The sequence below is a fragment of the Haliotis rubra genome, unplaced genomic scaffold, assembly GCF_003918875.1.
Source record: "Haliotis rubra isolate DU_JTF1 unplaced genomic scaffold, ASM391887v1 Scf307, whole genome shotgun sequence".
Lineage (NCBI taxonomy): Eukaryota > Metazoa > Mollusca > Gastropoda > Lepetellida > Haliotidae > Haliotis > Haliotis rubra.
The window spans coordinates 1,093,708-1,165,796 of NW_025766977.1; the positions used below are offsets into that span (position 1 = coordinate 1,093,708).

The 72,089-nt window shown below is 40.2% G+C and overlaps 2 protein-coding genes across 4 annotated transcripts in view; one reads left to right on the top strand and one right to left on the bottom strand.

The window, feature by feature from the left end:
* Positions 1–7,977: 7,977 nt before the first annotated feature.
* On the top strand, positions 7,978–51,794 carry LOC124282935 (E3 ubiquitin-protein ligase TRIM71-like). Of its 3 annotated transcripts, XM_046718987.1 has the most exons (3): positions 7,978–8,157; positions 12,081–12,361; positions 50,108–51,794. In XM_046718987.1, the coding sequence occupies exons 2-3, from the start codon at positions 12,253–12,255 to the stop codon at positions 51,781–51,783; spliced, it is 1,785 nt and encodes a 594-aa protein (XP_046574943.1). In that variant the 5' UTR covers positions 7,978–8,157; positions 12,081–12,252; the 3' UTR covers positions 51,784–51,794. The 3 variants fall into 3 exon arrangements, with proteins under 3 accessions (XP_046574943.1, XP_046574941.1, XP_046574944.1); XM_046718985.1 differs by lacking the exons at positions 7,978–8,157; positions 12,081–12,361 and adding an exon at positions 49,208–49,348; XM_046718988.1 differs by lacking the exons at positions 7,978–8,157; positions 12,081–12,361 and adding an exon at positions 49,600–49,675.
* Positions 51,795–62,912: 11,118 nt separating this feature from the next.
* The window catches only part of LOC124282945, a 12,368-nt gene continuing 3,191 nt past the window's right edge, over positions 62,913–72,089 (bottom strand). The window contains exons 3-4 of the mRNA XM_046718998.1: positions 71,588–72,089; positions 62,913–63,032 (exon numbers count right to left, since the gene is read on the bottom strand). The exon at positions 71,588–72,089 is cut by the window's right edge and continues 201 nt beyond it. Of these exons, the coding sequence (XP_046574954.1) occupies positions 62,913–63,032; positions 71,588–72,089 (622 nt within the window). The remainder of the gene's footprint in view (positions 63,033–71,587) is intronic.

The following is a 72,089-nucleotide window of genomic DNA, read 5'->3' on the forward strand; positions in this document are numbered from 1 at the left end:
ACCTGTTCGACAGTAATTATTCATATGGCTAGTGTTGTTGCTAGCGCAAAACAGTTGACACCAGTTTACTTTCGTTATGCAAATGAGAGCTGATTTCTGATATCTGGTATTTGAGTGACAATACTAGTACCTTGACCTGGTAAACGCGACTGTTCTTCTTTCACTAGAGACAAATCAAAAGAAATAAGCACTCTATCAAAACCTAAACTCAATAAAATAACATTGATTCTCAATTTGGTTTTGTATCACATTCTGTGTATGTATGTACATGGGACAAGTGGTTGACTAAATGAGTGGGTTTTGCTTTACGCCGCTTTTAGCAATATTCCAGCAATACCACTGCGGGGGACACCAGAAATGGGCTTCACACATTGTACTCATGTGGGGAATCGAACCCGGGTTATCGGCGTGAGAAGAAGACGCTTTAACTACCAGGCTACCCAACGCCCCCGTTGACTGATTGAACATCATTCTGTGTGATAATTGATCATGGACAACGTCAGTGTTGCCAAGTGTACGAGTCATAATTGTTGCCTCTAGGTGGAGATGGAAGATGTATAGACGTCTTCATGAACGCTTTGCGTCAAACTTTAGCTGGACGTCCTCGTAGTTGGTGGAAGTAGTGTGATTGTTTGGGCACCAACTTCACACAATGACAGGAAGAAATCTGGTTTATTTTCATCACAGAAAAAATACGGTCACCCACCCAATGACAATCTGTGACCAACGTTGATTAACTTTGATTGATTTTTGACCTGGGATCTATGCACAAGACCACACACCACCGGGTTGTTCTTGTCTTCCAGAGTGGGCACACATGATACTGATTGCTGATGACCTTGATCTGTCGACTTCTCCATGTACCATTCCTGTCATCATCAGTGAAACTTGTTTAAATATGTTTAAAAGTTTGAAATGATCACTACTGTAGTTTATGTATTTCCCTGTATTCCACATGTTTCTTGCAGATGTTTGCAGATGGCGACATCTCAGAAACTGCAGGAACATTTCCTCACATGCACCATATGTACAGAGGTTTTTGACATTCCATGCACCCTTGTCTGTTATCACACATTCGTAGCTGTCGTGAACTACGCCAAAACCAAACCGGTAGCCATCAGTGCCAAGTCTCTGCTGTGTCCTTTCTGCAGCAAGACGACGAAAGTGACCTCCCCTGAGAGACCAAAAGATGAGTGGGCGGATGACGTCAAACCACGCTTTGTCATCCAGGGGCTGCTAGGCTCATTTGAGCCCTGGATGTAAAGGTAAGGCTGAATGCTGAACCGGTACTGCAATGATAGTCTGTTGGATGTGTCTTGCATCACACTCAACAGAAAAAAGCATAAACACGTGTAGTTAAACCTACAACCTGTTAAAGGTTTGTTTATGGTAACTGAATAGTTTGTAGTTTGTAGTCGTACCAATACGGCATGTTGGCCTCTCACCCTTTGCAAATGCAAAACTTCCCCCTTTTCAAATGTGTACTATGCCCTTTTATATCTGAATACACTCATTATCTCGTTAAGTCCGTCTAGCAGATATGTTTGCATTTTATTCCGTGTTGTAAAGTAGCTTACCCTTATATTAAGGAAGAACAACCGTTGACAAATCATGAAAATTACCATTACATATATAGATAGAGTGAGTGAGTGTAGTTGCACCCTGCCTTAGATAGATGTGGGCACAAAAAAAAAGGTGATATAATGCTGGCTGATTTTCATTCAACCTTGTTTCGTCCGGATACGTAGAACTGCATGTGCTGTCATCGCGAAGGGGAGACAACTCCAGCGACTGTGTGGTGCTCGGTATGCGATGATGCCCTGTGTGACGTATGTGCTAGGGTGCACAAACGCATCTCATCCACTCGTCATCACGATACAACTGACATGCCTAGGGAGGCCATTATCCCCAGGAAACGAAACATTAAGTGTAAAGAACACAAAGATGAAAACATCAAATTCCTGTGCAAAGATTGCAAGAAAGTCACCTGTCACACCTGTATCTATCACAGGAAATGTGAGTCAGTTGTCACAATGGAGTCGGAATTACCTGTATTAAAGTCCCAGCTGTTGAATAAGAAGGAAAATATGTTGAAACAGCAAATGGAAATCAAAACAAAAGTTGATGCTGTTAAAGTGGACGTAGTTTGTGAAAGAGCTCGATATGCAAGAATGGAACAGGACATCAAGTCTTTTGGTACCAAATCTAGGGGGAAGATAACACTCATGGAAAATAAACTCCTGGATCAACTGAAAGAAGTTTCCAAAGAGCACGTTGAACAACTAACAGCCGACATAATGTCTTGTGAAATATCAGTACTGATGTACCGGCAGCAGGCTGAGCTGACAGAAAGGAGATATGCTGAGTAGAGCACTGGACGATCTGCATAGATGTCCAGTATGACTGTATGCTGAACTTTGAGGCTGGTCCTGTGCCACAAGACACTGGTAATGATCTGGACATACACAGTGGTTCTAACAGACTGTGAAAACATCAGTGTGAAGTCCTTCTACACCAGGAGCAAACAGGGACGTGAAAACATCAGTGTGAAGTCCTTCTACACCAGGAGCAAACAAGGACGTCACAGCAAGCTCAACCTGGGAGGTTAACCATGGGGTATAACAAGGCTGAAACATAACCAGGTGGCTGTCACTGTGATGCATACCAGACACATTGCAACAGTTAAAGTGAACCCTGACCTGGTACTGCTGTCGACCATCACAACCAGCAAACAGTACTGGAGTATAACGGGCCTGACATCAACAACACTAGCAGTTAGTTCTAATATATGCGTGGATATTCTGGACATGACAGGAAACGTCCTAACGTCAATGAACCCTATAGATAGAGGAAAGGAAATCATACATTCTCCCAACTTTCTTTGTACAACAAGGACAGGAAACATCCTTGTGTCGGATGGTGGTTCGAAGCGTGTCCTGTGCCTGATGGGGACGTTGTGCTCACCTACCCTACAACAGGACACACACCACGGATAGATACACGTGGTATCACAAGTACCAACACAGGTGACATCCTGGTTACTGACTACTATCAACGTACTGTTGTTCAACTGACTGAGTCAGGACAGTTTGTCAGAAACATACTCACTGCAGATGATGACGTCTCGTGCCCGCTCGGAGTTTGTGTAGATGGACGTGGCTGTGTGTATGTTTGTATTCGGTACCCAGATGAAATCAAAGTATTCACTTTCAGTAACTCAGTATAGACCTTTGATTCACTATCAAGTGCTCATTTTGTCTGTAAATATTAAAAATAACTACATTTACAACGACCTCCTGACTGGAGATTGAATGACATGGTGTTGACAAATCATCACATGTAATATACAGTGCTGTGGAATATAAATATAACTACTAGATAGTGTGACTGAATATAACTACTATACAATGTGACTGTGTGTAGGTAATATACACTGTGGCTGAGTATATCTAATATACAGTGTGACTGGGGAAATCTGATGTTTAGTGTCAGTGAGTCTCATCTGAATGTCCTTTGAATGTCTTGTAACGTATGCAAATCAGAATACGTTTCCTTGTTGTGTATGCAGAAGGACTAATTGAATGAAGACACACGTATGGATATCAGTGTATGCCACTTAAACTTAAACTTTGAAATCAATTTTTTATGTGTACATTGGGTTACTTGGTCTTTCAGACCTATTCGTAAATAGGGGTAGAAAATTGCCAATAGAGAAATGTTTAAGATTATGTCCTTTATGTCATTCAGCCATTGAAAATGAAATCCATTTCACATTTTTCCGCCCATTTTATGTTGATCCAAGAACCAAATATTTACCAGTGCAATATCAGTCAAAATATCCCGAAACTGCCTTTGTTTCAATTTTATCCTCAAATAATGAAAACGTTATTCTCCAACTTGCCTTCTATGTAAAACATGATTTATCTTAAGAAATGAACTGTTAAGCATTTATTAGCTTTATTCCTTTCATCCTTTTAAGTATATCATGTATTCTCCTTGTATGTGGGCCAGAGGCCTTAAATACAATAAACACTTTGACTTGACTTGTCTACTGCACCATGCTCTGAATTTACTGTAATTTCTAAATTAGTCCATTCATAAATTTTGATCCCCAAGTTAGACTGTTATTCTGCCATGATGATCAGTTCCGCGTATGTGCTACTCCCCTTTACTTTAATTTAGGATTGATGTCTGATTCCACTAGTGACGATCTGGGTAAGAATTGGTCTACGGCATTCCATGCTTCCCGTAAGAGGCGACTAAAGGGTTCGGGTGGTCAGGCTCGCTGACTTGGTTGATGCATGCCAACGTATCCGTACTGCGTAGATTTATGTTCATGCTTTTGATCACTGGATTATCTGGGCCAGATTGGATTATTTACAGACCGCCGCCAGCTGGAATATCAAATAGCGCGGCGGTAAAAAAACAAACTCAAAATACAGGCGTTTGATGTGAAGATATTATTTCTCAATCATTAACTATTTCTGTTTTTAGATCAACGTGTTTCCAGTAAACAACGATGAAGTATGCCCTGTTGCGTTCTAAATAGCCAACTCAAGATACTGCAGTCGTTTCCTAACTGTGTTGGAATGACTCGCTTTTTAACACACTGTTTACACAGAATCCCACAACGACTCCTTTGGCATTATAAAACGCAGCGTAAAACATCAGAGTGTGGCACATAACGCAGCCTGTCGTATTGTCGAAGTTTCTTTAGCTTTTTGCGTTTTGTTTATGTCATTGCGAGAAGACTACAATGGCATTTCTGAAGTCCATTGTATAGCGAACACAAAGGTTTTGCTAAAAGTAGAAATAATGATATCAAGAGACTCCCAACAAGCAAATATCAAGAGGATGTACGTGTCTGTTTAGTAACAATGTAGAAGTAAACATACGTAAACCAAAGATATTATGGAAGCTGTATCCTAGCATATATCATTGTAGTGAGTCTAAGGTATATTTTCCAGCACAACAAATGAACCTTCTTTCTTTCACACCTGTCAGTGAGAAATCATTGTTATAACTGGTATCAAACAGATGTATGCGGTAGAATTATAGATCCGTGGTTACTCCACAGTGATGATCTGAGACATTTTTCGATTCTAATTTGTATTATAGTTTGTTACCTTGGTAATGAATTAATTGTGTAAACAATTATGTTGATATCGCAGGTTAAGTCAAGGCGCGTGTTATCTCCACTGTGGATCCTCTTGGAACACATAATGTGTACAACTTTAGTATTTTTACTGGTGAGATGCGTCAAATGTCATCCATCGTCTTTCAAAAATACCTCACATGGTAACGTCAGTGTCTGTCCATGATGAGATGGATTTACCGAGTGGTGTGATTGATGGAATGATGAAGAATGACGTTCTTTGTTGATAAGCATGATGAACAAAGATGTTAGATGTACTAGCAATGATGACGTGTTATGTACAATCAACATTTAACACTCGGGTGCTTTAGACATTTTTAACGATCTAATTTTGACCAAAGTTAATTTGAATACAGCGGAAATTAACATTCCTGTTTGGGATATATCATGGAAATACATTTTTCTCAGTCATAGAAAATAGACAAAATATATCAAATAACTTGACCATCGAAGGGACATTTCAAAACGATTCAAAGTAAGTATTATAGTTAATTATCAAAATCTGACCTACAAAAGTAATCCTGAACCCTCCAGACACTCCAAGTCAGCCATTTCAGAACACACCCAACCCCATTCAGGAAGCCAACCGGCCACACTGCAAGATAAGAAAACTCACCTAGACAGTCAACATCAAACGACCCAACCCGACAGTCAGCAGAGATAATGGTTATTACATCCCTGCAGCTTACGATTCTCACTTAATACACCCAAATCTTTTTAAGTACTGTTTGATACTTTAGAAAACATAATCAGCTTCGTTGAAATAACAAAATCTGTATGATCTATGAGAAGCCCAGGTATTGGTGGATCCTTAATGCAGCAGTGACGTTTTCACGTATTTTTACATTGTAGTTTGTTTATTTAAAAGTCAATAAAAACGTTTTACGGAAACATTTCCTTTTTATTGTGTTATACAGTTTAGTGGGTAACAGTATCATTCGTGGTATTCTCTTTACCTGTTGTCTGTGTAGGTCAGTTTGATGAATATGCATATCACGTGCATTTCATGTTAGTGGGAATCTTTGTGATAATATTGAGGATTTTGATTGGCTGATTAGATCATCTGTTTCAATAAGATGATACCTCGTGGTGTCTTGTGGTTGTAATTGCGTTCTGAGGGCCGAATATGTGAGGCCAAACCAGAGTTGTCACCAGGTTAGTTTAGATATGGGTGTACAAATGGTTTATAAAGTTGTCAGGTTATAAAGTATTAGTGATGAAGTTAAGCTACTGTTCTAGGCTAAAAACGTTTATTAAACAGTCATTAATATTAGCATTTTAAAAATGTAAACGTTATGCTTAGCTAAACTGGTTTAGGTAGTAAAGTATTCACACCAAACGTTGTATTCTCATTTTATTCACATATGAATTCTTTGCAAGTTGTCTCGTGTGTAGAATGTACGCGCTGTGATAATGGCTGCTAAGCATGAGAATGCATGGCGTGTGTCAGTTATGGATGCGTGTAATATATGTACATTCGACCATTTTGTGTTACTAAGGTTTATCATCACGCTGCCGTCGGGCAGGGATAGTTTTCATGATGGATAGCTATGACCAAAGTAAATCAACATGTGATAATACAAAGGTATTTCTGTCTTGGATATATCTCAAAGAAAAGGTGTTTTTCTCAGGCAAAGAAATTACACAAAATATGTCAAATAACTCGATTTCCAAAAGGAATTTATTCCTCGTACCATCTTTGGGAAAGAAAAAAAGATTAATATTTCAATTTGATGATATAAATCTGATCTGAAAAAGTAATTCTGAATCCTCCCTTCATGTTCATGTACAATGTATTTTGGTCAGAGAGTGAGTGAGTTTTGGTGTTACGGTTGTTTCAACAGTATTCCAGTTACAGTTATGACGCAGTTATAGGAAAGCCCGAGGTAATGCAGATCTCAGACATATATGTTTTTGTGAAACCCAGGAACACGTGTATGGCACTGACACACCTAGAAACCTAACTGGGGAAAAGTGAGATTCGAACCCACAATCTCTAGCGTCTGGTGTGCCAATGGGACACAACTCTGCAGAGTACATAGTCGACTGAAACCCCGTGTTTGTTGGTTCAAATTTGTTGTTCAAGGCAGACAGTGAAATTACTGTCATAGTTTCCATTACACACAAAAAGACACACCAAAAAACAAACAAAACATTTTTGTTGGCAACAAAGAATCAACTTGCCCAAAGACATTCTCCACTTGCACACTATGTTAATAGTTTTGATTGGCCGTGGGTGGACCAATCATGTGAAGCACAGCTATTGGCAGAGTTGCATCCCTTGGGCATGCCAGGATTCTGCTGTGTCCAATTATGAGGTATCTCATATCTCACCCTGTCTTGGACCTGTATCAGTGCAGATATCAACTAAAACATTCTTTGATCACGAACCAGGTTTGAAGTCGTTTCGCTCTGTCATATTGCAGATCGTCAACAAGAGTGAGTGAGTGAGATAAGTTTAACGTCACATCGGCAATACTTCAGCCATTTCGTGACGAGAACAATATAATTTATATCAACAATAAAATCAGAACATAAAAATCTGCCATTGAAAGACAGTAAAACTACTAGAGTACCATAGCTCTAAAATTTAAAACTGGTACGTTATCATACAAAAATATAACTATAGACAACACTGCAATATAAAGACGGGCTATAGATCACCAGCAACTGAATCGTCAACAAGATAAAGAGGGAGACACATATATCAGGCACCACAAACAGATCACCTCTGTACACACAAGAAATTAGCTTCGCACATTGTACCCATGTTGAGCTCCGAACCCGACCTCTTGCTTGACGGCCAGAGAATGTTTTGAAATTAGTTTGTATGATCCTATAATCGAAAGACACGACACGCAGAATGAAAGAGGTGCGAAGAAACTGTGTGTGCGTTATCGTGTTATTCCCGTGATACCTCCGACCCCTGTCACTAATCAGTAGATATTCGTCACGTGGTACGGTCTCTATCTACATCACCTGTATGGAACGAGCACGTGAAGGTAAGTGGGCGTGTTGGGGATATTTGCCAGACTTCACTTACACTACAAATCTTACAATGTCGGGTTATAGTCAATTGATTGATGCACAAGGTGTGAAGTAATACGGTGGTAATAGTCTACTATTTCAGCCATGGTGTTATGTTTCCCGTGTGTGGTAATCCAGCCATGGTGTTATGTTTCCTGTGTGTGGTAATCCAGCCATGGTGTTATGTTTCCTGTGTGTGGTAATTCAGCCATAGTGTTATGTTTCCTGTGTGTGGTAATTCAGCCATGGTGTTATGTTTCCTGTGTGTGGTAATTAAGCCAAAGTGTTATGTTTCCTGTGTGTGGTAATTCAGCCATGGTGTTATGTTTCCTGTGTGTGGTAATTAAGCCAAAGTGTTATGTTTCCTGTGTGTTGTAATTTAGACATGGTGTTATGTTTCCTGTGTGTGGTAATCCAGGCTTAGTGTTATGTTTCCTGTGTGTGGTAATCCAGCCTTAGTGTTATGTTTCCCGTGTGTGGTAATTTAGACATCATGCTGAGTTTCCTGTGTGTTGTAATCCAGTCTTAGTGTTATGTTTCATGTGTGTGGTAATTCAGCCATAGTGTTATGTTTCCTGTGTGTGTGGTAATTCAGCCATGGTGTTATGTTTCATGTGTGTGGTAATCCAGCCATGGTGTTATGTTTCCTGTGTGTGGTAATCCAGCCATGGTGTTATGTTTCCTGTGTGTGGTAATCCAGCCATGGTGTTATGTTTCCTGTGTGTGGTAATCCAGCCATGGTGTTATGTTTCCTGTGTGTGGTAATCCAGCCATAGTGCTATGTTTCCTGTGTTTGGTAATTCAGCCATGGTGTTATGTTTCCTGAGTGTGGTAGTCCAGCCTTAGTGTTATGTTTCCTGTGTGGTAATTTAGACATGGTGTTATGTTTCCTGTGTGTGGTAATCCAGCCATGGTGTTATGTTTCCTGTGTGTGGTAATCCAGCCATGGTGTTATGTTTCCTGTGTGTGGTAATCCAGCCATGGTGTTATGTTTCCTGTGTGTGGTAATCCAGCCATGGTGTTATGTTTCCTGTGTGTGGTAATTCAGCCATGGTGTTATGTTTCCTGTGTGTGGTATTTCAGCCATGGTGTTATGTTTCCTGTGTGTGGTAGTCCAGCCTTAGTGTTATGTTTCCTGTGTGTGGTAATGCAACCATGGTGTTATGTTTCCTGTGTGTGGTATTTCAGCCATGGTGTTATGTTTCCTGTGTGTGGTAGTCCAGCCTTAGTGTTATGTTTCCTGTGTGTGGTAATTCAGCCATGGTGTTATGTTTCCTGTGTGTGGTATTTCAGCCATGGTGTTATGTTTCCTGTGTGTGATAATCCAGGCTTAGTGTTATGTTTCCTGTGTGTGGTAATGCAACCATGGTGTTATGTTTCCTGTGTGTGATAATCCAGCCTTAGTGTTATGTTTCCTGTGTGTGGTAATCCAGCCTTAGTGTTATGTTTCCTGTGTGTTGTAATTCAGCCATGGTGTTATGTTTCCTATGTGTGGTAATTCAACCATGGTGTTATGTTTCCTGTGTATGGTAATTCAGACATGGTGTGACCTCCCCACTGCTGTGTTGACGTGTCTACTTTCGTTATTTAATTTGGTGTTTGGACTTACCGATACACTGACGTCAGTTAATTACTATGTCTATCATATCTACACATAAAACGGTTTTGAGACAGTATGGGTGTATAATGTCAAGTGACACTGCATTTGTTAGGCAATCTCTTACAGCCTACTTTCGTTATCGACATGAGTTATGCAGTCTTGGTCAGTACATTATACAGTCGACAATAAACGTAAATGCACCTGTATAACGCGACTCTGGTGATACGAAAGGCCTTTATCAGAGATTAACTAAAGACAATGAATATCATTAAAAGTAAACGTATCAAAGTCTACATTTGGAAAAAAATTAGACTAATGCTTAATCTCTGAATAGATTTAATTTTGATAGTAACAAACGAACTTATTATAAACTGAAAAGGAGCCCCAGGGAGACCAGAGATTCAGAACCTGGGGAAATCTAGACTTGCTTCATTTAGGGATTCAGCACTGCAGGGAAGGCTAAGCTGTAGGGAAAATAATGTAGTTCAGGGACTGTGAGACAGACCAGAAAAAATATATGTCAAATTAGTTTCAAAAGTCGTACATTGGGAGGAAATGACTGAGAGATAAATGAACGTAAGCAACGACAGAAGTATATGTGCTTTATCTCGTTGTATACTTGACACGTGAACCCTGACCCCTCGTGTCTTCTCGGAGGGTGTATTTACGTCGTGTTGTGTGTCGTTGCTGACCAGTAGCCGTTTATTATGGGGCTCAACCTCACCCTTCACCGACTGGCTGGAACGAGGAAATGAAGTTGAGTAAACGTGCAGGCGGTATTTGCCAGACTTCACGTATACTACAATTCTAATAATGACCAGGTATAGCGACGTAATTACGCGGTGATCAAACGACAAGGTGTAAAGAAATACGGTGATAATGGTCTTAGAATTCGAGTCCTTCCCTCTATGCTCCGTGGTCTACTTTCACTATGTACGGGTATATCGATATGTACAGCCTAATCTCAGGTGACTCGGTCTGTGGACATAACGGTACATTGACTCAAGATGGAAAACTATTAAGGCTGTCATTTCTACATTTAATTAAATATTTAGACAGAAAATATTCATAGCTGGAGTCGGGTATATCGATATGTACAGCCTAATCTCAGGTGACTCGGTCTGTGGACATAACGGTACATTGACTCAAGATGAAAAACTATTAGGGCTGTCATTTCTACATTTAATAAAATATTTAGACTGTAAATATTCATAGCTGGAGTCGGGTATATCGATATGTACAGCCTAATCTCAGGTGACTCGGTCTGTGGACATAACGGTACATTGACTCAAGATGAAAAACTATTAGGGTTGTCATTTCTATATTTAATAAAATATTTAGACAGTAACTATTCATAGCTGGAGTCGTGTTTGTTGGCGCAAGCAGTTGACACCAGCCTAGCTACTTTCGTTATGCAAATGAGTGCTGATATCGAAGTCAGCGCTTTATGTGCCAAGTGCACGAGTCATTGTTGCTTCTTGGTGTAAATGGCGGGTGTGTAGTCGTTTTCATTAACATTTTGTGTCAAACGAAAGCTTGACGTCCACGTAGTTGGCGGAAGCAGTGTGCTTGTTTGGACACCAAGTTTACACAATGGCAGAAACAAATGTGTTTCATCTTCGTCACTTCATCACAGTACCGAGATCACGCAAGCTGAAAACAAAACTGTCAACCATCCAAGGACAACATTGCTTACTGATTAGTGACCTGGGGTATATGCACAAGACGACACCCCAACAGGCTGTTCTTGTCTCCCAGGGTGGGCACACAAAATATTGATTGCAGAAGACCTTGATCTTAGAATTTTCAGTCTTTCTCCAGAACACATACACAGACACACACGCATACATCTGTGAGGCTTGTCGGCTGTGGTTGCGCTGGTATGTTCAAAAATTTGAAATGAACACTTACTATCGTCTATATATAGAGAGAGAATACTAAATGGTGTCCCGTATAATACGTTATTCATTCGTTAAAAATGCATTTATTACCCATCCAACACAATAATATATCAGAATTCAACTTACAGAACGAGTGTATTACGCCGTCATAACAGGGGTCACGCGTATGAATACATTTCATTTATGATTGTCAACAATAGTCTGTTTACTTTGATTTTTTTAAAATGAACAAGGGGTTATGAAAAAGTGTCCAAATAACTTCAACCAACATATCATTTATTTCATATAAATGCTATTACGCACAACCGTTACTTTGGCCATATTGCCTAGTGCAAATAGTCCCGGCAGCATGCAATGCGTTATAACATTGTGGATTTAATGCATCTTCATTTTGCAGATGGCGACGTCTCAGAAACTGCAAGAACATTTCCTCACATGCACCATATGTACAGAGGTGTTTGACAATCCATGCACCCTTGTCTGTTATCACACATTCTGTCGGAAATGTGTCGTCAACTATACCAAAACCAAACCGGAAGCTATCAGTGCTGTGTCCTTTCTGCAGCAAGATGACGAAACTGAGTGCCCCGGAGAGACCAATAGATGAGTGGGCGGATGACGTCAAACCGAGCTTTGTCATCCAGGGACTCCTGGACTCTTTTGGCCCCGGATGTAAAGGTAAGGATCAATGGTAAACTGGTACTGCAATGCACGATGGTCTATTGGATGTGTCTTGCACCACACTCAAAAGAAAGGAAGGATAGACACGTGTAAAATCTGTTAAATATTCGTCTGTGGTCGTCGTATAAAGTTTGTAGCCGTCCCATGTTCGACTCTTAACCTTTGCGAAGGCAACACACATTCATTTACTCAATACGAAAATGACTGATCATTTCCAGAAATCTGAAGTTAGTTTTGCAGGTATCTTTGTTTTATATATCGTGTTGTGAGGTAGCTTACACTAAAATTACTGGTAACAACCACAAACAATTGTGCAATTACGTATACAGATAGAGTGAGTGAGTTCAGTTTTATGCCGCCTTTGGCAATATTACAGCAATATCACGGCGGGGAAACCAGAAATAGGTGTCATACATTGTGCCCATCTGGGAAATCGAACCTGGATTTTCGGCGTGATCGAACGCTTTGACTACAAGGCTAGCCTACCGCCCTTAAATAGCTAGACATGAGAACAAACAATCGATGATACGATGCTGAATGCTTTTCATTCAACCTTGTTTTGTCCAGATACAAAGAACTGCACGTCCTGTCATCGCGAAGGGGAGACAACTCCAGCGACTGTGTGGTGCTCGGTATGCGATGACGCCCTTTGTGATGTATGTGCTAGGGCACACAGTCGCATCTCATCCACTCGTCATCACGATACAACTGCCCTGACTAGTGAGGCCATTATCCCAAGGAAACGAAACATCAAGTGTAAAGAGCACAAGGATGAAAACATCAAATTCCTGTGCAAAGATTGCAAGAAAGTCACCTGTCACACCTGTTGTGTTATCTATCACAGGAAATGTGATTCAGTTGTCACACTGGAGTCGGAATTACCTGCATTAAAGTCCCAGCTGTTGAATAAGAAGGAAACTATTTCGAAGAAGCAACTCCAAATGGAAGCAAGAGTTGATGCTGTTAAAGTGAACGTCGTTTCTGAAAAAGATCGATATGCAAGAATGGAACATGACATCAAGTCTTTTGGTAACAACGTCAGAGAGAAGATAACTCTCATGGAAAATATACTTCTAGATGAACTGAAAGAAGTTTCTGAAAAGCACATTGAACAACTGAGAGCCGACCTAAAGTTGGGTGAAATATCAGTACAGATGTACCGACAACAGACTGAGCTAATAGATCATACTCTACAATCTGAGTGTGACATAGACGTGTATGAGATGTATCAGGGATGTGAGGCCGGTGATGTGGATGCTGTCGTAGACGAAGACCTGAAGAAGAGGGGTAGAATAGCCAGGATCATGTTCAAACAGAACGAAGACATGCTGAGTAGAGCTCTGGACGATCTACAGCTGGGTGAGATAGATGTCCAGTATGACGGTATGGTGAACTTAGAGGCAACACCTGTATCTCAAGACACCAGTAACGTGCTGGACCTGAAGGGTGCTCCTGTGTTACAGGACACCATTAACGTTAGGGTAGCTGGAGACGAGAATGAAGTATACCTTGTTGACTTAACAGTGTTAAAGGTGAATGGTACAGACACAGTGGTTGTAACAGACTTCAACAACAACAGTGTGAAGTCCTTCTACACCAGGTACAAACAACTACATCACAGCAAGCTCAAACTGGAAGGTAGACCGTGGGGTATAACAAGGCTGAAACACAACCAGGTGGCCGTCACTGTGCTGCGCTCCGGTCAGATTGTAACAGTTGAAGTGAACCCTGGCCTGGTGCTGCTGTCGACCATCACAACCCGCAAACTGTACCGGGGTATAACGTCTCTGACACCATCAACAGTAGCAGCAGGTTCTGATTTTGATAGATGTGTGGATATTCTCGACATGAGAGGAAACGTCATAAAGTCAATGAACCCTGTAGATAGTGGAAAGGAAATTATACATTCTCCTGACTTTCTTTGTACAACAAGAACAGGAAACATCCTTGTGTCAGATGGCCGTTCCGGGCGTGTCCTGTGCCTGACAGCTGATGGGGACGTTGTGTTCACAGGACACACAACACTGAGAAGTCCACGGGGTATCACAAGTACCAGCACAGATGACATCCTGGTTACTGACTACTATCAATGTACTGTTGTTCATCTGACTGAGTCAGGACAGTTTGTCAGAAATATACTCACTGCAGATGATGGTGTCTTGTACCCGCACGGAGTTTGTGTAGATGGACGTGGCCGTGTTTATATTTGTAATTTCAAATCAGGTGAAATCAAAGTGTTCAGTTTCAGTAACACAGTATAGACCTTTGATTCTTTCTCAAGTGATCATTGCATCTGTAAATATTCCAATTAACTACACTTACAACAACCTCCTGACTGCAGATTGACTAACCTGGTGTTGACAAATCATCGCATGTATTGTACTGTGTGTCTGAGTATATCTAATATATAGTGTGAATGAGTATATCTCATGTATAGATTAACTAAGTCTATCTAATATAATGTGTGACTAAGTATATCTATCTAATATACTGTGTGTCTGAGTATATCTAGTATACTGTGTGTCTGAGTATATCTAATGTACAGTATAACTGAGCATATCTAATATACTGCGTCTGAGTATATATCATGTATAGCGTGACTAAGTATATCTAATATGCTGTGTGACTAAGTATATCTATCTAATATACTGTGTGTCTGAGTATATCTAATGTACAGTGTGACTGAGCATATCTAAAATATTGTGTCTCTGAGTATATCTAATATACTGTGTGTCTGATTATATCTAATATACTGTGTGTCTGAGTATATCTAGTATACTGTGTGTCTGAGTATATGTAATGTACAGTGTGACTGAGTATATCTAGTATACTGTGTGTCTGATTATATCTAATATACTGTGTGTCTGAGTATATCTAATATACTGTGTGTCTGATTATATCTAATGTACAGTGTGACTGAGTATATCTAGTATACTGTGTGTCTGGGTATATGTAATGTACAGTGTGACTGAGTATATCTAATATACTGTGTGTCTTATTATATCTAATGTATAGTGTGACTGAGTATATTTGATATACAGTGTGACTGAGCATATCTAAAATACTGTGTGTCTGAGTATATCTACTGAACAGTGTGACTGAGTATATCTAATGTACAGTGTGACTGAGTATATCTAATATACTGTGTGTCTGAGTATATCTAGTATACTGTGTGTCTGAGTATATCTAATGTACAGTGTGACTGAGTATATCTAGTATACTGTGTGTCTGAGTATATGTAATGTACAGTGTGACTGAGTATATCTAATAAACTGTGTGTCTTATTATATCTAATGTATAGTGTGACTGAGTATATTTGATATACAGTGTGACTGAGTATATCTAATATACTGTGTGTCTGAGTATATCTACTGTACAGTGTGACTGAGTATATCTAATGTACAGTGTACTGTGTGACTGAGTATATCTAAGTATACTGTGTGTCTGAGTATATATCTGTAATGTACAGTGTATGACTGAGTATATCTAATATACTGTGTGTCTGAGTATATGTAATGTACAGTGTGACTGAATATATCTAATATACTGTGTGTCTTATTATATCTAATGTATAGTGTGACTGGGTATATTTGATATACAGTGTGACTGAGTATATCTAATATACTGTATGACTGATTATATCTACTGTACATTGTGACTGAGTATATCTAATGTACTGTGTGACTGAGTATATCTAATGTACAGTGTGACTGAGTTTATCTAATATACTGTGTGACTGAGTATATCTAATGTACAGTGTGACTGAGTATATCTAATGTACAGTGTGACTGAGGCGTCTATTCTATAACTGAGAATATATAATATACTTTGAGACTCGGGAAAACTGTTATTTAGTGCCAGTTAGTATCATTTGAATGCCCTTTGAACTTCGTGTACCTTATACAAGTTATAATAATTGTTATTGTGGTATATTAATATATGTACGCTTTAACCACTAGGCTAACTTACCACCCCTTGTTCCTTTGTAAGCGGAGTACATTGAAAATAATAGGAGAGCGGTCAGCCAGTCGGAAAACGACATTTATGTGTGAGGTTAGATAAAGGTATCAATGAAGACACACTTACTGGTATCGGTGTATGCCATCTTTAGCTTAAACTTAGAATGCAAAGCATAATGTGTACTTAGGGCTACTACACTATTTGTGAAATTATTTAAATTTCTAAATTAATCCATTTGTATATTAGGTTCATCAAGATGGACTGATATTCTGTCATTGTGAGCAGTTCCGCGTATGTGACATTTGCTTCAGTGCTAATCACCTTTACCACAACTTGATATTGATGTCAGATTCCAAGCCTGTTCTATGTATCTTGAATTATTTTGCATCGTTATAGATATTCATATTTCGTGGATATAACTTGGATTAGTCTATGTAAATGCAGACTTTTTCGCCATTTCGAGCAGCCCGGAGAAAATGTTTAATTCCATGTGGGTAGTACTAGTACTGCTTTCTCCAGCAGTAACTGAGACTTCTGTGTGTGTGAAGATGAATTTACAAGATTTGTGTTCCGTGTGATATGATTTACTACTTCTCGATCAACGCGTTTCCAATTACATGTACTGCATCAACGCGTTTCCAGTTAAGAAGATAAAGTACTTCCTGTTATACGACTATTCTCAATAGCCTGTCAAAGGCACTCCTATGTTCACAGGGTGTGTCTGCGAGTAGTTACACAGAAAACCTTGTTTCCATGTTTATAATTTCAGTCAAGTAGTGTTTTGTATCTATTGTCAGGGTTCGGGAGCTGAAATTGTGTTCCCTATAACCGTTTTCTGTAAGGGTTAACGGATGACAGGGTCATCAGGGTCTCGTGTATCCCTGTGATCTTGGTATTGGAGTTCGTTGTGCAGATCTGTGTTTATTAGGAGCCTGTTCGTCCTGAGTATCCTCAAGATACAAGATTCAGTAACAGACTAATAATTGTATAGCGCCAATATCAAGTTCAGTTGCTCAAAGGCGCTTTGTTTTTCCCTCGATCATTGGATGTCAATCTCAACTCCCTGGGGACTATACAACTGTTTCAACCATTTCGACGCACCAAGTTAATGTGGCTTTCCCATCCTTTCGAGGTACCCATTGACGGCTGGGTGAACTGGGTGGTCACAGGTGGGCTCGATCCCGGCACCTTAAGCTCGCTCGATCACTAGCATGGCGCATTAGATCACTCGTCCTTATTTATAGAAAGGATACATAACCCTTTGCACAAATATTCAGTGGACATAATATGAGAGAATTACAGCGAACCTGTTCTCAATTCCTTCCCAGAGCAGACATAATGCCATATTTAATAATGTATTATTATCAATTCATTTACAATGTGTTAGGATGTAGATTTACATTTGCAATAAACATTTCCCTTTCAAGAAGTACGTGTTGTTCATTTTGTATAACAGTACAATGTTTACATACAGACAATTTATCTTTTCCACCAAAAGTACAGTTATCAATTAAACTGCCCACTTCTAAACCTGGCTGATATACACATTATGTCTTATGATTTAATACTTACTAAATATCCCTCGCAGCACAATAAAGATTTAATGGATTTATATGATGAAAAGTGCATATGCATTAACAGTTTTAATACGGTTACTGTTAAATAAAACCAAAACATTTCTTATTTTGGTAGGGGGCTCCTTTTTAAAACAACAACAACAACAACAAAAACAACATTATTTATTCTTTATTTAAACTAATACTTATTGCTTTGCAGAATTGTGCAAGTCCATCAGAGGACTCGCCCTTGAATCTTATCATTGTCTCTTCCGCCTATCCCTTGCTGCATGCATGTTCTCCTGTGAATTTGACAGAGAAAGGGGCCTAATAACGTGTAAACCCCAACCTTATCTCTCCCACAACATAACACTTCTAGAATGGACATATACATGATCACACATCAACAAGCCTTACAATTACTGTATTGCGTGATGAACTTAACTGGATCAGCGGTGATATGTAATTAGTGTTTGGTCTATCCATATATTCAACAGCTAATTATGAAGAGGGCAGACTGCATTTCTACACACTTCATATCACGTCTTACACCTCGACCAGGGCTGCGCTCCTTATTACAAATGTCTTTGGACCATTTCCAGTAACAAAGTTACTGCATTAGACCCGTGAAGGTCCGGGTTAGAATATTGGCCTACAGTAACCAATGCTTGTAAGAGGCTCGCTGACTTGGTTGACACATGTCATCGTTCCCAACTGCGCAGATCGATGCTCATGCTCTTGATCACTGGATTGTCTGGTCCAGACTCGATTATTTACAGACCGCCGCCATATTGCTGGAATATTGCTGAGTGCGGCGTCAAACTAAACTCACTAACTCACGCATTGTTTAGCTAATCAAGAACCTAATCCGTGAATGGTCTATTATTCGACTACTTGTGAAAACTGAATTCTCAGCTCACAGCAGGTTACAACATATTTTCTGATACAACGTGAGGGGGTTTACCTCTTAACAGCAATGCAGTGTTGTACTTGAAAATGACCTTATGGATTTTGACACACTGCTGTTTAACACCAAGTATGTGAGTGTTCGTTTTGCTCTTTGGTCCCTGTACGGTTAATGCATCGAATGTGATACGAAACTTTCTATGAAATTTAGTGATTGTATTCTGGTGTTTGTGGTGTAACTTAGTGATTGTATTGTAATCTGGTGTTTGTGGTGTAACTTTGTGATTGCATTGTATTCTGGTGTTTGTGATGTAGCTTAGTGACTGTGTTGTAACCTGGTGTTTCTGATGTAACTTAGTGATTGTATTGTAATCTGGTGTTTGTGGTGTAACTTTGTGCCTATTGTAATCTGGCGTTTGTGACGTAACTTAGTGATTGTATTGTATTCTGGTGTTTGTGATGTAACTTAGTGATTGTATTGTAATCTGGTGTTTGTGGTGTAACTTTGTGACTATTGTAATCTGGTGATTGTGATGTAACTTAGTGACTGTATTGTGATCTGGTGTTTGTGGTGTAACTTAGTGATTGTCTTGTATTCTGGTGTTTGTGGTGTAACTTTGTGATTGTATTGTATTCTGGTGTTTGTGGTGTAGGTTAGTGACTGTGTTGTAACCTGGTGTTTCTGATGTAACTTAGTGATTGTATTGTAATCTGGTGTTTGTGGTGTAACTTTGTGCCTATTGTAATCTGGCGTTTGTGATGTAACTTAGTGATTGTATTGTATTCTGGTGTTTTTGGTCTAACTTAGTGATTGTATTGTATTCTGGTGTTTGTGATGTAACTTAGTAATTGTATTGTATTCTGGTGTTTGTGATGTAACTTAGTGATTGTATTGTAATCTGGTGTTTGTGTTGTAACTTTGTGACTATTGTAATCTGGTGATTGTGATGTAACTTAGTGACTGTATTGTGATCTGGTGTTTGTGGTGTAACTTAGTGATTGTCTTGTATTCTGGTGTTTGTGGTGTAACTTTGTGATTGCATTGTAATCTGGTGTTTGTGGTGTAACTTTGTGATTGTATTGTATTCTGGTGTTTGCGGTGTAACTTAGTGACTGTGTTGTAATCTGGAGTTTGTGATGTAATTTAGTGATTGTATTGTAATCTGGTATTTGTGGTGTAACTTTGTGGTTGTATTGTATTCTGGTGATTGTGATGTAACTTAGTGACTGTATTGTATTCTGGTGATTGTGATGTAACTTAGTGACTGTATTGTAATCTGGTATTTGTGGTGTAACTTAGTGACTGTATTGTATTCTGGTGATTGTGATGTAACTTAGTGACTGTATTGTAATCTGGTATTTGTGGTGTAACTTTGTGGTTGTATTGTATTCTGATGATTGTGATGTAACTTAGTGACTGTATTGTGATCTGGTATTTGTGGTGTAACTTTGTGATTGCATTGTAATCTGGTGTTTGTGATGTAACTTAGTGACTGTGTTGTAATCTGGAGTTTGTGATGTAACTTAGTGATTGTATTGTAATCTGGTGTTTGTGATGTAACTTAGTGACTGTGTTGTAATCTGGAGTTTGTGGTGTAACTTTGTGATTGCATTGTAATCTGGTGTTTGTGATGTAACTTAGTGACTGTGTTGTAATCTGGAGTTTGTGATGTAACTTAGTGATTGTATTGTAATCTGGTGTTTGTTGTGTAACCTTGTGACTGTATTGTATTCTGGTGTTTGTGGTGTAACTTAGTGATTGTATTGTATTCTGGTGTTTGTAATGTAACTTAGTGACTGTGTTGTTTTCTGGTGTTTGTGGTGTAACTTAGTGATTGTATTGTATTCTGGTGTTTGTGGTGTAACATGTATGTGCTGTATTATCAAAAGCTTCATAATTTAATCCTAAACTTCAAATGAAATACCTCCAACAATTACAATGTCAGAAAAATCTTGCCCCGCACTATATCCAGAGACACTCCGATATACCAGGATGCATATTGTCAAACTGACAATGGATTTTATAACATGACTTCATTCATTTTCTCTTAAATGTCCCTTGCAGTTGCCTACCTAAAACGATAATGTTCACGAAGATATCCACACGAATCAGGTGGATTTAATAAATGTGCAACATTTTTACAAAATGGTTTGCCATTAATGTCATTAACAGGAGGGACGAAAAACAAAATGATTTTTTATCTGTCTGAGAACACTGAGTTATTAACTTCATGTAGATTAATCCTTCTTGTCTATAAATGATAAAAACAACTAAAAGCACAACTACCATGAAGTCAGTTTTCCCTGTGCTATGACACCTTCGCTATGCTTTCTGTTAACAGAAGGACAGAGCAGTAGGGAAACTAATATGGCTCAAGGACTGTGGAGCAAACTATAGCGGAAGGAGTTAACCGACAGTCTCAACAAAGGTTTGAAAAGCTATCTGCCATTAAGATCAGCTATACATGTATGTTCTCTGCAGTGATCCTGACCACAATCAGGCCTCTCTGTCACTCGTGGTATTTGTCATCGCTTTTACTCTATTTGTGTGTACTTAGTCCCCGCAGTGGACAGTGGAACCACACAGGACAATGTGGGTGTACCTGAGATCAATGACCATTTCTTGCAGCCAAATTGTAAATACGATTGAAAGGGTTATGTTACTAAAAGATATTAAGCTCTAGAAATGATTAAATCCAATAAAAGGTATGAAAATGAACCAGCTTTGATGCAACCTGAAATCTAGGCCTTTCTTTTATGAAAAGGTGAGTTGATCTTCTTAAATCATCTGTCAGTCTTTCAATAATACTATGTCACCAGGTAGCATGGTCCAGCGTAACGACCTGTAAATGACATGTACTCTGGTAACTTCAAACCTCTAATCTTTCTTTAGTCAAATTACGACAAGAGGAGATACTGTAGTTAGTACATGGTGCTGTGCTTTAAGTAAAGCACAATCTTACATGTACATCTTGATATTATCTTGTTTTCTTGTTGTAACAATACACCACGGATTGCCCCGTGTAGCTACCTGAGCTCAGGGTATGGTATGGGATCTCACTAAGCTTGGTCTATTTTCATTGCTTGGCGCTGAGAGGTTACATATCCTGCAACCAACTTATCAGCAAATCTTGCTGCACTACGCAAAAGTTCCAAAAGCAAGGCATGTCACGTCCGTTAAAACTATACAAGACGGGGCGACATGTATATATATATATACATATATATATTCGCCACTGGCATACATACAGTCTACCACTAACATGAATTGAGGTGTAACTGCTGGCAAGTCTACTAGATTGCAGGTTCTGTCCAGTATAAAAGGTAAGCGATACACTCCCTATTTGCCATAGCATCTGATAGCGAACCAAATGACTATTAATGAAGATTTCTGTCAGATGACACCCACCATCAAATCAGAAGAAACTCAATATTGGTTCAATGAGTTTTCTGCCCTATCTTTTCTCCCGTTGCCAGATATGTGAACGGCCTATCCATTATTGTCTACATATCTCTGAGTTCTAATGATGATTTCGATGCATGAAGACATTTTCAGTGGAAGGTACGAAAAGGACACGTGCACCTTTCCAAAATGGAATTCATCATTTGTAGTTTCAGTGTTAATGGAAACAGCATATGGACCTTTGACATGCTGCATTATTGTCAGCTTTAAACACCCGTCTTGTGTCTTGGTATGCCCACAGCGGCTACAGTGTCGGAAGTGCATGCAATGTATATTTCATGAGTCAAACACACATACAGATCAGAGTTCATCAACGTTCTGGTCGCTAAAACAGTTTACTGTTCTCAAAACCAACATTTGGGAAGATGGGAGGCACATGAAAAACGAGTCTGGATGCATGGGCTTCAGGAAGCATGTAACGTGTGCTGCAGACCAGATCTGCCAGAATAAAATCCTTCATAAATCAGTCCGTTGATCTGGTCACCTTCACGTCAATTAAAATTGTGTATTGAGAGCAGAACAGAGACAGGGTAGGCTATTTGATCTCTATGGCTACACAGATATCCGATGGCCGAGCAAATATCAGGTTAGAACAACCCATTGGAGCGTTGCTGACAAAATCACAAAAGGCATACTTCGAATGCACGGCTCAGACTAACACGAAGCAGTTGCCTGTGTTAAAGGTAGGATTTATGTAAACGGTGTGAGCAAATGCACATATTGTTGTACCTGGGGACATTCTGGGTCGATGTCTGTGTTAACGCAGTCGAGAGGAAATCCAACAATGGAAATAGAACTTTCCTGGTAAACAACACATACCGTCACCTCTTCCATAGTACAGACCTTTAAATATCAATGTCACAGTCAATCTCTTTTTTATATTATAATTAGTAAGAAATGCATTTCCAAATTTTTTCTAGGAACGGGCCTGAACGAATATTCCTCAGATTCAAATAACATGTTAATCTATTACTCTGAGTGAGTGAGTAAGTAAGTGAGTGAGTGAGTGAGCACAGCGCCTTTAACACTTTCAAGGCTGAAGACACCACAACTGAGCTTTGTACCCTTGTGGAGATTCGAACACAGCCTTCGGTGTGACCAGCCAGCGCTTCACCACTATTCAACTACTTACCCCCACGCCACAATGTACTGTATTTGGAGAAACGACACACGGAATGAAAGCAACGAGACAACTCTGTGTGCATTATCGTGACCGGTCACCAGATGTTTACCTCGTCAATAACCGGTTGCTAACCATTACCTACTCGTCACGTGGTACAATCTCACCGAACACCGACTGGGTGTAACTGTAAGGAAGTGAAGGGCATGTGAGAGATATTTCCCAGATTTCACGTACATTACAATTCTAACAAGGACCAGATATAACGGCGTAATTTTTAAATTAATTGACAAGATGTGACAAAGTACGGTGGTAATGGTCTAATAACTCGTGTTCGTGTCCTTCCGTCATCTGTGTTGCCTGGTCTACTGCCGTTATATACAGGTGTATGGATTATGTACACCTTAATCTAAGGTGGGTCGGTCTGTGGACATAACGGTACACTGTCCCCAGACTGGTAATGAGTACTATGGGTATCATTTGTACATTTAATACAACATTTAGACTACAATTATTGATACTGACTCGTGATATTACGTTTGTTGGCGCAAACACTTGACACCAGTCTACTTTCGTTATGCAAATGAGAGCTGATATCGAGGTCAGTGCATTATTTGCGTCACAATACACGAACATAAACCTGTTAGAAACGATGGTGGTGATAATTAAACTACTTTCACGAGAGTCGAAAGAAATGAAAATACATATAAATACAATCTGAACATTCTCAATTTGATTTCTTCTTATTATAATTGTAGGATATTTATGTAGCGCACATATCCACGCAACTAGTACATGCTCAAGGCGCTGGTATTTTATCCCTCGATCATTGGATGTCAATCTCAGCGGCACATCGTATTATCAATCTCAACTCCCTGGGGAGCATACAACCCTTGCAGCCACTAGGCGCACAGAGTTATTGCGACTTGCTCATCCTTACGAGGTACCCATTCACAGCTTGGTGGAGCACCGGTGAAGAGCCACCTCCTCGTGGTAGGTGCTGGGTAACGCTAAGCGCTCTTCAACCCCCCGTGTGGACCCGGGGGCATATTTAGTCCACCAACCCGTTTGCCGTGGGTTTCGCCCCTGTGTCGGTGGAGGATGGGAGTCTGGTGGTTGAGGGCACTGGTTCCAGGAATAGCGTTCCTTTGTCCAACACACCACTTCGCCCCTTACTTCACCTAGACGGGTGATAGAACTGGCCCGGTTCTATCAATCGGCTGGTCACGCCATGCCCTGTGCGTGGTAAATATATTATTTACACATATACTTAATTTTGGGCCTTGGGTATTTTGTTCCTCAATGTTCAAATTCTTATTGTGTGAAAATGCCTAGACTCCTATGCCAGAAGGCGGTGACTCATGGGCCAATCTGGTTGATCTTTTTTGATCAGCTGGAGTACACCATTCCTGTAACCCTTTGGAGTCAGTTTGCTGGAATACCGCTTACGTATGATATCGCCCTCGTTGGTGCTCCATGGCGGGCAGGGAACAGGTTTGCTGAAGCAATATACATTTTAACATGGGTAAACACAATCCAAAATGGATACTTGGCCACGTTTTCTTGAAGCAAAAGGTGAGCGCGCCCTTACTTCCTATTCACCATTTCTGTTGGAAAAGGGACTATAAGGTAAAGCCGGTGATTTGAAAGACGTTACAAGACTATTGTCTGGAAGTGTTTTTGTTGAATGTGCTAGGAAATCCCTGGCCATTAATCAAATGACTTCAACCAAATAAGCAGATATTCCGATTACCTGTTCAGCACATAAAACACTTAACTTTTCCAAAGGTTTTATCCGTGATAGAGACCGAAGTCTCGCTGATGACTATTGAAGAAATCTTGTCTGAACTTAGAAGAAGTCAAGGTGTCATTGAGGCCAAGCGATTTACTTATCGTAACGATGGCCGTGTGTTTCCCCCAAACACACATCTTTTGACTTTTGACACGCCAGTACTTCCGAGTTCTATTAAGGTTGGATGTTTTTCTATGCCTGTGGATCTTTGTTTTCCACGCCCTACCCGTCGTCTCAATTTCAAGATGTTCGGACATGGGCAAAATCCTTGTAAGAACAAACGTACTTGCTTCAGATGTGGAGAATCTGATCATGATGGGAAGGAAGACGTGTAATAACACAATCAAGTGCTTCCATTGCAAAGGTGATCATATGATGTGTCCCATGTGGAAATATGAGGCCACTGTGCAGACACTGAAATGTGAGAAACGAATCAGTTACTCCGATGCCAGAAAACAAGCTGTATTACCTGCACCTGAAAATACCCTTAGGCCCATCTTATGCTGCAGCAGCCCAAAAGGTGACTACGTCTATTCTCTGTCAAACTGATCTAACTTGGGTTAAATAGGTAAAACCCTTTCTGAAACAGTACACACTACAAAAGAAGCTCCAGATTCAAATCAGCCATTATTAAAACCAAAAGGAACATCATTTTCTACACAAACAGAATCACATCAAATCAAACCGTCAACGTCTATTAAAGTGGATACAAAGAAAAAACAGACTCAATCTGACAGATTGCCAAAGGCACTTAAAGAAACAGTGCAATTCCATAATAAATATGGGTTGCTTGAAGATATGGACACCGAAGTATCCACCCGTGTGAGCACTGTTGGCCATACAAATGGTCACTCACCGAAAAAGAAAGGGAGAGCAGTATCTCCTATTACTGCTCTTTAGATCATTTAACTACCATGAGCCATTCACCTAATCTAGTTCAATTGAATTGCAGAGGACTTAAAAAGAACTTAAATCAGATACAGGATTTTAAACCGTCAGCATTCTGCCTACAAGAGACCTATCTTAAACATACAGATACATTTGATTTAAGGCTGTACAAATGTTATCATTCATTTTCTCCTCCAGGGGATAAAGCAACTGGAGGTGCTACTATATTAGTCGGAAATAATGTCATTCATTGTGACATTCACCTAAATGCTAATCTTCAAGCCGTAGCTATTCGCATTACTTTGGACATTGCATTTACCCTGTGCTTACTGTTTATTCCACCTTCATCTACGGGGAACGTTCTAAAAGATTATATTTCTGATAATAATTTGTGTCTTTTTAATGATGATTCAAGCACCTATTTACATCCTGCTACAGGAACCTATTCTACTCTTGATCTGTCCCTCGCTGATTCAACTATATACAACGAATTTGAATGGTCACTTCCCTACTGTCCTAAAAGCTATCAAACCAGATGATGATCCACCTTTATCACGATTGAATTTTTCTAAGGCCAATTGGTCTTTGTATGAAACATTGTGTTTAGGAAAATTAATGCCCGACAATTTTAAAAATCCTATAGAAATGTTTTCAGCTCGGTTAAATGACATTGCCGACCAATCAATTCCTAAGTCCTCTGCAACTCCTCATATTCGTAAACCATGGTTTAATGATGAATGCAAGAAAGTGTAGGAAGAAAGCGGAAAAATACTTCTGCAGACATCCTACTGTTCATAATGTAAATAATGTTAACATTACTGGTGCCAAGGCACGACGTGCTTATAAACAAAACAAGTGCCAATCTTAGAGGAAATGTGTCTCCAAAATTAATTCGCGCACACCCATGTCAAAGGTGTGGAGTATGGTTCAGAAAATACAAGGCAAAGGTCCTACATCTTCTGTTCACCATCTTAAAGCAGAAAACACATTGATAACTGGTAAGTGTGACATTGCAAATAAACTTTGTGAAACTCTTTCTAGAAATTCTTCATCATCAAATTATATTCCTGAATTTCAGGAATAAAAACATAAACAAGAAAAACAAAGAATTAATTTTGACTCTTATAACTGAAAAGATTATAATGAAGTATTTTCATTACATGAGCTATATACCGCTCTTCAGCAAACTCATGATACTGCAACTGGTGATGATAACATTCATTACCAGTTACTAAAGCATTTGCCTGAATCATTTCTTTTGACCCTTTTAGAAATATTTTCCTCCTTCATGGCACAATGCCATTGTTATCCCCACACCAAAGCCTTGGTGGGATCATACAGATCCGTCCAATTACCGCCCCATATCGTTAACCAGATGCGTTTGTAAAACCATGAAACGAATGGTAAACGATAGGTTAGTTTGGTTTTTGGAAACCAATAATCTTATCACAGATATTCAATGCGGTTTGCGGAAAAACCGAAGTACTATTGATCATTAGAGTACGATTAGAATCCTATGTTAAGAATGCTATTGTAAACAAACAACACGTAGTATCAATCTTCTTCGATCTGGAGAAAGCATATGATACTATTTGGAAGTACGGCATTTTGAAGGATTTACATGATTTCAGTTTGAGAGGTCGTTTACCTCGTTTTATCTCAATTTTTAACAGACAGGCAATTTCAAGTCCGAGTGGGTTCAACCCAGTCTAATCATTACAATCAGGATAAGGGTGTCCCACAAGGCAGTATATTTCATTTAGTATTAAAATAAATAGTCTCACAAAGGTTTTAACTGATTCAGTCGATGGATCCTTTTTTGTGTATGATTTTAATGTGTTTTGTTTTGTCGTGGTAAAAATATGCATGCAATAGAAAGGCAATTACAACTTTGTATGAATAAAATTTTAAAAAAAATACTTGAAATCGGATTTAAATTTTCAAAAACAAGAACTAATTGTATCCATTTCTGCAGAAAATATAAACCGCATAAAGATCCTGAAGTATGTTTAAACGGCACCTCTATCAAAATTGTTAAGGAGGCAAAGTTCTGGGGTCTTATTTTCGACTGATTCACACTTAGCATTTCTGCCACTTATTAAATCACTACAGGCTAAATGCCCGAAGGCACTTGATCTGTTAAAAGTCGTTTCAAATTCTAAGGGGACCAAACTACACACCTACACTTATATCGATCACTTATCTGCTCAAAACTTGATTACGGCTCCATAGTATTATGGTGGAGCCTGCTAAAGTAACCTTAAATTATTAGATTCTGTCCATCATCAAGGTCTAAGACTTTGTCTTGGGTTTTTCGAACTTCTCCCGTTGACAGTCTCTCTGTTGAGGCCGATGAGCCTTCTCCAAAACATCGCCGTATTAAACTATCCTTTCAGTATGTTACAAAAAAAATTTCCAATGAGTCCAACCCCGCACACAACTGTGTTTTTAATCTGTATGATAAACAATCTTCACTTCGTCCGCCTCTTGGAATACGAATCCTTTCTGCTGCTGGCATTGAGTTGCAAAATATATCTCCTTCCCGCCTTCTATCTTCTCCTCCTTGGCAGTTAGTGTGGCCTGAAGTTGACCTGACACTGACAACTTTTAAAAACCAATGAATTACACTACAGACAAGAATTTAATCAATTAAAAAGTAAATATAATACATACAAATCCATATTTACAGATGGGTCCAAAGATGGTGGCGCAGTTTGTTGTGCCACTGTCGTTGGATCCAGAATAATATCTTCCACATTACCGAATAGCAGCTCTATTTTTACAGCAGAAGCAAACGCCATATTAGCGACTCTTAAATATAATCAAAGACACCCTAGACATAAACAATATATAATCAAATCACGAACTTTGAAGGATCTTTTTTATAATAACGATTCTCATTTAGTTATAGCATTTTAAAAAGAAATAGATTTGTTAAATGATTTGTAAATATATATAGTGAAGCAGCTAAGCAGATAAAATGTGCATTTAATGATAAAAGCATGAAAATGTATTGACTGATGCATAGTGAACATTTTAGGATATGGAGGCACTCAAAATGATTTAATTTGCGCATGCGCGGTAGATAAATGATATTTCGCCTTTTCTGGCTCCCGTTATAACTTTGGGTCTGCCATCAGTACAATAATGGGACGACTATCTTTTTAAAAATACTGACCCAAAATACTTGTGAAACATCTTGAAAACATAGCTGAGTCAATGTTATGAACACTGGCTCTCGCACCAGTGCATGTACGTGAGGACTGTTTGCACTTGCATCGGTTGTTACACCCCTTTGTACTGACACGATACCAACTCCTGCAAGATTCTGGTGTAGTGTCGTCCAGTAGGGAACATACCGTCCACTTTCCTTTTGTATCCAACCCCACTCACTTGGAGATGGGAGTTCAGGCTGTGGAAGAATAACTGACCCCACACATGACCTGTCCGGTGAGCTGCCCTTTTGACATGCTGTATATGTGTTGATGGGATGGCATGAATTGAGTATTTCTTTGCAAATAATCTCAAACAAAAGTGATTGAACATAAAAAGCAAAATATTCCCAAAGCATTCTTCCATGATTGTAGGGAAGGAACAGTTGCCATATAGTGCTCTTACTTCGTGTGGGTTGGAAGCTGAGGGAGGTTCTAAGCCTACATCTCTGTGTGCTAGAAGTATCACCTATCTCATCCAGAAGGATATAGTTGTTTTGGATACTTCTGCTGTGACATCTCTCATGAGCGAGATGAAGAGTCGTCTTAACTTCTGACGTCTGGTGCTCGTTCTACACAGATAGATGCGTGGGACTCTGACCAGACGCAGTGATAAGTTTTCATAGATTGATGCATAGGGCTCTAACCAGATGCACGACTATGCTTGTCGTAAGAGGTGACTAACCTGATCGGCCGCGGATGGTCGGGTTCGCTGGCTTGGTTGACACATGTCATCAGTTCCCAATTGCGCAGATCGATGCTCATGTTGTTGATCAGTGGATTGTCTGGCCCAGACTCGATTATTTACAGACCGCCGCCATATAGCTGGAATATTGCTGAATGCGGCGTAAAACTAAACTCACTCACTCTAACCAGATGCAGTGATAAGTCTTCCTTATCTTCATTGCCAAATATTGAAGATAATAGTGGGATATGAAACTGTCGGTCTGGCTGATTTTTGGCAATAAAATCCAAACGGAGACCAAGATGCACGGATGCATTGGGCACCTTTATCAAATCTGATGAGGCTGAGGTCTATATAATGGAATTCTGACATTCTGAGTGAGCTTGGAGCCTTCACCATGGTGATGACAGAGCTGAAGGGTGCTAAGATTGACCCCAGTCTTGAGATTCTTTGAAGTTCTGAGGTTGTATATCTGCTTGAATCCCCTTACTTCTGTCAAATTGGTCAAGACTCTTCGACTTATCATCATACAGGCTTCTGGTAGATCTGCATAGAGACCGGGAGACTTCTGCTCTGCTGGAATAGCCGCGCCTGGTCAAGTTCGTCTTGATATTTTCCATGCGTGCAGATCGAAGACACTCGGATTTTGATGCTTCTGCTTCATGTGAGGATAAGTGAGAAGGTTTGACCAATCAGGAAGTTTGAGAGCCGGATTGCCTGCTAGCTCGGTGAGTTGGCTGTCCTGGTCTTCAATGACAGATTGGAGAGTCGAGAAGCCCAGTGGCTAATGGCTCGGATAACTGCCTAACCTCAGTGATTGATGTGAAGTAGCTTCTCTTCTGGAGACCACAGCCCTGAGGTTACATCTGTGTCGAGGTGCTCCCAAATCCTGTAGAGATGCATCCACATACAGATGCAGGTTGAAGCTTGGCACGCCCAGAACGTCCTTGCGCAGACCTTTGACTTCCTCGTCCACCATTGGAGATACTGTGGCTAGCAGTCAGGCTAGAAACCTCTGGATCGGTCGTAGTTGCAGTCTGCCCCTCTTCGTGAGTGAATGGGATGACGTTAGGCAGCAATCGTAGCGTGTAATTCAACTGACGTTTGAGTATAACGGCTTGTTGAAGTGATTTAATGCCATTGTCTAGGGAGAAGGTGCATCAAACTACCCTGTTGTGCAGGAAGCTCACGATGGAGCTTGGTTACCCATGAGAATAAGCACGGGCCATGAAATTGCTAAACTGTAGAACCCTCCACTGGTATTTTTGATGGTTCAACAGGAATCGTTGATACTTCCTGGACCCTGGGTGGATTTGCATATGCAGATATGCATCCCTTAAATCCATGCTTGCCAGAAAGTTGTCCTGTCTTATCATCTGCTTCAGCTGTAGAAGGTGGATAATTCTGAACCTTTCTGTCCTCAATACGCAATAACTGTTGAACTTCTTCATATTAGTCTGGACTTTTCTGATAAATTGTTCTTGGGAACCAAGAAAATTGGGAGCAGAACCCTGGGTCGAGTGCCTCTTGACGTTTATTGCTTCTTTGAAGTGACTCCATCGCATCTGTGAGCTAGGGGTGTAGGGTTTCTGCGTAGTGTATCTGCGGAAGATAGAGTGGAGCGGTGGCGTCGTGTTCACTGGATGGATGATCTATTCCTTAAGCTTTTTGTGATGAATGGGTCTTCCAGAAGGTCCCACTTTGGCCAATACTTCCTTGTCTATGTAGTAAGGTGAGTCCCGCTGATGCTGAGCAGATCTGGTTGGAGATAGATTCCTGGTACTTTGCCTGGTTGACCATGGACAAAAGCATACATTATTTGTCGGACTGTGGATCTTTGAAGTGTGATATCATCGCCTTGTTGATAGATCTGGACATGGTGAGGACCAGGAAGTCTCGTCTGATAATAGTATCAAGCTGAACAAGCCGGGAAGACCCTGCATTCTGGTAGCTTTGGTTCTTGATGACTTGTAAAGTTGCTCCAGTTGGTGGTAAAGTTAAGGAGGACGATCATTCGATGGGGAAGCTATGGGTAACCCGTCTGCAATGCAAGTTAACTGGTGTTTATAATCGTAGATTGATGTTGGCCCTTCATGATACGGTTCTAACACTGTTGGCACTAATATGAGAGTGTGAAGAGTGACAGGCTTGGTCAAGTGCATCCGCTGCACATACGCAGCTGGGAATGTGTTGGGGTGAGATGTGTTTTTTTCTGCTGAAGGGGAACACAAGCACTTCATTTTTCACTACTTTTCGCAAAGGAGATCAGATAAGCAATTAGTATGGGTCAACATAAGTGTTTGCATTTAATCAGTTGATATTTACCATTAAACAATAAAACCAATTATGTGTGATTTGTACCGGAAAATATGACTGCTCCCTTGCGAAAGACAATCTGAAGTATCTCCCTTGTTTGCTCTTGAACCATGGGGTATAATCACATAGATTGTTGATTGATTGTTAGACATATCCAAGACTTTTTTTTATTGTACTGTATTTCTTTTGTCACTTATTATGCTCATTTTTAGTCAATTGTAAACAGATAAATCCCAAGCATGCACACATTTTTTCAAAGAGTTCAACAGTCAAAAAAATGTCTGCTAGCCTCCCATATTGGGAAGAGGGAGTGTTAATTGTTTCAAAATGTTTTGTATTATTCTAAAATTATGTATTTCTTGTCTTTTCATGAACCTGTAAATCACTATATAGGTGTGTTATGAATGGCAATACTAAAGATCGAAGGGGAAACGCTGAAAATAGTGTATCATAGTTTATGTACTGCGCATGCGCACAAAATACAAAATTTGAGGTGCCTCCATATCTGAAAGTATTTCAGATATATGTTCTTTTATATGATGACCGATTTTGGTGCTTTATCATCAAATGCACAATTCTTATGAGATCACATGTGTCACGTGAGCTTCGTTGTAGAGCTCACTCTCAGGAAACTGCCAAACACGGTCACTCATCCAAGGATTCTCCGAGACCAACTTTGCTCAACTTCGACTGACTTGTGACCTGGGGTCTTTTCACAGACCGCCTGGCAGGTCCTGCTTCGCAGGGTGGGCACACAGGATACTGATTGCAGAAGACCTTGATCTTTGACTTTTCAGTACCCCCCACTTAGGCCACATACGTGTACATCTGCGACGCTTGTCATATGAGGTAGCGCTGGTATATTTACAAATTTGAATTGAACATTTACTATCGTTTAACTGTTATCCTGTACTACACCTGCGTCTTCTTTTTGCAGATGGCAACGTAGAAACTGGAGGAACATTTCATTACATGCACCATATGTACAGAGGTGTTTGACAATCCATGCACCCTTGTCTGTAACCACCCATTCTGTCGAAAATGTGTCGTCAACTACACCAAAACCAAACCGGAAGCTACCAAGTCTCTGCTGTGTCCTTTCTGCAGCAAGACGACGAAAATGAGTTTCCCTGAGAGACCAATAGATGAGTGGGCGGATGACGTCAAAGATCAACTGAAAGAAGTTTCCGAAAAGGACATTGAACAACTGACAGACGACCTAAAGTCGGGTGAAATATCAGTACAGATGTATCAACAACAGGCTGAGCTGATAGACCAGATTCTACAATCCGAGTGTGACATGGACGTGTATGAGATGTATCAGGGATGTGAGGCCGGTGATGTGGAGGTTGATGGAGACGTAGACTTGAAGAAGAGGGGTAGAATAACCAGGATCCTGTTCAGACAGAACGAAGAAATGCTGAGCGCAGGACGATCTACAGCTGGGTGAGATAGATGTCCAGTATGACGGTATAATGAAATTAGAGGCAGCCCCTGTGTCACAAGACACGAGTACCGTTCTTGACCTGAAACCTGCTCCTGTGTCACAAGACACCAGTAACGTGCTGGACCTGAAGGCTGCTCCTGTGTCACAAGACACTGGTAATGTGCTGGACCTGAAGGGTGCTCCTGTGTTACAAGACACTGGTAACGTGGTGGACCTGAAGGCTGCTACTGTGTTACAAGACACTGGTAACGTGCTGGACCTGAAGGCTGCTCCTGTGTCACAAGACACTGGTAATGTGCTGGACCTGAAGGGTGCTCCTGTGTTACAAGACACTGGTAACGTGGTGGACCTGAAGGCTGCTACTGTGTTACAAGACACTGGTAACGTGCTGGATCTGAAGGCTGCTCCTGTCTAACTGACTGACTGACTGAGTTTGGTTTTACGCCTCTTTTAGCAATATTCCAGCAACATCACGGCGGGGGACACCAGAAATGGTCTTCACACATTGTGCCCATGTGGGGATTCGAACCCGGGTCTTCGGCGTGACGAGTCAACGCTTTAACCATTAGGCTACCCCACCGCCCCTCCTGTCTAACTAGACCCTGATAACATGCTGGACCTGAAGGCTGTTCCTGTGTCACAAGACACTGGTAACGTACTGGATCTGAAGGCTGCTCCTGTGTAACTAAAGTCTGAGAACATGCTGGACCTGAAGGCTGTTCCCGTGTTACAAGACACTGGTATGTACTAGACCTGAAGGCTGTTTCTGTGTCACAAGACCCTGGTAACGTGCTCGACCTGAAGGCTGCTCCTGTGTCCAAAGACTCTGGTGACGTACATGATCTGAAGGCTGTTCCTGTGTAACTAGACCCTGATAACGTGCTAGACCTGAAGGTTGCTCCTGTGTTACAAGACACTGGTAACGTACTGGACCTCAAGGCTGCTCCTATGTCACAAGACCCAGGTAACGTGCAGGACCTGAAGGCTGCTCCTGTGTCACAAGACCCTGGTAACGTGCTGGACCTGAAGGCTGCTCCTGTGTCACAAGACCCTGGTAACGTGCTGGACCTGAAGGCTGCTCCTGTGTTACAAGACACTGGTAACGTGCTGGAGCTGACGGCTGCTACTGTGTTACAAGACACTGGTAACATACTTGACCTGAAGGCTGCTCCTGTGTCATAAGACACTATTAACGTGCTGGACCTGAAGTCTGTTCCTTTGTCACAAGACACCAGTAACGTACTGGATCTGAAGGCTGCTCCTGTGTAACTGGACCCTGATAACGTGCTGGACCCGAAGGATGTTCCTGTGTTACAAGACATTGGTAACGTATTGGACCTGAAGGCTGCTGATGTGTTACAAGACACTGGTAACGTGCTTGACCTGAAGGCTGCTCCTATGTTACAAGACACTGGTTACGTGCTGGACCTGAAGGCTGCTCCTGTGACCTGAAGGCTGCTAACGTGTGTCACAAGACACTGTGTCACAAGACACTGGTAACGAGCTGGACCTGAAGGCTGCTCCTGTGTCACAAGACACTGGTATGTACTAGACCTGAAGGCTGTTCCTGTGTCACAAGACCCTGGTAACATGCTGGACCTGAAGGCTGCTCCTGTGTCACAAGACCCTGGTAACGTGCTGGACCTGAAGGCTGCTCCTGTGTTACATGACACTGGTAACATGCTCGACCTGAAGGCTGCTCCTGTGTCCAAAGACACTGGTAACGTGGTGGACCTGAAGGCTGTTCCTTGTTCACAAGACACTGGTGACGTACATGATCTGAAGGCTGTTCCTGTGTAACTAGACCCTGATAACGTGCTAGACCTGAAGGTTGCTCCTGTGTTACAAGACACTGGTAACGTACTGGACCTGAAGGCTGCTCCTATGTCACAAGACCCAGGTAACGTGGTGGACCTGAAGGCTGCTCCTTTGTCACAAGACACTGGTAACGTACTGGATCTGAAGGCTGCTCCTGTGTAACTGGACCCTGATAACGTGCTGGACCCGAAGGATGTTCCTGTGTTACAAGACATTGGTAACGTATTGGACCTGAAGGCTGCTGCTGTGTTACAAGACACTGGTAACGTGCCTGACCTGAAGGCTGCTCCTATGTTACAAGACACTGGTTACGTGCTGGACCTGAAGGCTGCTCCTGTGTCACAAGACACTGTTAACGTGCTGGACCTGAAGGCTGCTCCTGTGTCACAAGACACTGGTAACGAGCTGGACCTGAAGGCTGCTCCTGTGTCACAAGACACTGGTAACGTGCTGGACCTGAAGGCTGCTCCTGTGTCACAAGACACTGGTAACATGCTGGACGTGAAGGCTGCTCCTGTGTCACAAGACACTGGTAACGTGCTGGACGTGACGGCTGCTCCTGTGTCACAAGACACTGTTAACGTACTGGATCTGAAGGCTGCTCTTGTGTAACTAGACACTGATAACATGCTGGACCTGTAGGCTGTTCCTGTGTTACAAGACACTTGTAACGTACTGGATGTGAAGGCTGCTCCTGTGTAACTAGACCCTGAGAACGTGCTGGACCTGAATGCTGTTTCTGTGTTACAAAACACTGGTAACGTACTGGACATGAATGCTGCTCCTGTGTCACAAGACACTGGTAACGTGCTGGACCTGAAGGATGCTCCTGTGTTACAAGACACTGGTAACGTAGTGGACCTGAAGGATGCTCCTGTGTTACAAGACACTGGTAACGTGCTGGACGTGAAGGCTGCTCCTGTGTCACAAGACACTGTTAACGTGGTGGACCTGAAGGATGCTCCTGTGTTACAAGACACTGGTAACGTTCTGGACCTGAAGGATGCTCCTGTGTTACAAGACACTGGTAACGTGCTGGACCTGAAGGCTGCTCCTGTGTCACAAGACACTGGTAACGTGGTGGACCTGAAGGATGCTCCTGTGTCACAAGACACTGGTAATGTGCTGGACCTGAAGGCTGCTCCTGTGTCACAAGACACTGGTAACGTGCTGGACCTGAAGGCTGCTCCTGTGTTACAAGACCCTGGTAATGTGCTGGAGCTGAAGGCTGCTACTGTGTTACAAGACCCTGGTAACGTGCTGGACCTGAAGGCTGCTCCTGTGTCACGAGACACTGGTAACATGCTGGACCTGAAGGCTGCTCCTGTGTCACAAGACACTGGTAACGTACTGGACCTGAAGGCTACTCCTTTGTTACAGGACACCATTAACGTTGAGGTAGCTGGAGACGAGAAAAATGCAAATCCAGCTGACTTAACAGTGTTGCCGGTGAATGGTACATACACAGTGGTTGTAACAGACTACAACAACAACAGTGTGATGTCCTTCTACACCAGGAACACACAACGACGTCACAGCAAGCTCAGCCTGGGAGGTAGACCGTGGGGTATAACAAGGCTGAAACTCGACCAGGTGGCTGTCACTGTGCCAAATACCAGACAGATTGTAACACTTCAAGTGAACCCTTACCTGGTGCTGCTGTCAACCGTCACAACCAGCAAACAGTACTGGGGTATAACGTCTCTGACACCATCAACACTAGGAGTTGGTTCTGGTACATGTGTGGATATTCTGGACATGACAGGAAACGTCCTAAAGTCCGTGAACCATGTTGATAGTGGAAAAAAGATCGTACGTTCCTCTGACTTTCTTTGTACAACAAGAACAGGAAACATCCTTGTGTCGGATGACGGTTCCGAGCGTGTCCTGTGCCTGACAGCTGAAGGGGACGTTGTGTTCACCTTCCCTACAACAGGACACACAACACTGCGACTTCCACGTAGTATCACAAGTACCAGCACAGGTGACATTCTGGTTACTGACTATGCCCAATATACTGTTGTTCATCTGACTGAGTCAGGGCAGTTTGTCAGAAACAAACATTTCCAACGCATTTCCCTGCATTCGAACGGAGTTTGTGTAGATGGACGTGGCAGTGTGTATGTTTGTGATGGGTACACGGGTGAAATTAACGTATTCAGTTTCTGCAACACTGTATAGAGCTTTGGTTCATTATCAACTGCTCATTGTCCCTTTAAATATTACAATGAACTAGATTTACAACGACCTCCTGACTGCAGATTGACTGAGGTGGCGTCGACAAGTCATCACATTCAATATACTGTGTGACTGAGTATAACTACTGTATAGCGTGACTGATTATATCTAATATGTAGGAGTATGTATTTATGTACGTATTAGCAAGTGTATTTTAATTTGTCTAACCCGAGCTTAACCTCTCAATCTAACCTGCTTCACTTTCACAATAGCATAGTCATCTTTTATTGTCTTGCTCCAGACCCGGCACCCTTGTATTTAACAGCAGGGTGCTTTGTGGGTCAGCTGCCAGTTTCATCATGAAAATATCAGTTGTTAACTCACATATTTAACTTGAAGTCAATCACAATAATGCTGTCTGCACCACTGCAGTCGTAGACGTTGGTGACGTAATGGCAGGACGTCTAGCACGTATGGTGTCAGCCTGGGACCGACGACGACGAATTTGATGATTTTACGTCGGCTTCTGGCGGGAGCCAATTTCACCGACGGGCAGGTGGGTTTTAACAATAAATATGAATAGGTGGTAATAAGGAATAATACACCATACCCGAAAAAAACGTAAATGTAGGGACGTTAACCTAAATGGATTTATAATAGAAACGTTAAAACATAAGATAAAAATATCAAAAAGACGAATTTATAAAGGGAAAGACAGCGAAAACAAAGGGTGGTTTGTGGTTTACTAAGAGGAGGAGTGGTAACTAGTTGATAGGTTATGAGAAAACGGGTATGTAAAAACATGTATAGCATATGGGGCATATGATGTGAGTGCAGATTAGCTGCTTGTATTAAATAAGGGGGCTTATTAATGAAAGTAAAAGAGGTAAAGGGGGGGTGGGTGGGGGTGGGTGGGGAAGCGAAGGAGGCAGTGAGGCATGGGCCGAGGCTGGGTGGTTTATGCTGCGAGTGAGCTGGCTGAGGTAAGTGGCCTTGACCTTGAATGAGAGGGCTTGTGGCTGCTTTGTTAACATTTAGAGGCGAGACAGCTGTGTTGAGAGGGGTGCGCGGATGTCGGGGAAGACAACTAGTGGTATGGTTAACTGAAATTGAGTCCCAGGTCTAAATATGTAGGCTGTGGTAATGGTAGGTGTTATAGTATGTATAACTGAAAAGTTTGGATGCCTGGTCTAAATGTTTAAGTGGGTAGTAGAGTTGTAGTAATTTGTTTGGGATGGTCTAAATTCTTTGTAGTAGGTTGGAGTTTTGTAGGAAGTTTTCTAGCGCTTGAAATACAGTTGTGGGGATTTAGAAGTAAATGAATATTATTGTGATATTTTGTAGGTATGTTGCTGTGTAGTTGGTTAATTTTTGTATGTTGTGGGTGGCAATGTGTGAGTATGTGGGTTATGTCCTGTTGTGTATTGCAGCGTGTGCATAGGCCATCTGGGTGTCTATTTTGTTTGTATAAAGTGTAATTTAGATATGAAGTGCATGCAATTGGCCTGTTTATGGCCGTGTCAATGTTTTTAATGTTTGAGTATGGGGACATTTTTCTTATTGGTGATTTTATGATAGATGTGACCCATGTGGATTTGTTGTTTGTGTTTATGTTGTGGTGGAAGTTGGTGGTTAACATATTTGTTTTAATGAGTTGTTTGATTTCTGTTTTGGAAGCATTGAAGTTGATGTTTGGTGATAAATGGGTTGTGGCGAGTTTGGCTGCAGTGTCTGCAGTGTCATTTCCTGTGATATTAGAGTGGCTAGGTATCCATATGAATGTAATATTTTTATTTGAGCGTGTGAGTGAATCGGTTTGTATTGTTATATTGTGGATGAGGTCGGGGCGAGATTTGGAGTGCATGTTGTGTAGTTGTTTGATGGAGTTGAGAGTGAATCGGTGAGGATAAAGAAATTATTTTGGGGGAGGGAGGGGATTAAATGAAGTGCAGTGAGGATGGCTGTTAGTTCTGCAGTGTTTATTGTGGTGTGGTTGGTGTAGTGGAGATTTGTGGTGATGGGGGGGGGGGGATTTGTTGGACATGTATGCCGAGACCTGTGGTTGTATTTGGGTTGATTGATGCGTCTGTGTATATGTGGGTATGGGTGGGGTAGTTTGTGTTTATGTAGTTGTTTGTGATGTTTGTGATGTTAGTTTTGTTGGTGTCTTTAGGTAGCTGTTTGAGGGTGGTGTCGAGGGTGGTGTCTGTGGTGGGAGGGGGTATGTCGTGAATGTAGCTTGTAATGGGAGGTGTGTGTTGTATGTTGTTTAGTTGTTGTGTCAATAATAGATTGTTGAGGTGTGTAAGGCAGGGGCAATAGATGGTTTAAGTTTGAACATTTTTAGAGTGGACTTTTTTATGTTGTACTTGTGTGTGATGTGTTTGAACAGAGGGTTGTGTTGGGCCCCAGCCCAGTAAGTGAGTGTAGTTTGGTTTATTCTTTGTGTGATTGAAGCAGTGTCTGTGAGCAGAAGTAGTGTGTTTAGGGAGGTACCACTCCTCGTACCTAGGGCTAGTTTAAGGGCTTTATATTGGAGTGAGTTGAGTTTATGGATGTTGCAAGGGGGGAGGGAGTGGAGGACTGGAGCGGCGTACTCCAGTCTTGACAATATGATAGTTTTATAAATGTTAATAAGTGTGTGTTTGTCGGCACCCCAGTTTGTGCCGCTGATGGCTCTCATTAGGTTGAGGTCTTGTTGACATGAATTGACCAGGTTATGAATATGGGGTGTCCATTTCATGTGGTGGTCGAAAGTTACACCTAAGAATTTGGCTTCCTTTTTTAATTCAAGTTTTTTGTTATTTAAGTGTAGTTTGGGTGTAAAATTTTGCATTCGCTGAGTTTTGAATAATATGCCCACGGTTTTTTAACGTCAATATGGAACCCCCATTTAAGGGCCCAGTTTTGAATATGATTTAGCATTCTTTGTATTTTGAGTGTGGCTGGGTTGGCTGAAGTGGATGAGGTCCAAAAGGAAATATCGTCGGCAAATTTGGCAGTAGAAATTTCAGGCCACTTGTCCGGCCACACCTGTCTACCTCTAGCCTCACATGTATTGGCCCATGAACTATTGTTACGTATTTTAATTCAATGTACAGTATACCCTGGTTCTAATGCCACCGTTTGTCCAGGAGAAAACGTGGCAATATATCCAGGGTGGCATTATGACCAGGTAGGACAGTTAGAGGACCTGTACAATCAATAAGATGATTGAGCCGACGTCTCGTGTAATGAGGCTTGAATGACTGGATAATCCGAGCGTCTAGGGGCTGCAGGTGACTTGTTGTAGGTGGCAGGCAGTGTATTGTTACATGTGTTATCCTATCTGGGATTACATGACTACTAAAAGCATTAATGAGTTTGGTAAATTAATTTGAATCATGTCAATTAAACAATTAAGGTATCGATACTACATGCACCTAGTGTAATTGGCATTATAACCAGAGGTAAAGGACTTTTTGTTCGAAAAACCATTGGCATTATTACTTTGGCATTATAACCAGGGTATTCCGTTCTGGCTAAAACATGGTATTATATCCAGGGTGGCATTATAGCCAGGGGCATTATAACCAGGGTATTCCGTTCTGGTAAATACATGGTATTATATCCAGGGTGGCATTATAACCAGGGGCATTATAACCAGGGTGCACTGTATTTATTCCCACAGGGCCTTTTTCAATTATTTTGCCATTAACTGACATCTACACGATCTATTTGCCTTTGTGGTATATAAAAGACCTCTTCGGTTACATAATTATTGGACTAAGTACAGGAACGTGTGAGTTGGGTGTACTGCCACTGTGAACAGTATTTCAGTTGGACATACAGTAGGGAGGGGGGGGGGGAGTTGTTCTGTCTCGTCAGGGTTTACTTCTTGGTTTCTCGTCTTTGACATTTTGTCCTTTTATTTTTTTTTTTGTAGCGGTCACAAAGCTTACACCTGCACGCCATTACTAAGCATTTCACCAGTATTTCATACTTAGAACTTTGTTTTCATTCTGGGTAGGACATCACTATGAACATTTTGTTGCGCTGTGGTGTTCCACTGCGTTCACATCCTGTCTATGCTAACCATGTCATACAGTTGTTTCCCCACCCCCCACATTCATTTCTCGCTGTTAGCACCACTAGCAGGTATGTCAGAAGACGGTCTGGCTCAACTTGTTGCAACATTTCAAGCAGCTTAAAGTAAAACCTAAGGCTGATTCACCAGAAAGTTTGTTAAAATGGATGGCTCATTATTCAACTGGCTCTGTGAAAAGAGCAGATGTTTCACATGCATTTGAATTTATCTTGCTTTTCTGGAGATGAAGGTAAAAGTAATGTGCCATATGATTTATGGGGATATGACGTGGATTGCATATTGAAGGATAAAGCACATTGAAGGGCGATATTCGAACATGCAATTTGGAAATCTCTGAGAGTGGAAGCAGCTAGGATTGCGATGTGCTTGGGCTCCACCGCTCTTCTACATAAGCTCACATGTGTTTTTGACACAAGTGTTTCTCCTGTAAACGTATTGGCATCCTTCTATACAACACGACAGCGAGAGGATGAAGATGTTAACACTTGGTGTTGTCGTCTTTAAGCTGGTGAAGTTAACGCTGTAGACACCAACAACCTCTTTCATTCTATGCTTTGGGCATGACGTAAGCCATCAATCAAAGATGTCAACGGACACAGGTTGATTTATTCTCGGATTTTGATGTTTTGCGACGAGAAATTCGGGGGCACACTCAAAGTAAAGGGCGAGGAAGAATGGAAGATCAACTGGCTGTTCGCTGTTTCTGAGACAACCACTGAAACAGAAATGTAGGATGTAGAGATGGAGGAATGATCAAGAGCCCCCATCTCTCAAGAAACAACAGCTGCAGCCTGCTCCTCATCACTATCAACAGCCTACAGGTGAACTGCATCACTAACAGCAGCCTACAGGTGAACTGCATCACTAACAGCAGCCTACAGGTGAACTGCATCACTAACAGCAGCCTACAGGTGAACTGCATCTCTACCAACAGCCTACAGGTGAACTGCATCACTATCAACAGCCTACAGGTGAACTGCATCACTAACAGCAGCCTACAGGTGAACTGCATCACTACCAACAGCCTACAGGTGAACTGCATCACTATCAACAGCCTACAGGTGAACTGCATCACTATCAACAGCCTACAGGTGAACTTCATCACTATCAACAGCCCACAGGTGAACTGCATCTCTACCAACAGCCCACAGGTGAACTGCATCACTATCAACAGCCCACAGGTGAACTGCATCACTATCAACAGCCTACAGGTGAAATTCATCACTATCAACAGCCTACAGGTGAACTTCATCACTATCAACAGCCAACAGGTGAACTGCATCTCTACCAGCAGCCCACAGGTGAACTGCATCACTATCAACAGCCCACAGGTGAACTACATCACTATCAACAGCCTACCTGAGGGCAAGATAACTTTCAATCAGGATTTATAATCAAACTTACAAGGGCACCACTGGATATTATTCTCATCCTTCTTTGCAGAAACAGAAGTATGATCATCCACCACGCAGAGGCAGGTCTTGTACAGTGTTTCCGTTGCGAACAGCCTCAGGATGTAGAGTCAGGATGGATCACAGTCGCCTGCATTTAAACGGGAGACGGCCTATGCGAAGGGGTCGTCCATAGGTCAAAACAGACGGCAGATGGGTACGCAGAGATATGAAACAACAGCAAATTGTAGGAAATGCCAATGAAGTTGATGCTTGTATTCAAGGAGCTTTATTGGACACAGGAGCTTCAGTCTCAGCTATGAGTCCTGCATTTTATGATCAGTATCTCTCCCGTATTCTTATCACCCCAATCACAAATGTCTTGCATTTTCAGTGTGCTGATGGACAAAACGTGCCATACTCAGGTTACACTCAGGTGGACTTAAAGGTTAACGGGATTGATGCTGAATGCTAGCCATGTCTTCTGCTTGTTGGTCCTGCTGGTAACTATAATCACAAGGTACCAATATGTTATCGATTTACTAAGGTACTTGTAGACCAAAACATTGGGAGGTGTTTCTGTAAGATGCCAACCTTCACACACCTTGGTATTTAGCTTTTAGGTGTATGGTGCTGCAGTAACGGGATCTCTTTAGACTAGAATTTCAGGTCGGACTAGTCAAGTGTGCAGGAGTGAAGAAGGTTGTCATCCCACCCAATTCAGAAGTCACTGTCACTGGCTACATTGACAAGGCAGTTTGCGATTCCCTATCGCAACACACATGCTGTATTGTACAGTACAAGCCGTTCAGCTATTCCTGATGACCTTGACATCTCACCCAGGTTGACAACATACAGAGAGAAAGGATTTGTAGATGTCAACATTTCAAACATTACAACAAGAACAGTAGTCATTCAACCCCATGCCCTTCTGTGTGAGATCCAGCTTGTTGTTGTGGAAGAACAGCCTACCATGGCAGATGTATCACAGGACAGGGATCCACTCTTTAATAGGATGGATCTAGAACCTTCAGATCTTAGGCACTCGGTGTGAAGGGTGAAACACAGGATAGTTCTGATGGATGACCGACCTTTCAAACAGCGACAAAAGAGAATTCCGCTATCTATGCAGATCATCTGCGCCAACTATTAGTCAGTGGAGTCGATCATGATCACCTTTATCTTCCAATGTGGTATTAGTACGCAAGAAAAATGGGTCTCTAAGCATGTACATTCATTTCAGACAGTTAAATCAAGAGACTGTTGAAGACTCATATACTCTACCCAGGATTGAGAATTGTTGGATACTCTTAGGGGATCAAAATTCTACTCCACAATGGATTTGAAGGGAGGATACCACCATGTTGAATTAGAAAAACATCACAAGGAGAGAACTGCTTTCTCTCTCTGCGGGACCCCTTGGATTCTATGAATTCAACCGGATGCCCTTTGGTTTAGGTAACAGTCCCGTCACTTATCAACGCCACATGAATGACTGTTATGAAGATATGCACCTAAACGTATGCCTTATCTACATGGATGATGTGATTGTCTTTGCTGATACCTTCGAAGAACATCTGGACAGGTTGATGAAGGTGTTTAAGACACTCAGAGACTAAGAGAACCAGCTAAATGTGAAAAGATGAAGACATGGCCTCAACCAAATAATCCAATAGACGTTAAGCAGTTTCTTTGATTTGCAGGGTATTACTGGAGATTTGTGAAGAGTTTTGCCGCAATCACCATGCCCCTGTCAAGTCTAATACTTTGATTAAAGAGAACACGGAAGAAAGTTAACCAACAGCCGTGGATATGGGGATCTGAGCAAGACAAGGCATTCCATCACTTCAAACAGCTTCACACCTACGCAGATTACCATTTAATCTCCATGCAGATGCTAGTACAGATGGACCAGGGGCTGTTCTCTGCTAAGGGCAGGATGGACAGAAGAGAGTTATTGCGTATGTCAGCAGAGGACTAAATAACAAATCTGAGGTTGTTTGGCACTGTAATATTTTAGATTGGCAGCATGATAAAGACGCAGACACAAATGTCAGGTACCACAAACAGATCACCTCTGAAGACACCAGAAATGAGCTTCGCACATTGTACATATGTGGGGCCTCGAACATTACCTCCAGGCGCAGTAGTCAGCCATTTTTTCTTGTAAGCCCGATGTTAATGCAGGAACACAAGAACTGATACTCAACATCAACAGGGTTTATTGTATTGATATTATAGGAGTTACAGTTCTTAATAAATGGCTGCTGCGGAGGACTTAATACATTTTATTGTGTTCACTTGAGGAGTAAAGTTGCTGATGAGTTGCTGAGGTTCAGAAAACTACAACAAACAATAGCTTTCGATGAAATTCAGAAAATGTACAAATTTCATAGCACATAACTTTCAATATTTCATTCCAACGATATGTGAATACATTGAAATTGCAAAAATAAGAACCACAAATTTACAAATAATGGTGTGAAATATATTAACAATTTTTGCACTAACCAATTAACATTTTAGCATATATAAAATTTCATTGTAATTTAGAGATAGTACAACCTAGCAATGAAAGGGTAAAGTACTCACATATGTGTCTTTACATAGTTCAGCTTACAGTCAGCTGGGTGACAACCAGGCAGCATGGAGGTCCAATACACACTGGCAAGCATGTGCTCCAAAATGCATGAGCTTTGGAGAGGTCATGATGTGACCTGTGAGCTTTGACATCACACATGAAGGTTAAGGCCACAGGGTAGTGGAAATGTACTGGCCACATGTAAACATTGTTAACACTTTTGACTGATAAGTATTTAAATGGAAATGAACTTTAGATAATAAAGTGTTTTAATTATTGGACCAACATGGATAAAATAATTAACGCCAATAGTAATAACTTAGCAAACAATTTCATTTTAAAGAGTTTGTACATTGAAATGTATGCAAGGAAATCTTGCATTTACACCTGATAGGTTGCCAAGCTTAATTTTTGTAGTATTGAGGGCTTGCCCAGCTTTCATGGCGATCTTTAGCAAAAATAATGTGTAAGCCCGGGCTTTTTTTATAATGGTAGCTACGCCCCTGACCTCGGACGTGACGAGAAGGATCTTCACCACGAGGCTTCCCCTTCCCACTCCAAGCACGATGGACTACGGATTTTGCGATACATGCAGTTGAAAGGGAGGCTTGAAATGAGGCTACATACTCGTGTGTTCAAATGAAACGACACGCAGAATGAAAGCAACGACAAAACGCTGTGTGCATTATCGTGTTATTCCCGTGACACCCTTGACCCCTGTCGCCTACAAGCCTCCTCTGAAAGAAAATATACTTGTAACCCAGAGCTCAATAACGGGTAGTTGGGCGACAACCCACCGCTAACCAGTAGCTATTTATCACGGGATCCAATCTCCCTCTGCACTGCCTGTGTGGAACGAGGAAGTAAAGTAAGTGAGCGTGCTGGCGATATATGCCAGATTTCACATACAGTACAATTCTAACAATGATCAGGTATAGTGATATCATTACTCCGTCATTGATGGACAAGGTGTGAAGAAATACGGTGGTAATCCTGTACTAATTCGGCCATGGTGTTATGTTTCCTGTGTGTGACCTCCCCACTGCTGTGTTGACGTGTCTACTTTCGTTATGTACAGGGACCCGACTACCCTCATCTCACACAAGTTGGTGTGTGGACCTACCGATACACTGATGTCAGTTAATTACTATGCCTATTATATCTACACTTAACACAGTTTTGAGACATTATGGGTGTATAATATCAAGTGGTCCTGCATTTGTTGGGCAATCTCTTACAGCCTACTTTCGTTATCGACATGAGTTATGCAATCTAGGTCAGTACATTATACAGGCGACAATAAACGTACATAATACGAAAGGCCTTTATATGAGACTAACTAAAGACAAAGTATATCATTAAAAGTAAACGTATCAAAGTCTACATTTTGGAAAAAGATTAGGCTAATGCTTAGTCTCTGAATAGATATAATTTTGATAGTAACAAACAAACCTATTATAAATTGAAAAGGAGCCCCAGGGAGACCAGAGATTCAGAACCTAGGAAAATTTAGACTTGCTTCAATTAGGGCTTTAGCACTGCAGGGAAGGTTAGGCTGTAGGGAAAATAATGTGGTTCAGGGACTGTGAGACAGACTAGAAAAAATATATGTGAAATTAGTTTCAAAAGTCGTACATTGGGAGGAAATGACTGAGAGATAAATGAACGTAAGCAATGACAGAAGTATATGTGCTTTATCGTGTTGTATACTTGACACGCGAACCCTGACCCCTCGTGTCTTCTCGGAGGGTGTATTTACGTCGTGTTGTGTGTCGTTGCTGACCAGTAGCCGTTTATTATGGGGCTCAACCTCACCCTTCACCGACTGTCTGGAACGAGGAAATGAAGTTGAGTAAACGTGCAGGCGGTATTTCACGTACACTACAATTCTAACAATGACCAGGTAAAGCGACGGAATTACGCGGTGATCAAACGACAAGGTGTGAAGAAATACGGTGATAATGGTCTTAGAATTCGAGTCCTTCCCTATGTGCTCCGCTACTTTTACTATGTACGAGTATATGGTTATGTACAGCCTAATCTCAGGTGACTCGGTCTGTGGACATAACGGTACATTGACTCAAGATGGAAAACTATTAGGGCTGTCATTTCTACATTTAATAAAATATTTAGACAGTAAATATTCATATCTGGAGTCGGGTATATCGATATGTACAGCCTAATCTCAGGTGACTCGGTCTGTGGACATAACGGCTCATTGACTCAAGATGGAAAACTATTAGGGCTGTCATTTCTGCATTTAATAAAATATTTAGACAGTAAATATTCATAGCTGGAGTCGCGTTTGTTGGCGCAAGCAGTTGACACCAGCCTAGCTACTTTCGTTATGCAAATGAGCGCTGATATCGAAGTCAGCGCTTTATGTGCCAAGTGCACGAGTCATTGTTGCTTCTACGTGTAGATGGCGGGTGTGTAGTCGTTGTCATTAACGTTTTGCGTCAAACGTAAGCTGGACGTCCACGTAGTTGGCGGAAGCAGTGTGATTGTTTGGACACCAAGTTTACACACCAAGTTTACACAATGGCAGACTCAAATGTGCTTCATCTTCGTCACTTCATCACAGTACCGAGATCACGCAAGCTGAAAACAAACCTGTCAACCATCCAAGGACTCTCTGTGTACAACTTTGCTTAACTTTGACTGATTAGTGACCTTGGGTATATGCACAAGACGACACCCAACAGGCTGTTCTTGTCTCCCAGGGTGGGCACACAAAATATTGATTGCAGAGGACCTTGATCTTATAATTTTCAGTCTTTTTTCTGAACACATACACACACACACGTGCACGCAGGCACACACGCACGCACATACATCTGTGGGGGTTGTCGGCAGTGGTTGCGCTGGTATGTTAAAAAATTTGAAATGAACACTTACTATCGTTTACATATATAGAGAGAATACTGAATGGTGTCCCGTATAATACCTTATTAATTCGTTAAATATTCATTTATTACCCATCCAATATTAGCACAAAAATATATCAGAATTCAACTTTCAGAACGAGTGCATTACGCCGTCATAGCAGGGCTCACCCGTATGAATACATTTCATTTATGATTGTCAACAATAGTCTGTTTTATTTGATTTGTTTTAAGAGTAACAAGGAGTTATGAAAAAGGGTCCAAATAACTTCAACTAACATATCATTTATTTTATATAAATGCTATTACACGCAACCGTTACTTTGGCCATATTGCCTAGTGCAAATAGTCCCGGCAGCATGCAATGCGTAATAACATTGTAGATTTAATGCATCTTCCGTTTGCAGATGGCGACGTCTCAGAAACTGGAGGAACATTTTCTCACATGCACCATATGTACAGAAGTATTTGACAATCCATGCACCCTTGTCTGTTATCACACATTCTGTCGGAAATGTGTCGTCAACTACACCAAAACCAAACCGGAAGCTATCAGTGCCAAGTCTCTGCTGTGTCCTTTCTGCAGCAAGATGACGAAAGTGAGTGCCACCGAGAGACCAATAGATGAGTGGGCGGATGACGTCAAACCGAGCTTTGTCATCCAGGGACTGCTAGACTCATTTGGCCCCGGATGTAAAGGTAAACTGGTACTACAATGCACGGTGGTCTATCGGATGTGTCTTGCAGCTCACTCAAAAGAAAGGAAGGATAAACACGTGTAAAATCTGTTAAATATTCGTCTGTGGTCGTCGTATAAAGTTTGTAGCCGTGCCATGTTCGACTCTTAACCTTTGCGAAGGCAACACACTCCCTTACTCAATGTAAAAATGACTTATCTAAATCTACATGTAATTGTAAATACATTCATTATTTACTGATACAAATTTCAATTTGTACCCCCACAATACTCATGAATGTAGTGGTCCTGCATAGCTGTTTTCCAAATATCTTGGTTGAAGTTAAAAGGTAGGGTATTTAGGGTTCAAGTGATACCTGATTTTTCATTATGTCAAACTAGTCATTCAAGTTCCCGAAATCTGAAGTCAGTCTTGCAGATATCTTTGTTTTATATATCGTGTTGTGAGGTAGCTTACACTAAAATTACTAGTTACGACGGTTCATAAACCACAAAAAATTGTGCAATTACGTATACAGATAGAGTGAGTGAGTTTAGTTTTATGCCGCCTTTGGCAATATTACAACAATATTACGGGGCAAACCAGAAATAGGTGTCACACATTGTGCCCATCTGGGAAATCGAACCCGGATTTTCGGCGTGACGATCGAACGCTTTGACTACAAGGCTAGCCTACCGCCCTTAAATAGCTAGACGAGAGAACAAACACTCGATGATACGATGCTGAATGCTTTTCATTCAACCTTGTTTTCTTTGTCCAGATACAAAGAACTGCACGTGCTGTCATCGCGAAGGGGAGACAACTCCAGCGACTGTGTGGTGCTCGGTATGCGATGACGCCTTGTGTGATGTATGTGCTAGGGCGCACAGTCGCATCTCATCCACTCGTCATCACGATACAACTGCCATGACTAGTGAGGCCATTATCCCCAGGAAACGAAACATCAAGTGTAAAGAACACAAGGATGAAATCATCAAGTTCTTGTGCAAAGATTGCAAGAAAGTCACCTGTCACACCTGTTGTGTTATCTATCACAGGAAATGTGAATCAGTTGTCACACTGGAGTCGGAATTACCTGCATTAAAGTCCCAGCTGTTGAATAAGAAGGAAACTATTTCGAATAAGCAACTCCAAATGGAAGCAAAAGTTGATGCTGTTAAAGTGAACGTCGTTTCTGAAAAAGATCGATATGCAAAAATGGAACATGACATCAAGTCTTTTGGTAACAACGCGAGAGAAAATATAACTCTCATGGAAAATAAACTTCTAGATGAACTGAAAGAAGTTTCTGAAAAGCACATTGAACAACTGACAGCCGACCTAAAGTCGGGTGAAATATCAGTACACATGTACCGACAGCAGGCTGAGCTGATAGACCAGGCTCTACAATCTGAGTGTGACATGGACGTGTATGATATGTATCAGGGAAGTGAGGCCGGTGATGTGGATGCTGTCGGAGACGTAGACGTGAAGAACAGACAGAACGAAGACATGTTGAGTAGAGCTCTGGACGATCTACAGCTGGGTGAGATAGATGTCCAGTATGACGGTATGGTGAACTTGGAGGCAACACCTGTATCTCACGACACCAGTAACGTGCTGAACCTGAAGGGTGATCCTGTGTTACAGGACTCCATTAACGCTAATGTAGCAGGAGAAGAGTATGTAGTATACCCTGTTGACTTAACAGTGTTGCCGGTGAATGGTACATACACAGTGGTTGTAACAGACTACAGCAACAACAACAGTGTGAAGTCCTTCTACACCAGGAACAAACAACGACATCACAGCAAGCTCCAACTGGGAGGTGAACCGTGGGGTATAACAAGGCTGAAACACAACCAGGTGGCTGTCACTGTGCCGACTACCAGACAGATTGTAACAGTTGAAGTGAATCCTGACCTGGTGCTGCTGTCGACCATCACAACCAGCAAACAGTACCGGGGTATAACGTCTCTGACACCATCAACACTAGCAGCAGGTTCTGGTAGATGTGTGGATATTCTGGACATGAGAGGAAACGTCATAAAGTCGATGAACGCTGCAGATAGCGGAAAGGAAATTATACATTCTCCTGAGTTTCTTTGTACAACAAGAACAGGAAACATCCTTGTGTCGGATAGCGGTTCGAAGCGTGTCCTGTGCCTGACAGCTGAAGGGGACGTTGTGTTCACCTACCCTACAACAGGACACACAACACTGAGAAGTCCAGGTGGTATCACAAGTACCAGCACAGGTGACATCCTGGTAACTGCCTACTATCAAGATACTGTTGTTCATCTGACTGAGTCGGGACAGTTTGTCAGAAACATACTCACTGAAGATGATGGTGTCTCGTACCCGCACGGAGTTTGTGTAGATGGACGTGGCCGTGTTTATATTTGTAATTACATTTCAGGTGAAATCAAAGTATTCAGTTTCAGTAACACCTTATAGACCTTTGATTTTTTCTCAAGTGCTCATTGTGTCTGTAAATATTACAATTAACTACATTTAAAACGACCTCCTGACTGCAGATTGACTGAGCTTGTGGTGACAAATCATCACATGTAATGTGCTGTGTGTCTGAGTATGTCTAATATATAGTGTGAATGAGTATTTCTGACTGTATAGTGTGAATGAGTATATCTCATGTATAGCGTGACTAAGTATATCTAATATACTGTGTGACTAACTATATCTATCTAATATACTGTGTCTGAATATATCTAATGTACAGTGTGACTGAGTATATCTAATATACTGTGTGTCTGAGTATATCAAGTATACTGTGTGTCTGAGTATATCTAAGGAACAGTGTGACTGAGCATATCTAATATACTGTGTGTCTGAGTATATCTAGTATACTGTGAAACTAACTATATCTAATATACCGTGTGTCTGAGTATATCTAAGGTACAGTGTGACTGAGTATATCTAATGTACAGTGTGTCTGAGTATATCTAATGTACAGTGTGACTAAGTATATCTAATGTACAGTGTGACTGAGTATATCTAATATACTGTGTGACTAAGTATTTCTAATGTACAGTGTGACTGAGTATATCTAATGTACAGTGTGACTGAGTTTATCTAATGTACAGTGTGACTGAGTATATCTAATATACTGTGTGACTAAGTATTTCTAATGTACATTGTCACTGAGTATATCTAATGTACAGTATGACTGAGCATATCTGATATACTGTGTGTCTGAGTATATGTAGTATACTGTGAGACTAAGTATATCTAATATACCGTGTGTCTGAGTATATCTAATGTACAGTGTGTCTGAGTATATCTAATGTACAGTGTGTCTAAGTATATCTAATGTACAGTGTGACTAAGTTTATCTAATGTACTGTGTGACTAAGTATATCTAATGTACAGTGTGACTGAGTATATCTAATGTACAGTGTGACTGAGTTTATCTAATGTACAGTGTGACTGAGTATATCTAATATACTGTGTGACTAAGTATTTCTAATGTACATTGTCACTGAGTATATCTCATGTACAGTATGACTGAGCATATCTGATATACTGTGTGTCTGAGTATATGTAGTATACTGTGAGACTAAGTATATCTAATATACCGTGTGTCTGAGTATATCTAATGTACAGTGTGTCTGAGTATATCTAATGTACAGTGTGTCTAAGTATATCTAATGTACAGTGTGACTAAGTTTATCTAATGTACTGTGTGACTAAGTATATCTAATGTACAGTGTGACTGAGTATATCTAATGTACAGTGTGACTGAGTATATCTAATATAATGTGTGTCTGAGTATATCTAATATACTGTGTGACTAAGTATATCTAATGTACAGTGTGACTGAGTATATCTAAAGTACAGTGTGTCTGAGTATATCTAATGTACAGTGTGTCTGAGTATATCTAATGTGCAGTGTGTCTGAGTATATCTAATGTACAGTGTGTCTAAGTATATCTAATGTACAGTGTGTCTGAGTATATCTAATGTACAGTGTGACTAAGTATATCTAATGTACAGTGTGACTGAGTATATCTAATATTCAGTGTGACTGAGTATATCTAATGTACAGTGTGACTGAGTATATCTAATGTACAGTGTGACTGAGTATATCTAATGTACAGTGTGACTGGGTATATCTAATATACTGTGTGACTAAGTATTTCTAATGTACAGTGTGACTGAGTATATCTAATGTACAGTGTGACTAAGTATATCTAATATACAGTGTGACTGAGTATATCTAATATACTGTGTGACTAAGTATTTCTAATGTACAGTGTGACTGAGTATATCTAATGTACAGTGTGACTGAGCATATCTAATATACTGTGTGACTGAGTATATCTAATATACGGTGTGTCTGAGTATATCAAAGGTACAGTTTGACTAAGTTTATCTAATGTACAGTGTTTCTGAGTATATCTAATGTACAGTGTGACTGAGTATATCTAATGTACAGTGTGACTGAGTATATCTAATGTACAGTGTGACTGAGTATATCTAATGTACAGTGTGACTGGGTATATCTAATATACTGTGTGACTAAGTATTTCTAATGTACAGTGTGACTGAGTATATCTAATGTACAGTGTGACTAAGTATATCTAATATACAGTGTGACTGAGTATATCTAATATACTGTGTGACTAAGTATTTCTAATGTACAGTGTGACTGAGTATATCTAATGTACAGTGTGACTGAGCATATCTAATATACTGTGTGACTGAGTATATCTAATATACGGTGTGTCTGAGTATATCAAAGGTACAGTTTGACTGAGTATATCTAATGTACAGTGTTTCTGAGTATATCTAATGTACAGTGTGTCTGAGTATATCTAATGTACAGTGTGACTAAGTATATCTAATCTACAGTGTGACTGAGTATAACTAATATACAGTTTGACTGAGTATATCTAATGTACAGTGTGTCTGAGTATATCTAATGTACAGTGTGTCTGAGTATATCTAATGTACAGTGTGACTGAGTATATCTAATGTAGAGTGTGACTGAGTATATCTAATGTACAGTGTGACTGAGTATATCTTATGTACAGTGTGACTGAGTATACCTAATGTACAGTGTGACTGAGTATATCTAATGTACAGTGTGACTGAGTATATCTAATGTACTGTGTGACTGCGTATATCTAATATACTGTGTGTCTGAGTATATCTAATGTACAGTGTGACTGAGTATATCTAATGTACAGTGTGACTGAGTATATCTAATGTACAGTGTGACTGAGTATACCTAATGTACAGTGTGACTGAGTATATCTAATATACTGTGTGACTAAGTATTTCTAATGTACAGTGTGATTGAGTATATCTAATGTACCGTGTGACTGAGTATATCTAATGTACAGTGTGACTGAGTATATCTAATATACTGTGTGACTGAGTATATCTACTGTGTGACTGAGTATATCTAACATACTGTGTGACTAAGTATTTCTAATGTACAGTGTGACTGAGTATATCTAATGTACAGTGTCACTGGGTATATCTAATGTACAGTGTGACTGAGTATATCTAATATACTGTGTGACTAAGTATTTCTAATGTGCAGTGTGACTGAGTATATCTAATGTACAGTGTGACTGAGTATATCTAATGTACAGTGTGACTGAGTATATCTAATATACTGTGTGTCTGAGTATATCTAATGTACAGTGTGACTGAGTATGTCTAATGTACAGTGTGACTGAGTATATCTAATGTACAGTGTGACTGAGTATATCTAATATACTGTGTCTGAGTATATCTAATATACTGTGTGACTAAGTATATCTAATGTACAGTGTGACTGAGTATATCTAATGTACAGTGTTTCTGAGTATATCTAATGTACAGTGTGACTGAGTATATGTAATGTACAGTGTGTCTGAGTATATCTAATGTACAGTGTCTGAGTATATCTAATGTACAGTGTGACTGAGTATATCTAATATACTGTGTGTCTGAGTATATCTAATATAGTTTGTGTCTGAGTTTATCCCGCTTTCTCGGGATTTAAATATTTCGTCAAGAAATATCTACAAAACTGCGTGTAGAGATGCGAAGCGTACATTTGAAAACAGAAATATGGGTGAGCTTTCGGACTCAATTACCAATCCCAAATTATTTTGGCGAAAGCTAAAGTACATTTCATGTTCGCAAAGAATTGAAAATACCATCACAGTAAATTCCTGGCACGACTACTTTAAGAATCTCTTTGATTGGGACTCCAGTGTGATTCCTAGTGACTTCGTAGATGATGGTGACAGCATATTTATACCTGAAAGCCAGGCACATGACATAACTAACGATATATTCAGTGCACCCATTAGCCGGGAGGAAATCCAGTCAAGTATTAACAAACTTAAAAATAATAAAACTGCTGGGGAAGACGTCGTAATTTGCGAGTTCTTTAAGTCGTCTTGTCATATCATCATACCTTACCTCGAAATCATATTTAACACATTGTTTGATAATGGATCATTCCCTATAAAATGGGCAAAAGCAATAATTGTGCCAATACATAAAAAATGCGATATTAACAATCCGGAAAATTATCGCGCCATTTCCCTTTTTAAGTATTTTTGGTAAAATATATACAAACATTTTAAATAACCGCCTGGTATTCTGGTCAGACAGTTTGGATATGATAAATGAAGAACAAGCAGGTTTTAGAGCAGGCTATACTACAACAGATAATATATTTGTTTTCCAATCAATAATTTGTAAATATGTCTCTAAGAAAGGTGGCAAACTGTATGCATGTTTTGTAGATTTTTCCAAGGCATTTGATTCAGTACAGAGACACAAATTATGGTATGTCTTTAATAAACACGGTCTCCATTCAAAAATGGATAAAACACTAAAAAGTATTTATGAAAATGTGAAAGCCTGTGTCCGCACAAACAACAATGTTCTTACAGACGTATTTGACTGTCCTGTTGTTGTTAGGCAAGGTTGTGTCCTAAGCCCTTTCCTATTTTCGTTTTTTATCAACGATCTAGTGTCTGAGATTAACCATTCATGTTCCACTGGCGTCCAATTATATCCAGATCTTATTGAAATATTTATGTTGATGTTTGCCGATGATGTGGTGTTTTTCTCAGAATCAGTGATTGGTCTACAGAGGCAAATTAATGCTTTAGAAACCTACTGTAATAAATGGTCCTTAAATGTTAACCTTGATAAAACTAAAATTATGATTTTTAAAAAAGGACCTAAACTATCAAAATCAGAAAAATGGACATATAAATCAGCTATACTGGAATTCGTTACATCGTACCAGTACCTTGGAGTATCATTTAATAGAACTCTAAATTGGTCCCTCTCTGCCAAACACATTTCACTTAAGGCAAAGAAAGCTTTAGTGTGTATTACAAAATGCCTTTGTAGCTTTAAAGACTTGTCATATGATGTCTATTTCAAAATATTCGACTGTAAGATACTACCCATATTATTGTATGGGTCAGAATTATGGGGCTTTCACAAACATGATTGTCTGGAAAGGGTATTGCTTTATGCATGTAAACGATTCCTTGGTGTGCGAATGTCTACACCAAATACAATTGTCCTTGGAGAAACTGGTAGATATCCTATTCATGTGTACACGCTAAAACGCTGTATTGCTTACTGGCTTAGGCTCCTCTCCATGCCATGTTCACGCTACCCATTTAAAGCTTACAAAATGTTATGTAATCTAGATTTAAACGCAAGCGCCGAGCGTAATAGGTTTAATTGGGCTACGCATTTAAAAACAGTTTTATTTAGATTTGGACTAGGTTATGCGTGGATATGGCAGGGAGTTGGAAATAAGCACCAATTCTTAAATTTACTTGTAAGAAGAAGCAAAGATTGCTTTATACAGGAGTGGCATGCAAAACTCCAAAATAGTCCCTGTACATTTACTTATTCCCTATTAAAAGAAGACTTCTTGTGTGAACCACATGTACGTTGTATCAATGTCAAGAAAGTAAGACAAGCCTTATCACAGTTTCGTTTTGTTTATTATGATTTAAGTTGTTATAAGGGAAAATTTCACAAGAAATCTACTGTGTGCAGATATTGTAAAATGAATGTCTTGGAAGATGAATACCATGTACTGCTAATTTGTGACTATTATAGAAACATTAGAAGCAAATATATACCCAGTTACTTTACGAAACAACCGTCAAAACATAAATTTATCAAACTGTTGTCAACTTCTAATCGTATATTGATGGAAAATATTACTTTGTTCATATACCATGCGATATTGAAGAGAAACCCACTCTGCTTTTGAACTTTGTATATACCTGTACTATGGGCCTGTGGCCATCAGTTCTGAATAAAGATTGATTGAGTATATCTAATATACTGTGTGACTAAGTATATCTAATGTACAGTGTGTCTGAGTACATCTAATGTACAGTGTGTCTGAGTATATCTAATGTACTGTGTGACTGAGTGTATCTAATGTACAGTGTGACTGAGTATATCTAATGTACAGTGTGTCTGAGTATGTCTAATGTACAGTGTGACTGAGTATATCTAATATACTGTATGTCTGAGTATATCTAATGTACAGTGTGACTGAGTATATCTAATGTACAGTGTGACTGAGTATATCTAATGTACTGTGTGACTTAGTATATCTAATGTACAGTGTGACTGAGTATATCTAATATACTGTGTGTCTGAGTATATCTAAAATACTGTGTGACTAAGTATATCTAATGTACAGTGTGTCTGAGTATATCTAATGTACAGTGTGACTGAGTATATCTAATGTACTGTGTGACTGAGTATATCTAATATACTGTATGACTGAGTATATCTAATGTACAGTGTGACTGAGTATATCTAATGTACAGTGTGTCTGAGTATGTCTAATGTACAGTGTGACTGAGTATATCTAATGTACTGTGTGACTGAGTATATTTAATGTACCGTGTGACTGAGTATATCTAATATACTGTGTGACTGAGTATATCTAATGTACAGTGTGACTGAGTATATCTAATATACTGTGTGACTGAGTATATCTAATGTATATCTAATATACTGTGTGACTGAGTATATCTAATGTACTGTGTGACTGAGTATATCTAATATACTGTGTGACTGAGTATATCTAATGTACTGTGTGACTGAGTATATCTAATATACTGTGTGACTGAGTATATCTAATATACTGTGTGACTGAGTATATCTAATGTACTGTGTGACTGAGTATATCTAATATACTGTGTGACTGAGTATATCTAATATACTGTGTGACTGAGTATATCTAATGTACAGTGTGACTAAGTATATCTAATGTACAGTGTGTCTGAGTATATCTAATGTACTGTGTGACTGAGTATATTTAATGTACCGTGTAACTGAGTATATCTAATGTACTGTGTGACTGAGTATATCTAATATACTGTGTGACTGAGTATATCTAATGTCTATTCTATAACTGGGAATATATAATATACTTTGAGACTGGGAAAACTGATATTTAGTGCCAGTTATTATCACTTGAATGCTCTTTGAACTTCGTGTACCGTATACAAGTTGGAATAATTTTTATTGTGGTATATTAATATATGTACGCTTTAACCACTAGGCTAACTTACCGCCCCTTGTTCCTTTGTAAGCGGAGTACATTGAAAATAATAGGAGAGCGCTCAGCCAGTCGGAAAACGATATATATGTGTGAGGTTAGATACAGGTATGTGAAGCAGTGCTGAATCAATGAAGACACACTTACTGGTATCGGTGTATGTTATCTTTAGCTTAAACTTAGAATGCAAAGCATAATGTGTGCATAGGGCTACTACACTATTTGTGAAATTACTTAAATTTCTAAATTAATCCATTTGTATGTTAGGTTCATCAAGATGGACTGATATTCTGTCATCGTGAACAGTTACGCGTATGTGACATTTGTTTCAATGCTAATCACCTTTACCTCAACTTGGCATTGATGTCAGATTCCAAGCCTGTTCTTTGTACCTTGAATTATTTTGCATCGTTATAGATATTCATTTTTCGTGGATATAACTTGGATTAGTCTATGTAAATGCAAACTTTCTCGCCATTTCGAGCAGCCCGGAGAAAATGTTTAATTCCATGTCGATAGTACTAGTACTGTTTTCTCCAGCCATTTTCCAGTTTTGCCGTTTAGAGTTATCTGCCCATTGTGACACGTGACCGCGGGCATGACAACACGTAAACAATAGCTGTCAGGTTGATGTGCCGTTTGTTTTGTCGAAAGACGATATTGTTTACCTTTGGTCTACGATCATGATTTGAAGAAAATATCAAGTATGTTCTCATCCAAGACTTTACCACAGTTGAAGATGTATTTAAAAGATCGTGGTGTGACATTTACAGGCTACATTCGTCGCGAATTGATCACCTCGTGCGAGTGTGTTGCCAGCTTGGATTTGCCCGTCTTCCAGGATGTTTCCGATGTAAGCTACACATCCCAAACACTCTCACACCTGAACATTAACTGTGACCCTTTCCTTTTACAAACAATTTGTCACAATGTCCAGAAATTGGTATATATGACGTATTTAATTACTTGGTGTCGTTCAGGCCCGATTATGACAGAAGGAAGCATCGCGCCTACAAGTCTTTTCCAGACTATCGCTTGTTTCCTTATGGGCATGTCAACAGTGTGGATTATGTTGATGCTACTGACACCATTGGAATTTTCAAAGCGTCTGTGAAGCCAACACAAAGGGACAAGACCTACCTAAAGTCCGAGTTCTACAACCTATGGATTGCTGTGGACAAAATTCTTGTTGACATTAAGAGCGCTTACTGTCAGTGTCCTGGAGGGTAAGTTAGCTTGTTGGCATTAAACACTGAAAAGGTCTAAAGCTCCTAATGATGTTGAAATTAAATGGATTGCCTGTCTTTGATTCCAGTGCACAAAAGTAAAAAATATTAAATATCATTAAAGCAAAATTCCCCAAGAGAAAAAAAAGAGAAACAACCAGTTCCAAATTCTTGGAAACAATGCGCATTTAAATCCGTGATGTTTCTGTGGATCTTAGCCAATATTTATACAATTCTAATATTTATGAAGACCTATTCATAATACTGTGAAAGCAGTTGTCGATGTTGCTCATGCATAAGTTACATGTACAATGTCTGTTAAAATAACCCTTTGTCTTGAAAAAATAATTATGTATATCTTTTTTCACATATTTCAGATCTGATGGGACCTGCCGACATATAGCAGCAACACTTTTTGATATTGAAGCTTTTGAGAAAAAAAGCGTGACTGATGGCCCATCCCTATGGACCAAGCGACCAAGAAATCATGATGAGCCTGTGCCACTGGGTCACCTAAAAGTCAAGAAAATCAGGTACATAAAGAAAAACAAAAGAAAATGTGGGAATTTTCAGTACATTAGTCTGCAAGTAGTTAATATTCCACCTTAAAATCTGGTTTTAAATAAATCACAAACAACATGAAATAGATGGGATATATTTTTATTTTGCTGTACAAATGACCCATCTAAAATGTGTTGCAGCTATGGACAAACACTTTCAGAGACGAATAGTGACCTTGGCCAGGAGAATTTTGATCCTCGACCAATAAGTGACTGATCAAATCCATCACTTGAACAGATGGCCAGTTTTGCAGCCTCCCTGCACCAGGTTGGAAAGACTTAAATATTCCCTATTTCAGTTTTACAACATGCAACAGTCATTATATAGTTAAAACATGAAAATGTTAAATATTCATATAAAGGTTTTTTGAAAAGGTGTTTTCAATGCAGATTGTTTTACTTTCAAACAATCATAAAAGCAATGAATATCTATCTGTAAAAGAATAGACTCAATACATACATGCCTTCATGGGATGACACTTCCTACTTCAAACTTGGAATTATGACAGAAAAGGACAACTGTGAATGTTCATCACCAGTTGTAACCCAAATAAATGATATTTATTTGCAGAGAACTTATGAAACACTTTCATAATTGCAGATAAATCCTAATGCTTGTGCCTTGGAGAGCCTCCTTGATCCCACTTACACAGAGACTCAAGCAACTAAAATTAGTGAGGAATGTGCTGCCATGTCCCTGATCTACAAACTAGAGGCCCTTGACTTGCCTCCAGATTCTGACATATCTGAGGATGTAATGAATAGACTCAGATACTGTTGTGATGACATTACTCACATTGAACATGAAACCACAGGGCAGAGTGAGAATCCTACATGGCCAGTTATGAGAAAAAGCATGGTGACCACTTCCAATTTTAAACGTGTTTGCACCAGGGCAGACTCTTTTGGAAAAAACAATACCATTGATTGTTCAAAGTTAGTGAAATGTTTGCTCCATGACAGTCTTAGCATTGAAAATAGCAATGTACCATCTTCTATTGTGTGGGGTAGAAAAAAAGAAAGCAAGGCCAAAGAAATGTATAAACAGATTGAAAGTAGGAGACATAAAAAGTTATCAGTGAAAATCAAAGGTTTATTGATTGATAAAGAAAATCCTTTCCTTGGTACTTCAGTGGATGGTTCAGTTGAATGTCAATGCAAAGAAAATCATCAAAACAAATTATTAGAAATTAAATGTCCATGGGCTTTGGGAGACTGTGATCCTAAAACTGCTGCACAATGTAGGGGATGTTACCTGAAAGATGGTAATTGTCATCTTAAAGATGATAGTGATTATTATTATCAAATTTAAGGCCAATTAGGTATATATAGATTTCAGCCCTGTGATTTGGTAATATACACAAGGAAAGGTATACATGTTATTAATGTACCTTTTCATGAACAGTTCTTTGAGTCTATGATTAGAAAAATCAAAAATATTTATGTAAAAAAATTACTTCCTTCAATATTGCAGGCTTTAAGCAAGTAAAATAGATGAAGATGTTTGTCAGCTTTGGCTGAAACTTCCTGGTTACGGTATTGAGATATTTCTTCTGAGTGACTTGGACATCTATTTAGCAAGAACATTGTCCAAGTTACACAGTGAAGCTGCTACATTTACACACTGACAAAGAGAACCTTTTAATTTCAAAGGAATAACACCCTGTAATAATTTATATTCTTTTAGTCTCCCAATAGCTCTCTCCACATGTATTCTAGCATTTGCTCTTCTCCTAGTTTTAGTAACTACTACTGAACTGTGTTGTCTCCCATGAGAAAATGGTGGTATGTTGAGAGTTGTCTTTCTAAAGGCTAATAGATCTCTAATTAAAAAACCTCTATCAGTCATGATGTCATCATGTTCAGAGAGTAAATCTAAGAAACCAGATTGTTGAACTATCTTCCTATCCGAAATGCTGCCTGACCACAACTTTGAAACAAAAGTTAATGAACCTTTTGGACAGCAAGCAACTAAACACTTTAAAGTATTTCAATGTTTATAAGATGACCATGTTACTCTCTGGCTTGAAGGAATACTCGTTTTTTTTAAGTAGAAATTCTGTACAATCAATAACTGCTTTGGTATTTGGAAAATATTTAAAACATTTAGGAAGATTATGTTTCACCTGTCTTGTGGAAGGCCATTTGATAAGAAAACATAATTCTTTGCACATCAGATTGACCCATGTGTTGAAAAATTCTACTACTGTGAGAATTTTAAACACCAAACAAGTCAGACAACTGTTCCACATCATTAGCTCGTCGTAGGCGCATCAGAGTGATGATAAATTCCTCGTACAGAGAGAGAAGTCTTGACGGGTCTCTGCTGGAGTTTTGCTGCAATACAAAAGCAGGAAATTGTACACAACTAAGTTTGAACATTTACAATGTTGTACCATTTACATTCTGAACTGATATTATCAGAAACTATGCATGAAATAATGCACTGGTTACCAGCTAAGATTTAGAGTTGTATTAATTGGAAACTTTTTTATTATCAAGAATATGTCTCAATATTCTGACCATAATAAACTGAAGAGTTAAAAGTTAAAAGAATTTGTACGGAAACGTCGCACTGACGAAATAAAGAACTTGTTATCCATACAGTTCGTCAATATTAGTGAGGATCACAGTAAAAGGGGTGACCAAATCTTATTCTAAAGTATATTCTTAATGAAGGAACTGACAGACTGACTTATCGAGCAGTCGAAGGCACCACTTTTTCAAGTGAAGGATTATGCCATTTCACCTGTAAAGATCTTCTGTTTGTTGGTTCAAATTTGTTGTTCAAGGCAAATACTGAAATTACTGTCATAGTTGCCAATTACGCAATAAAACATTTCAGATTGCCAACAGACAACCAGATCGTCAAAAGACGTACAAAGACTCTCCACTTGCAAACTTTGTTATTACTGCCAGTAGTTTTGATTGGCCGTGGGTGGACCAATCGTGTGAAGCACCGCGATTCGCTGAACAGAGTTACATCCTTGGACATGCCAGAATTCTGCTGTGCCCAATTATGTGGTATCTCAGCTCCCATTCCCGTGCGTGTGGGATCCACGACGTCTTTGACCTGTATCAGTGCAGATGTCAGCTAAAAATGCTTTCATCACGAGCTGGGTTTGAAGTTGTTTCGCACTGTAATGTCAGCAACATGAAGACACAGATTTATTATTCCATATGGGAAGGAGGACACAGGGTAGTACTTTTCCCATTCGTGACAACTGGTGTTGCTACGAGACAAACCGAATAGCCACTCGTGTCCCTGTGGAAGGATTTCATATTGACGCATGAACATCAGAACTACTGTAAACAGGAAATATAACTCTATTCCTGTTTCATTCCAGTGGTACTTAATATCACCAAAGCACACATTGTATCGCCGTTTTTCTATTTGCTTATTTACTCTCAAGAATTAAACCTCTTTGATACAACTAAAAGACGGAGAAAAACATATTTGTTAAAGACATATTATGACGTAATTATTACCAGCTGTTCACCTTATGTTTCTAGTTGTATTTCTAAATAGGGTTGAATAATCACAAATGCGATTTGTTTTATTTTAAAACTTCTACATTAAATCCCAAAGCAGATACTCAAAAATGACTTTAAAATATTTCTCAAACTGAACATTTGCGTTATCTTGCTGTCATACACCAAGTGGAACTTTAAATAAATTTGTTGAGATATATAAGAATGAGCAAAAAAACCCAAACATGTCAGAATGAAAGGATTCAGGCTAAAACGTCACCACAGCAAAACGGCACCTGGCGAAAACGGCACGATTTGGACATAAAGGAACCTCGACTTGGCGAAAACGGCTACAGATCTAAGGCACCAACTAAAATCTTATCGGGAAATTAGTTTGTCATTAGATAAGTCTGATAATTCTGATTGCAGAATGTTTAGACAGTAAATACATCTACTCTGCCGACAGTGATTGGAACGGGCATCCCATAGCCGATAATCGGATTACAGAATGTCCAGATTGCAAATACATCTACTGTGCCAACAGTCATTGGAAAGGGCATCCCAATTTAGCATGAAGACATCGCAACCTTTGATTTTTTAAACAATGAATTATAATGTCATAAACGATTTAATTACTCGGGATTATTTTTATCAAACCAAAACGCACGATTTGATTGTTTTTTTCGTATCTTTACACATAACAAGTATCGAAACGGGGACGAGTCTTCTTGGAGGTTACGGAACGGGTTAAGGACCCCCTGAAACACGTACACACGGGTTTCACACATTAGGGGGCTTCGAACCCGACCTCGGACGGAGTTTCACCACTTGGCTAACCTTCCCCCTCCACGGCCCTGTGTACAGCGGAATTTGTGAAATTTTCAGATTTGAAGTTTATAGAAAAATAGGTTACACAATCCTATAATTGTAAGAAAAGATATAGAATGAAAGCAACGTTTTATTTCCGTGACACCTCCGTCCCCTGCCGCCCTGATGCCCTCTCCGAAGGAAAATATATTCACAACCCAGAGATCAATAACGGTTGGCTAACCAGTAGCTATTCATCACGGGGTCCAGTTTTCCTCTACACTGCCTGGGTGGAGTGAAAGTGAGTGACTTTAGTTTAGCCACACTCAACAATTTTCCAAATTTATGGCGGCGGTCTGTAACTAATCGAGTTTGGACCAGACAATCCAGTGATCAACAGCATGATGATCATTCTGCGCAATTGGGAACCGATGACATGTGTCAACCAAGTCTGCGAGCCTGACCACCTGATCCCGTTAGTCGCCTCTTGCGACAAGCATAGTCGCCTTTTGTGGCAAGCATGGGTTGCTGAAGACTTATTCTACCCCGGATCTTCCCGGGTCCGCCTGGGTGGAACGAGGAAGTAAAGGTTAGTGGGCGTGCTGGCGATATTTGCCAGATGTACACTACAATTCTAACAATGACCAGGTTTAGCGACTGATGGACAAGTGAAGGAACACGGTAGTAAAAGTCTACTAATTCAGACATTGTGTTATGTTCCCTGTGTGTGGTAATCCAGCCATGGTGTTATGTTTCCTGTGTGTGGTAATTCAGACATGATGTTATGTTTCCTGTGTGTGGTAATCCAGCCATGGTGTTATGTTTCCTGTGTGTACTAATTCCGACATGGTGTTATGTTTCCTGTGTGTGGTAATTCAGGCATGGTGTTATGTTCCCTGTGTGTGGTAATGCAGCCTTAGTGCTATGTTTCCTGTGTGTGGTAATTCAGGCATGGTGTTATGTTTCCTGTGTGTGGTAATTCAGACATAGTGTTATGTTTCGTGTGTTAATTCAGACATGGTGTTATGTTTCCTGTGTGTGGTAAATCAGACATGGTGCTATGTTTTCTGTGTGTGGTAATTCAGACATGGTGTTATGTTTCCTGTGTGTGGTAATTAAGCCACGGTGTTATGTTTCCTGTGTGTGGTAATCCAACCATGGTGTTATGTTTCCTGTGTGTGTTAATTCAGACATGGTGTTATGTTTCCTGTGTGTGGTAATCCAGCCATGGTGTTATGTTTCGTGTGTGGTAATTTAGCCATGATGTTATGTTTCCTGTGAGTACTAATTCCGACATGGTGTAATGTTTCCTGTGTATGGTAATTCAGGCATGGTGTTATGTTCCCTGTGTGGTAATCAAGCCATCGTGCTATGTTTCCTGTGTGTGGTAACTCAGCCATGGTGTTATGTTTCCTGTGTGTGGTAATTCAGCCATGGTGTTATGTTTCCTGTGTGTGGTAATTCAGACATGGTGCTATGTTTTCTGTGTGTGGTAATCCAGACATGGTGTTATGTTTTCTGTGTATGGTAATTCAGCCATGGTGTTGTGTTTCCTGTGTGGTAATTCAGCCATGGTGTTATGTTTCCTGTGTGTGGTAATTCAGCCATGGTGTTATGTTTCCTGTGTGTGGTAATCCAGCCATGGTGTTATGTTCCCTGTGTGTGGTAATTCTGACATGGTGTTATGTTTCCTGTGTGTGGTAATACAGCCATGGTGTTATGTTTCCTGTGTGTACTAATTCCGACATGGTGTTATGTTTCCTGTAATTGGTAATTCAGTCATGGTGTTATGTTCCCTGTGTGTGGTAATCCAGCCATCGTGCTATGTTTCCTGTGTGTGGTAATTCAGCCATGGTGTAATGTTTCCTGTGTGTGGTAATTCAGACATAGTGTTATGTTTCGTGTGTGTGTTTATTCAGCCATGGTGTTATGTTTCCTGTGTGTGGTAATTCAGACATGGTGCTATGTTTTCTGTGTGTGGTAATTCAGACATGGTGTTATGTTTTCTGTGTATGGTAATTCAGCCATGGTGTTATGTTTCCTGTGTATGGTAATTCAGGCATGGTGTTATGTTTCCTGTGTGTGGTAATTAAGCCATCGTGTTATGTTTCCTGTGTGTGGTAATGCAACCATGGTGTTATGTTTCCTGTGTGTGGTAATTCAGACATGGTGCTATGTTTTCTGTGTGTGGGAATTCAGACATGGTGCTATGTTTTCTGTGTATGGTAATTCAGCCATGGTGTTATGTTTCCTGTGTGTGGTAATTCAACCACGGTGTTATGTTTCCTGTGTGTGGTAATTAAGCCATGGTGTTATGTTTCCTGTGTGTGGTAATCCAGCCATGGTGTTATGTTTCCTGTGTGTGGTAATTCAGACATGGTGTTATGTTTCCTGTGTGTGGTAATTAAGCCATGGTGTTATGTTTCCTGTGTGTACTAATTCAGACATGGTGTTATGTTTCCTTTGTGTGGTAATTGAGCCATGGTGTTATATTTCCTATGTGTGGTAATTCAGCCATGGTGTTATGTTTCCTGTGTGTGACCTTCCCCTTGCTGCTCATCTCACACAAGTTGGTGTGTAGACCCACAGATACATTACCGACATTACTATGCCTATCATATCTACACATAACAATATTGAGACAGTATGCGTGTATAATGTCAAGTGGCACTGCATTTGTTGGACAATATCTTACCTTGGAATATGACCTCAGTTCCAAGTTATTATAAGGTAAAGGTAATTAGCACTGAAGCAAATGTCACGTGTGCCTGGAATCTTTGCGCAACATCATAGATATCAATATTTCGTCAACATATCTTGGATTCGTCTATTTAAATGCCACCTTTCTCGCCATTTGAACACCTTTGAGAAAATATTTGAACTCCGTGTAAATGATACAGTAGCTGTTTTCCAGCTGAATTTTTAAGTTATCCCATAATAAAGGTTCTGTGTTTTGTTTGATATGATGTTACTACTGCTCGATCCTGAACTGCTTCCAAATGTTTGATCAACGTATTTCCAATAAACAAGGTCAAGTATGCCCTGTTTTATGACCATTCTAAATAACCTATACCTGATACAGCTCTGTTTCCCGAGTGTGTCTGAGAGCAGTAACAGATCACATGGCTATCAGGGTCAAGTTGGATCTTTGGTACCGGAATTCGCATTATAAAGTACACATACCTACATAGCTGTCTGCTCTGATCGTTAGCATGATGCTTGACTCTCCAACTTTGACACTCTGCTTACTTGTGTCTCTTGCCAGATCGGGCTACTGCAAGGCAACAACACAAGCTGCATCAACCTTACCTTGGATATTTTCATATTACACTGAGACCTGGCTTTTTCCTGATGAAAAACCAACACATTGTAAGATAAACCTTCCCGTATCATTGGCTGATGGGGACCTTCGCGGGGTGATTAACTTCTTCGCTGTGACACTGAGCTTGCTGGGTGGGGTCATAATGAAGCCCAACTCCTTGCAGACTGCTGTCTCGAGTGACAACTGGCTACTCCAACACAACTACGCTAGCTGCATCCAGCGGACAGCTCAAACACATCCATTTTAGCAAGCTGATAATTTGATCGTTTGTTGTTCATGACGGCTGGCAGTAACATTCTAGCTGCATACGGCGCAAAATAATTTAGATTGGGCATATATATATATCTAGAGATAGCCGCCTAGAACACTTGTGTTTGTGTGTGCATGAAACTCCGAGTAACAATAATCCAGTGTACTAAACATACCCGCCATATAGCTGGAACATTGCTGAGTGCGGCTTAAAACTAGACTCACTCACTAAACACACAAACAAACAAACAAACAAACAAACAAACAAACACACACAAACACACACACATTATATATATATGACATCTTTCACTGCTTCAGAACCCATGGTTGGCATGGCAAATCAAAGAGGAAGCCATTGGCACATATGCTCAGTAAGTCGCGGGTGTTTCTGTATCAGGAGGAAGCATGACTGCGTTTATTACGTGTTTATCTCGATTTTACAAAAACATTTTTCTTCAATTTTAATAATGTAAGGTGACTATCGGAATGGTTTACCCCTATGGAAAAATAGCTGTTTCTTAGTATTCTCCTTTTTGATAAAGGTAATTAGCACTAAAGCAAATGTTACATACAATGGGCTGTTAACAATGACAGAATATAACTCCACCTTGAGAAACAAAACACATCAATGGATTAATTAACAAATTTAATTAATTTCACAATATAGTGGAGGAACCCCTATGTGCATATTATATTCAACAATTAAGATAAAGGTGACATGCACTGATACCAGTAAGTGTGTCTTCATTGACTATGGCCCTGCTAGGCCTTGCATATGTTACCAGTAGTTCAGATGATATTCAAATGTTACTCAATGACGACAAAGCATCATTTTTCTTCAGTCACAGAGTTCATTAGATATACTTATATTATACACTTGTTATACCCAGCCACACTATATGTTACTCACACTTAGTGAAGCTATACAGTAGGTATACCCAGCCACACAGTACAATACTCACGCTCAATCACACTATACATTACACACCTTGGGATGATATGGTCTTTACAATAGATAGCTGTTTATTTTTCATATCAACCTCTTGTGACGTCATCAGAGGTTGGTTGGCTTTAAATCCAGGATAACGTTACGAGATCAGTCTAAAAAGCCTGACAAACGAATCCTCGTCGGATACATAAAACTTCGGCTACGCCTCAGTTTTGTATCCTCCCTCGGTTAAAGGTACGTCAGGATTTCTTGAATATTACTCTCGGCTTCGCCTCAAGCAATATTGAGTTGAAGTAATATGGAGTTGAAGAAACGACACACTTCATATTTTATTTCTTGATGACTACATTGATGGTGCAATTTTATGCCAAAATGATTCCACCTGACATTGGAGGAACATCACTCGTGCATCTGATCTCGCTCGGGGCTGCGGTATCAGTCTTCTCACTCACATCTGTACTACAGTCAGTTGCTGTTGCACTGGCCGGAGAAGTATTTGTGTGATTTAAGATATGTCAATTAATTTTAATAATGATTAATTAAAATGGATTTTTCTATGCAATTTGTGACAAACATGAACATGACTAAGCGATACGATATGAACATATTAACTCAGTCCACATACGCCCATTTATAAAATTCAAACAAGTCCATTGATACTTATATTTATTTATTTCCACCTGCCGATACCGCCCCCCCCCCCCCCCCAATCTTAAATTGTAATTTTCAAATAGTTCCATGTTGTCAAATCAAAAGGATTTAGCATGAACTGTGTACATTTGTTAATCAAACACGAAACAACTTACCTTAAACACTCATGTGCCCAGGTCGTTCCATTATGAGTTGTTCGGGGATCCCTTTCTCGTAGAGTTTGGTTGCTGTTGTCACCCTCACGAAACTAATCAACCAGAATGATAGTTGTGCGTCATCCATGAGATCAAGCATGGTAAGAATCTTCTCTTCATTAAGGCGGTTGTTATTCCTCCAAATAGCCCAGTCGCTGAAGGTATTCACCACCCATTTGTTCCTCCGACGTGTGTTCTTGGGAACGGCGTGCTGTGCGCGCTCTTCAATATCCAAGTCAGTTGACAGGAACTTGTAACGGGTATTTTCAACGGTGTCTTCATCGTCACTAATATCGGAATAATTAGACGAAATATCCATGCTTTTGGCAGTCTCCGGTCCAAAAACTTGATTTAAATGCTCAATATTCTGTCTTGCTGCAACCAGTTCATCATTCGACTCACTCGACATCTTGCATACTAGTGATCTTGACTATTCTAAACACCATGTGCTCACAACTGAGTTGTATTTCAGTGATGTGTTTTTGTTTTCGTTTCCTTTTAAAATGTTGTATTTCGTTTAGTTATAGAAATGTAAACAACCTAAAACTATTATCCCATAATTGCAACATTTGTTTTCTTTCAAAATGGAAATTACATGATACAAACTCCCCAAATGTATAACTTATGGCGGTACTAGCAAATTGCGAGAAGTATCCCAACGATGTTTAAAACTATGTCTGAGCGCCAGAACACACCCTCGGTGTTGACGCAGTGCTGTCACTGCATGATGTGCACGTGAAATTTCTGACGTTTGTCATAGTGAAATTGACATAACCATGGCTGCTTCTGCTTTCAAACACGCAAATAAGTAAAAGTAATAAGAATTTTTTTTTAGAAATGTCTAGTCAGTCGTTAACCGCAATGTGTAAGTCAAATAGCAACTCATCCCGTGGTTAATATGTAAACGAACACCCTCTCTCCGCTCGGGCGTTCATTTTACATATAAACCTTGGGATGAGTTGCTATTTACTACGTAGCTATACCCAGTCACGCTATATATCTTGCGATCTGTCAACACCAGGTCAGTCAGTCTGCAGTTTACAGGTCATGGTAAATGTAGTTACTTATCTGATCTTCATATGGAATAATAAGTTGATCGAACATCAGTGATCTATACAATGACACTGCAAGTGAAAACTTGAATTTCACCTGAGATGTAATTGCATACATACACACGGCCACGTCCATCTACACAAACGCCGAAAGGGTACAAGACACCGTCCACAGAAGTGAGTATGTTTCTGACAAACTGTCCCGACTCAGTCAGATGAGCAACAGTATGTTCACCGTAGTCAGTAACCAGGATGTCACCTGTGCTGGTACTTGTGATACCACAAGTACTTCTCAGAGTTGTGTGTCCTGTCGCAGGGTAGGTGAACACAACGTCCCCTTCAGCTGTCAGGCACAAGACACGCCCGGAACTGTCATCTGACACCAGGATGTTATCTGTTCTTGTTGTACAAAGAAAGTCTGGACCATGTATAATTTCCTCCTCACTATCTACAGGGCTAATTGACCTTAGTACGTTTCCTGTCATGTCCAGAATATCCACACATCTTTCAGAACCCGCTGCTAGTGTTGATGGTGTCAGACACGTTATACCCCTGTACTGCTTGATGGTTGTGATGGTTGACATCAGAACAAGTCCAGGGTTGCTTCGCACTGTTACAATCTGACTGATGTTCGGCACAGTGACAGCCACCTGGTCGTGACTCAGCCTTGTTACACCCAGTGGTGCACCTTCCAAT

Bases quoted from the DNA above. Each gene is read 5' to 3' on its own strand.
- LOC124282935 (XM_046718987.1), top strand. From the start codon at position 12,253: ATGACGAAACTGAGTGCCCCGGAGAGACCAATAGATGAGTGGGCGGAT. The intron at 12,362-50,107 runs GTAAGGATCAAT...TTCTTTGTCCAG, and splicing joins TTTTGGCCCCGGATGTAAAG to ATACAAAGAACTGCACGTGC.